General features: G+C 50.7%; 2 protein-coding genes and 1 long non-coding RNA gene across 8 annotated transcripts; 1 reads left to right on the top strand and 2 right to left on the bottom strand.

Moving 5' to 3' along the window:
• Positions 1-2750: 2750 nt before the first annotated feature.
• On the bottom strand, positions 2751-10208 carry MRPS15 (mitochondrial ribosomal protein S15). Its single transcript, XM_036108117.2, has 8 exons — positions 9365-10208; positions 9021-9065; positions 7850-7925; positions 6683-6731; positions 6112-6196; positions 4694-4752; positions 3237-3428; positions 2751-2907 (listed from the first exon to the last, which is right to left on the bottom strand). Exons 1-8 carry the CDS (start codon positions 9495-9497, stop codon positions 2770-2772), a joined length of 777 nt encoding a protein of 258 aa, XP_035964010.1. The 5' UTR covers positions 9498-10208; the 3' UTR covers positions 2751-2769.
• Positions 10209-11444: 1236 nt separating this feature from the next.
• On the bottom strand, positions 11445-24944 carry CSF3R (colony stimulating factor 3 receptor). 6 transcript variants are annotated; one of them, XM_078073400.1, is made up of 18 exons: positions 24763-24944; positions 23970-24082; positions 23560-23614; positions 21451-21534; positions 19349-19645; positions 18284-18407; positions 17939-18126; positions 16950-17119; positions 16683-16836; positions 16516-16595; positions 16064-16271; positions 14954-15142; positions 14431-14532; positions 13666-13812; positions 13395-13535; positions 13065-13158; positions 12745-12826; positions 11445-12207 (listed from the first exon to the last, which is right to left on the bottom strand). In XM_078073400.1, the coding sequence occupies exons 4-18, from the start codon at positions 21512-21514 to the stop codon at positions 11728-11730; spliced, it is 2520 nt and encodes an 839-aa protein (XP_077929526.1). In that variant the 5' UTR covers positions 21515-21534; positions 23560-23614; positions 23970-24082; positions 24763-24944; the 3' UTR covers positions 11445-11727. The 6 variants fall into 6 exon arrangements, with proteins under 6 accessions (XP_077929526.1, XP_035963985.1, XP_035963988.1 ...); XM_036108092.2 differs by lacking the exon at positions 23970-24082; XM_036108095.2 differs by lacking the exon at positions 23970-24082 and having other exon boundaries at positions 12745-12823.
• Positions 24945-50335: 25391 nt separating this feature from the next.
• LOC118545704 (uncharacterized) lies at positions 50336-60304 on the top strand. Its single transcript, XR_013448271.1, has 2 exons — positions 50336-50605; positions 55623-60304. It is a non-coding gene; the product is annotated as an uncharacterized LOC118545704 (long non-coding RNA).
• The last annotated feature ends 2638 nt before the right edge of the window (positions 60305-62942 follow it).

The following is a 62942-nucleotide window of genomic DNA, read 5'->3' as shown; positions in this document are numbered from 1 at the left end:
TTTATTATTATTTTTTTATATGTAGGCTCCATGTCCAGTGTGGAGCCCAACATGGACCCTGAACTCACACCCCTGAGATTAAGACCTGAGCTGAGATGGAGAGTTGAACGCTTAACGGACTGAGCCACCCAGATGCCCCTCCAACTACGTTTTTAGAGACATCTTCAGCACTCCCTCATTGCTCCCTAATCCAGCTGAACTCATCTACTTCATCAGCTTTGCCCCCTCAATGGAACATCACCTCTTCCTCCTAACCACACCTACCACCGCAGTTTTGCCCTGACATTTGCCAAGCTCAAGTCGTTCCCACACCTTCTCTGGCCCCCTTTCCTTCCCAGCCAAGTTTTTGAGTAGTCTACATTCACAACCTGAATTTCCTTAACATCTTCACTCCCTACCTCACTGCAGCTAGGATTCAGCTCTCTCCATCCTACTGAAACTGCTTTACCATGAAGACTTTTTTCCCCTTAGCCAACATCTCAGCATTGGATACTATACAGTAGTTGACAGCTGGCAGTCCAAGGCTTTGATTTGATTTTGTCTGGTCTCTGCAGTTTTAAAAGGGACAATAACTAGGATAGGGATATATCAAGCAGCTTAACATCACTATCTTATACCTGGTCTTCATACATGACCTGCCTGATTGCTAAAGGCATTTTAGTATGCTATAGCATAGAATCCGCCCATAGCGTCTCAGGTCATCTTTTGCCCCTAGGCAGTGTGGTATAATGAGCAGAACACAGGCATGGAGTAAAGACAGATGTGGCCTTGATTCCCAGGCCTGTCTTTAACCAGCTGTGTGAACTTGGACAAGTTACCTAACCTCTGAGCCTTAGTTCTCACATGGTAAAATGAGGATAATCATGCCAATATGGGGTGGATGGGTGAGGAAGGTGGCTTTAAGGAGGAGATGAGATATTGTGCCTAAGGCAGCACTTACAATGATGCCTTTCCTGTAGTGCCTGCTTCATGTTGTCCCTTTTCTCACCTTCTCCACTGGTCCCCCCTAAATGATGGCACCCGGCCCCTCAGTGCGGGATCTCCACGTAGCTGTGTCCACTCAAAGTCCTGCCCCATAAAGGGCCTTCCCTACTGTTCCTGGAGATGACATCTGAACAGCAAGTCTGCAGTACTGAGCCTCTCATCTCACTTCTGATTCTGCAGGACCCCACACTCTGTTCTATCCCTACTTCAACCCCCCCCCGCCCCCCGCCAGACCCTCAGTTGCTCCTAAGATCATCCTTCCCACCCTGACATGCCCTTTCTTTGTTTACACTCCTTCTCTGGGCAATTTTACTCACACCCATGGCTTCAATCACCATCCAAACCTAACCCCTAAGCCTGTCTCTAGCTTAGGTCTCGCTTCTAAGTTTCCAACTGTGTTTTGGATGTCACTTTAATACACCTTCCCCCATTTTGGCTTTCCTTCTCAGAATGAAGCCCAAAGTCTTTTCCCCACTGTTGTGGACTGAATGTTTGTATACCTCCCCAAATTCGTGTATCAAAGCTCTAAGCCCCAACGTGATGGTATTTGGAGGTGGGGCCTTTAGGAGGTAACGAATTAGATGAGGTCATGAAGGTAGGGTCCTCACGATGGGATTAGTGCCCTTATAAGAAGAGGAAGAGATCTTTTTCCCCCCCTTGCGTGTGAGGACATAGAAAGCAGCAGTCTGTAAGCCAGAAAGATTCCTCACCAGAAACCAAATTGACCAGCACCTAGATCTTGGACTTCCTAGCATCCAGAACTTTGAGATAGTAAGTTTCTGTTGTTTAAACCAGTTTATGGTTTTTAATGGCAGCCTGAGCAGACCAATACACCCAGAAAACTCTATTATTATCTGGTGTTTGCTTTCCCCTCTGACCTCATCTCTCCCTACTCTTCTCTTTGTTCACTCAGTTTTAGACACACTGTCTTCCTTGGGTTCTTCAAACATGCCAAGCATACTCAGACATCAAGGCCTTGACATTTCACTTGGTGTGGATGGGTGAGTTTTGCAGGAAAAGGGGTATCCATAACTCCCCAGAATTTATAAGGAATGTTTTGCATATGCGCAGTTTCTTGGGGATAGGACTTGTAGCTTTTATCAGACTCTCAATCTGAACACCAGTACCCCTGACCCCCAAACAATAAATTGCTCTGATGTCTCCCCCTCCCATCTACCCTCCACACTGCTGCTGCTTAACCATCTAAAACAGAGACTTGGTGCTGTCATCACTCCTTTGTTTTAAACCCTAACTGTCTCCCCGCTCCCTAGAGGGCAGCCAGCACATCAAGCCTCTCACCGCCCAGCTTCAGCTTACCTGTCAAGCTTTACTTCCTGGTCCCACTGCTCCCTGAACACGGCATGCACCTGTGGACGTCTTTGCCTTTGCACTTGCAATGCCGTCTGCCCAGGATGCTTTCCCACCCCGTTTCTGCCCGGTGAACTTCCACTCATCCTTCAGGGTCCAGTCCCGAAGGCAGCTCTTATAGCTGGCCTACTCACCCGGCAGTCAGCTGGCCCCACTTCCTCTGTGCGGCTGGGCGCTCGGCCTCACCTCTGCAGGGACGTCACCTGGACCACAGGGTGCTGTTTACATGAGTGTGTGTGAGGTGTGTTGTGAGAATGTGTCCTCTGGTGTGTGAGGGCAGAGGCTCTGCCTCCGACAAGACTGGGATCTCAGAGCTGAATGAAAGAACAAATTCCTCCTCCTCCTCCTCAGGCCACACAGAGCCCCCCGTTCTCTCCTATTATCCTTTAAGGCAGAAAGACAGAACTCAAATAAAATTTATTGGTTTTCTTTGATTGCCTCTGGTCCAGCTTTGGAAGGGCTCTCTGGGTTCTTCTGGCCCTGTTTCCGGGCCGCTGCTGCTTTAGCTTTTAAGGCCCTTTTTTGCTTCTTGAGCTTTTGTACCTCCTGGAAGACCTGGGGATGAAAAGGAGCAGGAAGAGACTGTAATCCTATGCAGCACCTCCGGCTTGGCGCTGGTGGGGCGGGAACGGACCTCCCTGGACGGGCACGCCAGCCTTTCTCCGTGGGGGTGATGGCCTGTGGGTCTCCTCAGGGCCTGGGGCCAGTTCCGTGCCTCTGGCAGGAACAGACGACCCTCCTGCTGCTCTCCCCACCACAGTCCCAGAGCGGGGCCAGCCAAAGCAGCCAATTCTTTTTTTTTTTTTTTTAAGATTTTATCTATTTACCTGACAGAGAGAGAGACAGAGTGGCAGAGGGAGAGAGAGAGAAATTCTGACTCGTACCTGAATGCACAGGGCCTTCTTGGCTGCCCAGCGTCGGTGGCCTTTCCGGTGGTACAGAGGGGGGGAGGTGTACTCAATCCCCAGCTCCTTGCATATCTTCTCGAAGACACTGTAGTTGGTCTTCCGGAGGTTTTTGAGCATCTTTTTCCTCTGATCGATGCTCATCAGCAGATAGCGCTTGTGGGCTTTGTCCTGTGAGAGAGGTGGTGGATTACTTTTAGTATTATATAAATAAGTGGTATGCCACTTTACGGTAACAAAGGACGGTCACCTTATCCTCTCACTGGAACCTCCCGACAATCGGACGCAAATATTGGTGTAATTCTGCGGTAGGTATCGTCATTGTTATTCCCATTTTATAGACAGGGCAAAGAAAAGGCTCAAAGATATCCACCTGATTCACATAAGGTGCTAGAACTGGGCAGGGTAGGGCCCTTATGTGAGGTCAGGTCTTCCATCTGTGTCTACGGGTCTCACTCCAAATCTCATGCTCTTTCCCTTCCCACCCCCCTGCACAGCCTCCCCACAGCTCGGCCAACCGTCAGCTCGGGTGCAGAGAAGGCCTGGGGCTCCTCTGTGAGGGACCTCTGCAGTGGGGCTGCTGTTCCACACTCCGAATGAGCAAAAATCTCATCTCCAAAGAGCAGGCTCAGCCGGCTCCAGGGAACACAGAGGTGCCACCCCAGCATGGTGCTGGGACCAGTCTGGCTTACAACGGTGCGTTTGTTAAAAATACCTGCGGCTGCCTAATTACAGCAGCTCTGTGCCCAGTGCTGTGCTGGGATATGGCATCATGGTTAAGAGTGTGCGCCCTGGAGCAAGACCCCCAGTTTCAAGTCCTAGCACATCATTTCCCAGTGCTGTGCCTTCAGGAAGAACCTAATCACCCCATTACAGGATCATTCCCCTGTAAAATGGAATAGGATAGTTATAAGGGTTAAACGAGCTGATATATGTGAAGTACTCAGCACAAGGCCGAATACTTCCCATGACCATGCTGGTGCTTTATTTAATTTCACATAGTCCTCGCAATCCTCTCAGCAGGTACGTCTATGATCCCCACTTTACACACAGGAGAACTGAGGCTTGGGCACGTAAAGTAACTTCCCCAAAGTCACACATCTGGTTAGTGGAAATGGCAAAGCTGAGAATTTGAACCAAGTCCAAGAATATTCCAGAAATATTTACTGAGCACCCACTACGTGCCAGACACTGCGACCGCGTCCTGAAGTTTGTGTTCTTGACCATGGGTGACACTCAGCGCTGCCCTGTAAGGCTCCCATTTCCCACTGGAGGCAGGAGGGAAATGTTTTCCCCACTGCAGCTGAGGGGTGGGCACCCTGGTGTTGTAGCCACTTGGCTTCTCCAGTTGCTTCTCTGGACCCAGGGCCCTTAACCTCTTAGACTCCTCTCCCCCAGCTGCTGGTGCTTAGCCGTGAGCGATGCCTAAGGTTTACCTTTCGATGTTTCTGCATGTGTTCTTCATAATTGCGGATCTTGACAGTCAAGGCAACAACTGAAACCACAAACCACAGAGGATGAGAGCTGGCACAGAGGAAGGAAGGGCCCGGGCCTGGGTTATGTTTTAAAACCTCAAGGAATAACAATCACCAATGCTCTGGTGAAGCTCTCTACAATTCCCAAAGCACTCTGAATTTCAAGATCTCAAAAGACTTTGGATTATCTTTCCCTCAGAAAGCAAACCCTAAGGAAGGAATGTTCCTTAAATCTTTTTAAAGATTTTACTTTTTTACTTGTCAGAGAGACACAGAGAGCGCAAAAGCAGGGGGAGCAGCAGACAGAGGGAGAAGCAGGCTCCCCGCTGAGCAAGGAGCCCGAGGACCTGAGCCCCACTGAGCAAGGAACCTGGGATCATGACCTGAGCCAAAGGCAGCTGCTTAACTGACTGAGCCACCCAGGTGTCCCGGAATGTTCCTTAATCTTATAAAGGTATCCCCTGACCATAGCAAATAGCATTCTTTTTTTTTTTTTTTGATTTTATTTATTTATTTGACAGAGACACAGCGAGGGAGGGAACACAAGCAGGGGGAGTGGGAGAGGGAGAAGCAGGTTCCCCACTGAGATGATAGCCTGACGCAGGGCTTGATCCCAGGACCCTGGGATCATGACCTGAGCTGAAGGCAGATGCTTAACGACTGAGACACCCAGGTGCCCCGCAAATAGCATTCTTAATGGTAAAACTTCAGAGCATTCCTATTACGTTCAGGAATTAGTCTACGATACACGTTATCATTCTTAATGATTCAACACTGTGCTGGAGGTCCTAGCCAATGCAGGAAGATTAGATTCCAGAATGTCAAGGGTCTACTCCTTGCCTCTCCCCTTCCAGCTGCCACCCTTAACTCTGTTTTCACTAATGAGTTTTCAGAATTATCAGCTCCCACTCCTCTCCTAAAGCCCTGCAATATCCTTCCTTAGTTGGCCTCTTGTTTGATTCCTGCCTGTACTGCAAAGATGGGGGCAAAGGCAGAAGCGGAAGGTGGCCCCAAGGAGACGCTCTCACTACAGCAGGCCCTTCCTGTATACACAATGAGTTTTGGCAGCATTGTAGAGTGAGGTGGAACCTTGGCCCTGACCACCTGGCCCTTGGCACCACCTTAGCTGCAGAGTGAGAGAGAGAGACAAGCTTTGGTTCTGAGGAGACTTGCCTGAGCTCACAACAGAGGTATGAGGTGGGACCTGGGCGCTGACTCCAGCATCACAGAGTCCAGTTTTCATTGCCCTGGGTCCTTCTTATCTCTTGCTTCATCAAGCCACATCTAATACCTGGTGCCCTTGTAGACAAGGGCCCTGGATCGAGTACCAGCTAGCAGACTCCCCTGCACTCCCACTCCCCAGGGGCCCCCTGACCAACTTCGAGCCTCCAGGGAACTGGTGTCCTCAGGGTTTGCCACAATCTTGTTCATCAGCTGCTCTTGCTTGATTTTTAGCTTCTCCTTCTGTGAAGATAGAGACAGGGAATCTGTGAGGTCTGGCACCCACTAAGAACTAGCCTTTATACCTCGAAGGCCCTGGCTGCAGTCATAGAAACTAGGCCATAAAGCTCAGCGCCTGGCTTCACTCTGTTCACCAGGGCATGGCCTTTGGTCAGCCCGTGGCTATTCACACCTAGGTGAGCCCAAGGCCAATGACAGGTGACATAGCTTGTTAGATGAGGATCTCCAAACCGTGCTCAATCATTCAGGCATTAGATCATTACTGAGTACCTACTGTTTGTTGGGTGCTGGGTGCTAGGGATACAATGAGAGAACAAGACAGTCCCTGCCCTAGACATGCTTGGTCTGGGGGAATGGACAAGTAGACCCAGAATGACAGTGGGATAAATGCTGTGAGTTGAGAAACATGGGATGGAGGTGTTACCACAGTAGGAGGGAGTCCCAGAGGAGAGGACTGGGAGAGGCCAAGGTTTGGCACAGGTCACTTACCTGGTTTGCCATTTCTAAAGACAAGAGTCTTCTCACGACATCGTCAAACCTGTGGGAAAAGCATAGCTATGAGAGACAGGTGTGGGGGAGAGGGGACAAGGGAATCAGTGCTGGTTCCATTTTACTTTGAAAAGCAAGAATGATTGAAAATTTCTTTTATAACAAAAGTGTCTCTGTGGAAGTGGGGAGCCATTTCTCAGGGATTAAAAGTCAGCCAGAATCTGATTTGCTGTGCTGAGAACATGGAATGATGTGATAACTGCACAAAATTGGGGCTGTCAGCTTGACTGTTCCAGGCTCCTCACTGGGAGGGCAAAGGGAGGATTTTCTTTCTTTCTTTTTAAGATTTTATTTATTTATTTGATAGAGACAGACACAGCGAGAGAGGGAACGCAAGCAAGGGGAGTGGGAGAGGGAGAAGCAGGCTTCCTACAGAGGAGGGAGCCCGATTTGGGGCTCGATCCCAGGACCCTGGGATCATGACCTGAGCTGAAGGCAGACGCTTAACGACTGAGCCACCCAGGCGCCCCCAAAGGGAGGATTTTCATTTCAGCTAGAATATGGTTCAGTCAGTCTGTCTTGAGACATTTCAATTCTTTTTTTTTTTTTTTAAAGATTTTATTTATTTATTTGACACAGACAGAGAGAGAGCACAAGCAGGGGGAGCAGCAGGTGGAGGGAGAGGGAGAGCAGGCTCCCTGCTGAGCAGGGAGTCCGATGCAGGGCTCTATCGCAGGACCCTGAGATCATGACCTGAGCCGAAGGCAGATGCTTAACAGACTGGGCCACCCAGGTGCCCCGAGACATTTCAATTCTATAATCATTGTTTTTTACCCCTGTCACACGGTACGGTGGAAGGGACTGCCAAGCTCTTGCTGTATAGGGCAGGGGCTGAGCAGAAGGATCCTGGCTTTGGTGTCTTTCAGCCCTGCATGTTGCCTCCCTCTATCTGAACCACAGTAGAAAAAAAGGCAAGCAGTTCAGCTCCATGAACTCCATTCTGCCCCTGCTGCCCCTCATCAAGCCTGGGCTTCAGTAGTTCTCTGCCCGGTTGTATCATCAAGCTTCAGATACAGCAGGCCAGGCCTTGAAGCCACTGTCTTCCCTCTCTCCTCCCCAATCCTCTTAGGGCCCCCTGCCTCATCAAAGAGATTTCTTTCTGCTTACTTCTCAATTCCAGGAATGTTCTGGTAGTCTTTGAGCAGCGTGGAAGGGGGCGGGTCATCTTCTTGGCTGGGCTGGACTGTCAAGTGTAGGGACAAAAAAACACCCAGAGTCAACTCTCACTGCCCATCCTCCCTGTCCTGACTCTCTTCACCAACTCTGTCACAGACACCCAGGGCCTCAAGCAAGGCACTAGAGATCTCTGGGCTCAGCCTCTCCTTTGCAAACCCTGCAGGCAACTGTCTTGATATTTCACACTGGGAGTAGATGACCTTTCCTAAGGTCCCCTATTGTGCCTTTACCTCTCACACCACTTTAGATTCCCCACCAGAATGGGTCCTTTTGTGGATGGCCTGAGTTTGACTCTCTTTGAATCCCCTGGTCTGGTCCATGGCCTCATGTAAAACAGACACTCAACAAACACTTGCTGGCTGACGGCATAAATGAAATAAGGGGGTTGAAGAGGGCCCCGAGCTTTAGGACACAGGAAGCACCAAAGACCACATATAGGAAACTCTCAGCCTTGGTGTGTGTCATATTCCCTGGGAGGTGAGAGAGAGGCACGAGGGAGATCAACTGGTCCTCTCCAGTCCGACCCTGCTCTGCCGCTATGCAAATCACAGCAATAAATGCTAATATATACTACATGGTTTGCACCCAGTGCGAAGAGTGCTCTCTGCACGTGTTAGCACTGAATCCTAACAACAATCCTTTCAAATAGATACTTTTATAATCGTTTTAGAATGAGACTGAGAGAGAGAAAGTAACTTGCCCAGTCTCATTTACCTAGGAAGAGAGATCTTCCCACCATGCAGACTGCCTTGGAATGGGAAACCAAGCCCTCCACCTCAGAAGGACACAAAGCGCCTACCTATACTCCAGGTAGACCTGGGTGGTGCCAGCACGCCCTCCCTCGGGCTAGCTCATTCTCACTCAAACCCAGTCCGCAGGCTCCTGCTCCGCACCCCCCCCCCCCGCCTCTCCCCCACGCCAGACAGGCTTCAAGCTACAGCCTGGTGGCAAGGCGGACGTGGGGGTCTTCTGCTCAGGTCCTCTGGCCTACGCGTCTGCCCACCCCATCAGGTGGTTCTAACTAGCCACCTCCTTCCCTTTGGCCACCCGGCGCCCCTCCAGGCAGTCCCTCTCCGCCTAAGGCCCACCCGAGAGCTCCTACCTGGTTTCTGGGTGGCATATCCGCGAACGGCCGGGAGGATGACACCTACGCAGAAGAGAGAGGGCTCAGACCATCTCCTTAACTAGCCCAGCCACCATTCCTTTCTATGGCCCCTGCACTACCCTTCCTGCATGGTCTTTGCGCCTCGGCGCCTAACCGCCGCCCCAGTTCTTCCGCACCCCGCTGCCCCACGCCACTCCCACCTCGTCTTACTTCTTCCCCACCCACCGGCCTTTCTCCCTCATCCTGCCGCTGCTCTTCTCCCCTATCCTCGTCCCCCGTATCCGCCATCTCCGTCCAACCCCACTTCCCTCCTCCCGTTGCCCCGCTTCTCCGCGCCTCACCGCGAGGAGAGGGAAGGCCCCACTGGAGGGAGGGAGGCCTGGCACACGCTCCGCCCGGCAGCCCAAGGACTGGGGCCTGGGCCACTGCCTGGGTCCGAAGCGACCTCAGCGCCCTCCACGCCGTCCTCAGCATGGTGACTTGTGACCGCGCAGGGCCGGCGCCACGGCCGCCGTCCCTTTCGCGGCACGGACCGGGTTACATGGGCGCCGCCATGCTGACTCAGGCTCGACCAATGGAGCGCAGTTGCGAGACCGGAGGAGATGAGGACCGAGACAATGGATTCGAAAGGCGAGACTCGGGGTGCGGCGGGATTGGGTCCAGGGGAGAGGTCTGGTTAGCAGCTGCGCAGGGCAGGAGGCTGGGTGGTTGCGGGCCTGGTTAGTGGTGTGCGGTGCTGTATAAATTCTAAGATGCCGTTTTTTCCTTGGGCATGCATCCCACCCTTAATCCCACTCTATGTTCCTGACCTTGAGCCCCGGTTATTTTGGAGGTTTTCTTAGGGCCTGCCTTAGTCTTCTCCCCCAACCTAGTCTTTCTACCTCCTCTCCCACCACATTCCAGGATGAGGCCCCGTAAGAGCTACTGGGTTTCATTCAGCCTCCTCTCGGGCAGCCTTGTAAGCCTCGTGATGAAGGTCGTTTATTTTGGAATGAGACAGCTCTGGGCTGGAATTGAAGCTCAGCCGTTTACTCACTGTGATCCTGTGGGCAAACCACCCCACCTTTCTGGGCCACGGTGTACTCATTCATCAAACGGGAATGGGAATGGGAATAACAGTATCTACTCTTTAGGTTGTTGGGGTATTAACTGAGGCAGTTGTGTGCAAGGGACCTGCCTGCTATATAGTAGGCATTCAGTAAGTATTTGCTATGATAATATTTGTGAAATGAGGGGTGTAAAGACAACTACAAATTAAAAGCAGGAAAAATAAATTTTTAATGAAATAAAAACATTTTAATTCTCCCTTGGTGCAAAAAGGGAAAAAGCTCTCCTCCCCCTCACTTTTCTTAAAGCATTTTACTTTTGAAAAGTTGTAATTGTGAATTATTCCTCTGTCCTTTTGAGACCTATGTAAATCTTTTCAAAAACTAAATAAGCCCCTTGCTGGTTTTACAGCACGGGAATGTTCTTCTCAAGGATCTAGGAGCCATCTCTTGAAATGTAATCATTAGGAAGACAGTGGCCCTGTCTCCCAGTTTCTGCCTGGCTCTAAGTTGCCAACCTGCCTCTTCTCATAAAGATATGAGAAATTTCGTTTTCTTTGGGATAAAGGCAATTAGCAAACATGGGTGGCTACCCCACCTACCGGATGAATTTAGGATGAACTCTGTGTGACAGATGGTGCCGTAAAGTCCTTTTGCTTGAGGACTAGGTATTATTTATCTTGAGAAAATGCATGCAATAACCTGTATCCACTTGGCTATATACAAAGGTAAGATTTCTTTCTGTCTTTTCAAACTCTTTAGGGGATTGCTGGTGATGCACATCACATCACAGAGGGAGAGAACCTTGCTCTGGTTTAACGTTCATTCAGTACTAAAACTGATTTTGCCCTCTTCTACCCTCTTGGAGGGGTTTTCTAGGTTGGCAGGAGATTTTATGTTTTTTACTATTTTATTTTTAAGCAATCTCTACACCCAACATGGTGCTCAAACTCACAACCCCGAGATCGAGAGTTGCATGCTCCACCCACTGAGCCAGCCAGGTGCCCCTGTAGATTTTGTTTTTAATTATATTTCTCCAACAGGGGTTAGTCTTTTCTGAGGTCTATTCCCCATGTCCCACAGCACTTTGTGACCCCCCTCAACCCTGACCACTGTGCCCTAATGGCCAGTCTTCAAGTCTCTACCACTAGAGTGGGAGCCCTTTGAGGGTGGACTGAGCCAAATCATTTTTGAATCCCTGCTTCTAGCACAGAGCCTACATGCTAGGTGAGGGCTGGTGGAGTGAATGAGTGAAGGAAGGAGTACACAAATGAACACTTCTGATAAGTACCCCCATCACTGCTAGGGCCCTGAAAAGAAAAAGAACAGAGGCGAAGGCACACTGAAGAGTTTCTCAAAATCAAACCAAACCAAATCATGGATCAGTGGTTTAAGAGACTGAAATTACAGGAAATAAGCACAAGAGGCTAGTGGGCAGGGTTGGATGAAACATTCTCTGGCCACTCAAGTGAGAGGTGCAGCCTGTGGGCACTGGGGAGATAGAGGAAGGGTGCTGGGGGCCGGAGTTAAGGAGATCCCCGTACCCTTTCTGCCCTTCTGGGGCTAGGTGATTTTTTTCACGATAGGTTTACTGACACTCTCCTCTGGACAGCCCAGGCCTTTCAAGAGGCAGGCCCAGGAGGGGGTCCCAGGAAGCACTAGATGCCCCCTAGCCCCTCCACCCCATGGACTTGGAGCCCTTGCAGGAGGGGGAAGTCAAGCAATGGCCCGAAGACACAGTCATCCTCCTGGTTTGGGACGAGGGGCTCTGGGGTCCCCAGGGGGCTGGTCTGGAACCAGAGGTTCTCATAAAACTGGGGGCTGGGAGTAAGGCCCCCTAGGAGGGGCTGAGTAGAGTCACAGCGGAGGTAGTGCCCTGGACCTGGGCCTGTGGGGCTGCCCAGCACCTTCCCGTAAAGGACCTGGTCACTGGTGATAGACGAGGGCTGGGGCTGGGTGGAAGGTGCTCTTGGGTCCCCCTGGAGCACATAGGCCTGGACCAGGGTGGGGAGGCCACAGGTCCCTGAGCTGTCATTGGACTCCCAGGGCCCTGGCTTCTTCTCTTCTTCCTCCAGCACCGTGATCTTGGTGATGGGTGGCATGCTGGAGTCCCGAAGGCTAGGCAGCTGGAAGGTCTCCTGGACACAAGGACGTAGGGTGAGGGCATGGTTCATCTCAGATGTTCATCCCAACCACCGCCCCTTCCTGTGTTGGGACAGTTGTGGGGCTATTCCTCCTGCTCTCTGCTGGAACCCAAAGGATGACACTTGTAAAGCGCCTCATACTTTCCTGACACGTGCTGTGTGCTTCAGACTTAGCTTGGTGAATGTCCCCAGCGATTCTGTGTGAGATACGTCCCATTTCACAGTGAAATGGCCGAGGCTTTGAAATGGGTAGAGCTGGGATTCAAACTCAGATCTGCTTTCCTCCAGAGGGAGGGGACCTTGCTAGGAAGTGATGGGAAGGCCTGAGTCCTCATCCTCGGAGGAGTATCCTTTCACTTTGAGCCTGGACCAGCTGGGATTCAAACTCAGATCTGCTTTCCTCCAGAGGGGGAGGACCTTGCTAGGAAGTGATGGGGAGGCCTGAGTCCTCATCCTCGGAGGAGTATCCTTTCACTTTGAGCCTGGACCAGCACCCCCAGCCCCATTTCCCTCTCCCTCTGGGGTTCTCACCTCCACCATGATGGTAGGCACCCAGGAGCCCAGGCTGCTGTGGGCTGGGTCTGGGACACTTGGCCAGAGGGGATTCTTCCTGCTGCAGAAGAGGGCAGGTGAAGGCTGGGTCAGGCATGCCCTCCCATCTTTCCATTCTTTCTCCCACCCACTCCCAGCAGCTGAAGGCCCCTTGGGCAGAGAAGAGTTGGTGCAGGGCCTGATCCAGACATGGGCCCTGAGGCCTGAGAAGGGGAAGAGGGACTTGGATTGGCCCACTCCAGCCTGCAGTTCCCTGTGGGCAGGGGTAGTTAAGTGTCAGGTCTCATGAAAGGACTCACCTGGGTCTGCAGCAGAACTGGGCCGCCCCACAGAGGCAGGTGAACAAAAGCAGGAAACCAAACAGGCCCAGGAGGACATGCCGCTCAGACTCCTCTGGGGTGAGGGGAAAGCCAGAAGAGGTTAGAGTGCATTCGAGTAAGGCTGGGTCTCTTCCCTCAGATTAGGCTCTGAGGGCAGGATTGGGCCTCCTCCCTCAGGCTGAGCTTCATGGGCAGGGCTGGGTCTTCTCCCTCAGACCAGTGGATCCAGGCAAAGCCTCCAAATGAAAGATCCGTTGGGTGAGGAACCTTCCCAGCAGCCTTGTCTGGCCGGCCCGCTTCTGCTCTTACCTAGGGCCAAGGTCATCAGGGTAAGGCTTGTACTGTTGGCGGCCCCGGCCTTGCTGGTAGCCATGAGGTGGACATGGTACAAGCTGGCAGGCTCCAAGCCGCGGAGGACCAAGCCGTGGGAGGAGGCATTCAGGACAGTGGCTGGGAGTGCAAGAGAATGGTCAGCCTGGGCCCAGATGCCAAGGCTCCCTCCAAGGCTGCTGAGTGCCCCCCACCCCATGTCCCCCCTCCCAGGCCTTCTGGGGCTGTGGGGTGCTGAGGAGAGACTCACAGAAGGACTGGTCCTGAGCATTGGTCCAGAACACGGTGTAGTGGGTAAGGGGGCTCTTCCCCAGCTCGGGGACCTGGGGCACCCACTCCAGCTGGGCCCAGGTCTTGCCAATGTGCTTTAGATGCAGCTCTGGGGCGTGGGAGGGGGCTGCCGGAAGAGAGAGGTGCAGGGGCTGATGCGGAGCAGGACAGAGTGGAGAGACATCTTGTGGCTCCCCAGATGCCAGAACTGAGACACACTGTGGTGGGGAGTAAGGAAAGAGAGTCCAAGGGGACTCGTGCCTTAAGCCTCATGTTGCCAGGACCTTCGACTGAATTCCATCGACTGCTAAAAAATGGCTGAGTCAGGATTTGAACTTGCTTCTCTTTGATTCCAAAGCCTCGCCACCTGATTTCTGCCAGGCTTGATTTTGTTGGGCTCACTGTCTGATTTCTGCCGCTCGCTCTCTGACTTTATGCCAGTCCCTCTGTCTAATTTCTGCCACACATGACACTTGATTTCTGTCAGGGCAGTTGATCGATTTTTGCCAGACTTGCTTCCCGAATTCTGCCAAACCCACTCCCTAATTTCTGTCACCCCACCACCTGACTTCTGTCTGGTTGCAGGGGTCCAGTGTAAGCCAGGGGTAATCTTGGGGTTGGGAGAGAGCCTCTTCTGGGCCAGCAGTGGGGGAGGGAGGAAATGTTCCTTCATCGTCCTGAGTGTTGGGGCCCAGGCAGGCACTGAGAGGAGAGGATTCTGGGAGGGGCCAGGTGGCTGACGCACCCATCTCTTGGGAGTAGGCATAGATGTGCTGGGAGGGTCCCATGGTGTCCTGGTAGAGGGGGGTCACAGTGACCTCGTAGAGCTGAAAGGGCCTGATGTTCTCTGTAGAGAGAAGATGGGGCAGGCCCCCTGGTGAGGGGCTGACCTCTGCAGATGATCATGAGCTAACCTCAGACCTCCAGCTGGGGATAACCCAGGCCTCACACTGCAGAGCTAGCCTCTTCTATCTCTTCTTCTGATCATTTGATGGGGGGTAAGGGCAGAAAAGTGGGAAAGCTAGAAAAGTGGCAGGGTCAGGGCTGTGAAAAGAGAGTCCGGTTAGACTGGGAGAAGAATGTCCTGATTCTGGGGATAGGAAATGACAGTAAAGAGTCTAGAAAGACTGGGGAGTCCACTTCTCTGGGGTGGTTCAGGCTGCCTTTGCTGTCAGACCTCACTGCCTCCCTGCTTCCCAGGCCCAGCCCGCCCAGCCCCCCCCCCCAGCCCGCCCTGCCCCCTGGGCCTGCCTCACCCTGCACCTCACCCTGCAGCAGGGTCCCAGAAATGCTTCCGTTATGCTCCATCTTCCAGCTCTTATTGCTGCCACTGGGGCTGGGGGGCCCCAGGCCCCACTCAATCACATAGCCCCGAGGCCGAGGGCTGGGGGGCTCCCAGCCCACCCAGAGGCTGTGGGGATCTCGAGCCAAGGTGTGGAGTCTGGCCAGGGGCGGGCCTGGAGACAGAGTAGGAGGTGAGAGAACAAAGCGCAAAGTCTGGGTTCCAGTCCTGGCTTTGTTACTTACAAGCTGGGTGACCTTGAGTCAATCAACCTCAGGACCTCATTTTGCTCATGTGCAAGGGTTCTGGTGCAGATCACATGAGATGATGCATAGGATGAGCCTAGCACAGTGCCCTGTGCCGAGGAGTGCCTGACGGTGATCAATGCTAACGCGGTGTAATTCGTGGTATATATCACTGTGGTCCTTGGTGCGTGTTAATGTCCTGAGTCCACCAAGAGTCCTGTGGGGGAGCCGCCACCCTGGCCCCATTTTATCGAGGAGAAAACTGAGACAGGTTAAGTAACTTGTCTAAGGTCACACGGCTAATAAGTTGGAATATTCACTCTTGTTATCGCTAGTCTCACCTGGTGAAGACCCATGCTCGGGGGAACCTGGGGGTGATGGTGGTGGCTGATCCCCTGAGAATGAGCAATTAACTCAGGGACCGTGTTTCAGCTGGAAAAATTCAGGGCTTTCTTCCCATTTTCCTTGGGCAGAATCGACTCTGTGTGCGTGCTTATGGGAGTGTTATGTCTATGAGCATCTGCACTCGTGAGTGTGTGTGTGTGTGTGTGTGTTACCACCACCAGCTTAAGTTGGTTCTGGCTTGTGATAATAATAGTAGCTAACACATATTGAGCAGTAACTTGGTGCCAGGCACATGTTTGAACGCATGTAACCTTCATAACAATGCTTTGAGGTAGGCGCTGTATCATCCCCCTTTGCTAGGTGAGTAAACAGAGGCCAGGGAGGTTAGGTCACTTGCCCCGGTCACGCTGTTAGCAAGTGACAGGACTAGATGTGAACCCAGGCAGTCTAGCTTCTGAATTTATGTGCTTAACCACAATGCTCTATGAGCCGCCAGCCCCCTTTACCTCTGCTCTCCAGGAAGACCACTGGGGTGGGATGAGAGGTCCCGGCTGTGTTATAGGCCACAAGGACCACCTCCCGGGTTTCCGAGGGCAAGTGGAAGGTGCAGCTTAGCTCCGTGGTGTTGCAGAGGGGGGGAACAGCCTCAGCCTGGTCTGGAGCTCTGACTAGGTAGCCTTGGATCTGCCCGCTGTACTTGTCCAAGGGCATTGGCTGCAGTGGGCACAGGAAGAAGAAGATAAGGGGGCTGCACAGGTCATCTTGAGTGGGGGTGGGCTTCTAGATGGGGTGGATGGATCATAGGAACTGAGCCCCACAGGCTGAGAGCCAGCCTTCTTCCCTCCCTTCCTTCTTCCCCTGTTTACCCTGTGCCCCCGTTCGTCCAGAGCCCCAGCCCACAGGGATCTGTCTGGGTTGGAAGGAGTCTCAGGGGAGGAGGGATGTCAGAATGGGTCACCTTCCAGAACAGCTGCACGTCTGCTGTCCTGGGGTCCAGCTGTCTCTGCCGCCACCATGTGTCCAGTCTGACGATGGGGGCTGTGGAGGGAGCAAGAGGGTCGGGGAGGGCCCTGGAGGCTGGCCTTTACCCTGATAGCTGCTCTCAGCCCCTCACCACCCACTTACCCCGTTGCGTGGTGGCCAGCGTCAGGCTAGGGCTCCAGTCGCTCCACTGACCAGGCAGGGGCCAGCGGGTGCAGCGCATCTGCAGGACGTAGGCTGTGGATGGGAGGAGCCCGCAGAGCTCATACTGGAGGGTCTGGGAGAGCAGGGGGCCCACCTGGTGGGGCGGCCGTGGCTCTGAGCCTGGATCCTGTGCCCTTCAGGGCCAGCTCAGCCACCCTCCCCTCAGCCACCCCCATGCCAGGCTCTCGAGGTTGCCCTCCGCCTCACCAGGGCCCAGCTGGCTTCTGCAAGCTGTGGCTGGTGGCGCAGCTCACATTTCTGTTCTATGTACAGGCTTGGCTTCCACGGCTCCCAGTGGAACAGCAGACAACCTGGCTGGGGTGCTGCCACCTCAGGACTGGGGGCCAGGGCCCACAGTGTGGGGGGCTCCAGCTTCACTGCAAGGAGAGGGGCTTGTCAGAAACGTCCCCTGCCCCATCCTGTAGGGGGTCTGCTTTACTCCTGCTTTTCTCTTTACCTGTTGCTCCATTTTCGGCCCTGGGTCTCCATCCCTGGGGTCTCTGTCCGTCGGTCTCTCTCTTTCTCTGTCTCTCTGTGTCTCTTCATCTCCAGGTCTGTCTCTGTATATGTGTCTGTCTCCCTCTAGGTCTGTTTCATCCTCTTGCCCCAGGGCCTTTGCACTTACTGTTCTCGCTGCCTGGAGTTCTTCTCCTCCCGATATCCAGTGGCCTGCTCCCTCACTTCCTTCAAGGATCTTCTCAGATGTCACCTTCTCAGTGAGGCCACCCCTGACCACCTTACTGAAAGGGCAATTGTCCCCCACCCCCAGCTTTCCCTACCCCCTTCCCTGTTTTAACTTCCCTGTCACACGTCTTGTCGCCTGACATTCCATTTTATTTAGTTTGCCCCCTGGAATGTAACGTTCCAAGGACAGGAGTTTTGACATTTCGTTCAGTGCTCTATGTCCAGCATCTAGAGCAATGCCTAGTAATTAGTGGGCGCTTTAAGAAACTTGCTGAAAGAATTAATGAACGTGTCTCCTTGCCTCTGTGTTTCTTCCGTGTCTGTGTGTCTGCGTCTCCATAGCTCCGTCCCCACCTGCATTCCAGTTGGCCTCTGTCTCTCTTGTCTGCCTCTGTCTCTAGGTCTTCCAGTGTCTCCTTGTCTGTGTCTGGGTCTGTGATTTCTTCCCTGTGCCCCTCTGGGTTGGCCTATTGTGGGGGCCTCTCCCTTCCCCCGTACCCAGTGTCACCCACCGACATCCATGGGAACGAGGCACAACTGTGGGGACTTGCTGGTCCCTAGCGCGTTCTCGGCCTGCACCCAGATGCCCGTGCTCTGGTACAGCTGCAGCTGTCTGCGTGGGATGGAGCAGTGGTTCTGGCCGTCGTTAGGCACGCAGTCGGGGATAGCGTCCTCTTGGGTCTGACAGTCGCCCCGGCTCCTGCCAAGAGGCCAGGCTTGGGTGTCTGGCAGAAGAAGAAAGCGAGCCTCTCTTCTCCCTCCCGTGTTTGCCTCTGGTTCCCCCATCCCACAGTCCCGCCCACGTCCCACCCTAGGACCCAAATGAACCGGGGGCTAGGGTAGAGACCCTTACTTACTTGAAGCTCTTGAGGGTGAAGTTGGTGGGCAGGTGGTTGTTGGGTCCTGGCTCCCACTGACAGATGAGGCTGTTGGTTGTGAGGTTCATGAGGCAGGACAGGTTGTGGGGTGCGGCGGGAGGGTCTGCACATGGCGGGGGGAGAGTGAGGGCTTTGGGTAGGACCATTCAGAAAGCTCCAACTGGAACCAGTCAGCTTTCTTTCCTTGCTCTGGGTTGTTCCCTCTGGGGTCACTTTGTTTATTCGCTCTCTCCCTATCGGGTGACCCTGGAGGGGCAGCCCTGGGGAAAGTCAAATGCCAGCCTGGACAGGGGCAAGCGCCACAGAGCCTCCCACCCCCTCAGCTCTGCCCCCTTGGACAGGGATAGCGTAGACCTTGCTTTTCATCATGCTTCTGCCGTTTATTAGCCGTTGCGATCTGGAAGTCACTTAATGGCCCCGTGCCTCAGTTTCTTCATCTGTGAAACGGGGGTGATGGTAATATGCTTACCCCTTGGGGTTGTGGGGGCTGAATGACTTAACTATTTACGCAGTGCTCAGAGCCATGCCTGGCACGTGGTAAGTGCTATGTAAGTGTTAGCAGTACTATGAGTGACTCTTAACAAAGAAACTGGTCTTAGTGTTTTTCTTATGCATTGGCCTGGCAGAAAGTCCTTGCTTCTCAGTTTGATTAGAAGGCTGAGACCGCGATGGGGAGAAACGAGGAGCAGGCCCAGCTGGTCCAGTGTCCTCGTGGGCACACCGTCCAGTGGCTGGGTGTTTGGGCTTACTTGCCAGCCACATGGAGGAGTGGTTACTCCACCGACTTTGGAGCCACACTGCCTGATAGAAATCTCAGCTACATCCTCAGTTTGTGACCTTCACCAAATCACTTACTCTCCCTGAGCCTCAGTTTCCTCGTCTGCAAAATGGCGCTAAGCAGCACTATCCACTGGTAGGGAAGATTATCTGATGCCATGCCCATAACGTGCTTATTGAGCAAGAGCTCGGTAAATAATAATAGCTGTTATGAGTGATGGCAGGAGGGCCTGGAGGCAGAGTGGGTGGATGGCTGCGGGCACTTACAGCCTGCCTGCACCTCAGCCTGGTCCAGGATCTGCAGGCTGTTGCCCCAGCGCAGGCAGCAGGAGAGAAGGACCCATGGGCTGTCGAGGCGGGGCACGGTAATGGTGGATTCCTGCCTTCCATCTGCCAGACGCCGCTGCCTCTTTCCGGGTTGAAGCTCTGTTCCCAATTTCCACAGAATCTGTGACTCGGGGTCCAGGTGGCTGCAGTTCGGGCTGATGATGCAGGAAGCTGTGATGGGGTCCCCCAGGTGGACAGTGGGGGTTGGGAGGCTGATGCGCCCACACTCCTCCAGGCCTGGGGTCGAGGAGAATGGGCCATGAGTCCCTCCTATGCCTGGCAGAGCTGAGCTATAAACCTAGGCCTTTGTACTCCTAGACTCAAGGCCCTTACCTCCTCGCCTCAGCCCCTAAGATATGGGGGCTGGAATGGGGTGAATGCCTATGGGGATGGTGAGGGGCTCTTGGAAGTGAGAGAGAGCTAGTGATGTGTCAGTGGTTATCAACTGGCTCTATGAGAAAACCAGATCCTGATTGGTAGTATAAGCTGCTTTCTCTGGTATAAATATTCCCACCAAGACTGATTTTCAAGCTATCAGTGTGACATCACTGAACGTGAACATGGGAGGAAATGTGCACGCTTAGGTCTCGCAAGCCGGCACCAGCACGCCGCCAGGCAGAGACTAGGCCTCTCCGCAGCACCCTCCCCAGACGTGGTGAAAGCAATGATTGGAATGATAAGAACCCCACAGCCACACAGCTCTCAGAACCCAAATCTGATTGTGTTACCCCATCTGGACCACAGCCCTCCCGCACTTCAGTGGTGTGCTGGATAACAGCACGGATGGGGTTAGAGCCTGTTCTACTGCTTATTAATTATATGACCCTGGTAGGTTACTGAGGCTTTCTGTGCCTCGATTTTTCTCATCTGTAGAATGGGGATGAAAAATAGTTCCCACCTTCATGTTGCTCACCTGATTAACATTTAGTATCTTGGGGGAACCAGACCAGGCCCTGATCAGCCAGACCAGGCCAAGTGCCCTGAACTTTCCCAAAGCTTTTATTCTCCTTCATAATTGTAGAGTCATGTGATTAGTTGCTTGTCTGTCTCCCCAGTTAGACCAGAGGTTCCGTGAGGCCAGAGACCTTGGCTGTTGGTCTCATTACTGTATTCCCAGAGCTTAGCACAGAATAGGCCCTTGGTGAATATTTATTGCATAAACAAATAAGGAAGCACTGCACTTTGCCCACCAGGCCTTCTTTCCTCTGTCATGTGTCCTGAGGCCTGTTTTGCTGATGAAGATGCTGAGGCCCTAAGAGGAGAAGGAATTTGCCCGGGATCACAGAGCAAGTTCGTGATTTTCAACATGAGGCTCCTATCGCTTCACTGACTCAGAATTTCAGACTGGAAGGAACCTCGCAAAACTGTTTACTTCAGAACTCCACCTAACATTGCATCCTCTTCAGCAGGGCTAGGATGGCCTGTTTTTGTATGGCCTGCCAGCTAAGAATGGGTTTTACATTTTTAAAGGGAGAAAACAAAACAGAAAACAGATGAGAACATGCAACAGAAACTGTGTGTGGCCTGCAAAGCCTAAATATGACTATCAGACAATGTTTGCTGACCCTTGCTATGCAGCATCCCTGTCAGTCCTGCCCTCAGCTTGCATACCACCAGAGATGGGAAGCTCTCTACCTCTCAAGATAGTTTCCATAGTTGGAGAGCTCTGCGTGGGCTTCCTTATTCCAGGAGGAAACCTGCCTCCTTGTGGCTTCCACCCTGATTCCTTTGTTGCCCGGGAAGGCTTCAGAGGACCCAGAGCTTCCTTCTGACGAGCCTGGCAGAGATTTGCAGACAAGACCTGGGTCCCCTGGCTTTTCCAGGCTGACCAGCCCGGGCCCTCTGGCCATTCCGCATGGGTGGTGGTTTGCCCGCAGAGGTCTGTGGGTGGGGGCCTGGCTACCCCACATCGGGGGCCCAGCCTTGAGTCTCTGGGAACCCCAGGAGCAGTATGGCGGTGCAGGCAAATGATTCCCTCCTCTACCCGCTGTATCTCTGTGACTCCCCTCTCCTCACTGCACCCCTATCTGGGCTGTACTCACTTCTGGGGAGCAGCAGGATAATCACGGTGGCCACGGGCAGGCTCCAGGTTCCCGGCCCTGCCATAGCGCCAGTTTGGTGTTCACCTGGAGGCAGAGGGGATGGTGAAGGTCATGGGCTTTGGAGTCAGAGCTGAGCTTAACCCTTGCTCTGCCACAGTGTGGCTTTGGCCAGGCAACTTGACCTCTCTGAGCCTCGGTTTCTTTGTCCACAAAATGGAGGTAACAACAGCCTATACTGCACTGGACTTTGGGAAGAAGACACGAAATGATGCAAGGCACATAGGAAATGACTCTCTAAGTGACAGCCCCTGTTGTTATTATATTTGCCTTCCAGGAGAGAGCAGGGACAGGAACATCAAGGAACAGCATTCTCCCCACTTCCCTTTTATCTTAGCTGGGCTTGCATGTAGGTAGTTTATTTTGGAAAGATCCCAGGAACAGAGGGAGGAGTTGGGGAGAATGAAACAGGTAAGGAGGGAAAGCCAGCACAAGGGTGCATTATGGAATTGGGGTCATCTCTATGGACGATGGGGGCTCCATCCTGCTGGAACCTTCCAAGGAGCTGTGTAGAACACGCCTCAGGACTATCCACTCCAGGGAAAATTTATCCCTTGAACAGGAGGGAGGATAGGAACATTTACCTACTGACTTCTGTTCCCCATTGGTCAAGGGATGTTCTTTGGGGTATTAACTTCCTGGCGCATCCAGGTTGCACACGCATGAGTATGAGGCAGGTGCTCCTGGACGAGCCATGCCAGAAGGGTCTGGGCACAGACCTCTGGAGGTTTACTGGGGCCAGGTGCCAGGTGCCCTGTAGTCATGGAGACAGTGTCTGGATGTTGGGAGCATTAGTTCCTGTCTCAGGAACTATGCAAAAGTATTCTCCCACTGGGGTGGGCGTCTAGCCTCACCCTCCATTCTGCTCCCATGGGGGTCCTGGGACCAGGCATCTGATTCTCCAGCACCAATTGGCACTCTTGGCAACAGGTCAGTGGAAATCACTGACTAGCCTGCGTGTATATACAGGAACACATACATGCACGTAGGTGGTGTCCCAGCAGATCCCCTGTGCTTAGAGGCAGGAAAGCTTCTCTCCCTTTTCTCTCCCTCCCAGACAGAGGTGTGAATAAGAGCTGCCCAAGATACCCAAGGCTGTTCCTTCTTGCGGGGGCCTTACCCCAACCCCTGGGCTATTCATGTACATTTCCATATCAGGATGCCAGGAGACTGCTAGCCCATAAATCACTTTTTTTGCAAATCAGGAAAAAAGTGCCCCTTCCTCTGGACAGATGTAGCCCCACACCAAGACCTGGCAACTGAAGAATAGGCTGAATTTCAGCCTCCTCCTTTTTTTTTTTTTTTTTTTTAAAGATTTGTTTATTTATTTGACAGAGAGAGAGATAGCGAGAGCAGGGACACAAGCAGGGGGAGTGGGAGAGGGAGAAGCAGGCTTCCTGCCGAGCAGGGAGCCCGATGCGGGGCTCGATCCCAGGACCCCGGGATCATGACCCGAGCCGAAGGCAGACGCCCAACGACTGAGCCACCCAGGCGCCCAGTTTCAGCCTCTTCTTGCTCTTCAGTTGGGCAGCTTAGTGCAGTGAGAAACCTGCACAACTGTTCAGAGCATCCCCGTCTACCAATCAGTGGTTGGCAACTTTCTTACTACAGCATAGTAGTTTGGTTATCCCCCATGCACACTTGTTGGGGAAAATTTAGCCTCCTAGGCCCAGACTTTGGGACAGTGGTTTCCATTTCCATGTGCTTTTGATCATATCCCAACCCTGCTGCCCCCGCGGGGGTCAGCATCACGCCTAGTCTATGCCCAGCAAAGTACTACTTCATTCCTCTCCTCTGGCTTCTGTCCAGAATGGGCAACCAAACCCTACTCTGAGAGGCCCCAGCATCCTACCCCTGGGTTGCTGAGTGTTGGCATGTTTGGCATCAGTCCCTGGTCCCCTACAGCCCCCCGGGGTGCCCCCCCATCCCCATTGAGTGTGATCGGGGACCTGTTGGAGCATGGTCTCACTCTCTGGGGGCCAGTATGTGGAGAGGGTGGGAGCCCAGCTCTGAGCCAGACCATCTGCTCTGAACCCCGGCTCTGCAACTTACCAGCTTTGTGACCTTGGACAAGTTACTTCACCTTTCTGAACCTCGGTTTCCCCATCTGTGAAAGAGGGAAAACATTAGCATGTGCTTCTCAGGGTGGTAGTGAGGAGGCACCGAGATGGGCTGGGATAAAAGCGCACTCGGTGACCGTAAGTTGTTCTCATGCGTCTTGAAGTGGGACACCGTATCATGGAACCCAGCATGTGGCCTCCTCTCCCCCTTGCAGGCCGTGTGGTCACAGCCTCCTCGGACTGCCACCTTGCTTTCGTCTGTGTCGCGCGGCATGGTTTCAAAGCCCCGTTTCTGGGTCCCCTCCTTGTAGCTCCTTGGCCCCCCAGTCTCCCCTTCATTTCGGTTCTCCCCAATCAGTCTCAGCAGAACCCGCTGCCTCCTGGAGGCATGCCATCACCCACCTCTTCCTGCTCTCCTCTCCTTTCCCTGCACTCGGCCTTCTCGCCTGCTCTTGCTGCCCCGGCTCACACCCTCTCTGCCCTGTTGTGTCTCGTCTCCTTCAGGGAGATTCTTCCTGTGGGAGGAGGGGGCTGGGACTGAACAGAGGGAGAGGCCCTCCCAGATGTGGTGCCGAGAAAGAGGGAGGCAGATCTGCAGAAGGAGTGAGAATGTGGAACGGGCATGCAGGCAGGGGAGCCTGGGCAGGACAGGCGCAGAGAGAAAGAGCCCCCGGGGGACAAGGACGCTGACCCAGGTGCCCAAGGCCAAGAAGCAAGAAGTCCCCAGGAGAGTTTAAGATTCGAGAGAGGGAAATGTGAGACACAGGGAAAGGCACAGAAAGACTCCGAGACACACGGACAGACAGAGACCTGGAGCCCAGATAGGCCAGGGAGGGGCTGGGAAGGCAAGATAGAAACAGGGAAGACAGGGACAGGCTGAAACATAGGGTCTGAGACGGGGACGTGGAGAGGGATGGTGATCATGCCCTTCCCTGAGCCCAGCTCCGTGTCCTCAAAGAGATATTCAGTGGTTTGTGACTTCCCCAATGCACACCCCCCCAAAAAAAGTGGGAGCAGCCTTGGTAAAAGAGACTCCGTGTTCGGGGCTCCTGGTTCCCAGGGACCAACGCTAAAGGCAGGAGCCCTGGTCCCAGGCCTGCGCATGGGCACTTGGCAGAGCTGGGGGGAGTGGACTCGGGACTCCAGGGTCCCGTCAGGCCCAAGGTACAGCCCTCCCTGCGGATCCCCTACTCACGCTGGAGCCTGCAGCGGGCACCCGCCTGGCCTCCCTGGTCTCTGCTCTCCTCTTGAGGGCAAGTTCCTGAAAACAGCCACGGTCCAGCTTCTCTCCCCAGCCCTGTCGTTAATGGCTCGGTCTCTGACAGGCCCAGGGGCTGCCGATTGCAACACCTGCCCGGCCTCCTTCCCTCCCTTGCACTGTCAGTCAGCCGCTGAAGAACAGGGCAGCCCCTTCCTCCCAGGAAGGAGCCTGGGAGGGAAGCTCATGAGGCCAGGCAGCCTTCCTGCCTCGGGGGTCTCAAAGGGGCTGGGCAATGTGGCAACGGTGTCCCTCTCCTCTGCCTCCGGATTTCCTGACCTCAAAGCTTTGTGGCTGGCCAGGGCCCAGGCGTCAAGCTGCCTGGGTGCCATTCCCATGCCCCCACCCCTGGGGGAGCATCAGTGGGTGGCAGACCCTGGTTCGAAGGCTCACTCTGCCCTAAGCCTCTTTTCGGCTCTAGCCTTGGGGCCCCGATCCTCACGGTACTTGGGGCAGCCTCCCGGTTATGGGAAATTTTGTACCTGACTCACTGTGCCGCTCTTGACTGCACATTTTCCACCATTAACTGGCAATGGAGAAATGGGGACTCTGGAAACAAGACAGGGGGATGACCTGGGGAGGCTCAGGGTCTTCGTATGCTACCTTGAAATTGGTTTACTCTCAACAATTCCGCTACCCTGAATATTTTTTTGATGGAGTGCAGTAGACCAAATATTGTGTCTTTCATTGTCTGTATCCATGATTCCCCCAGAACTGCTTATAAAGATTGTTTAAAATTTATTTATTTGACAGAGAGAGAGAGAGTGAGAGCAAGCCCAAGCAGGGGGAGAGGCAGAGGGAGAGGGAGAAGCAGGCTCCCCCCTGAGCAGGACTCCAGGATCATGACCTGAGCCAAAGGCAGGTGCTTAACCAGCTGAGCCACCCTGGTGCCCCTTGGAACTGCTTATAAATAATTTTCTGTGCATTTTTCTGAAGAGGGTTCAGACTGTTCATAGTTTGTTGGATTTATGACCCAGTAAGGTTAGGTACCAACCGACTAGCAGAATGACCATAACATATATGATCCTTTTTAGGAAAAGAGGGCTTCTGAGTCTGGTGTGAGGGGCAGACCTGGGCTGCAGTGGAGGGTCCAGATGGAAATACCCACCCATCTGTGGCAACGTCCCCAAGATGTCCTATAGGCCCTGCATGCTCAGCAAATCCCGTTGACTGTTCTTTCAAAATATAACCAGAATCTTGGGTAGATGGGTATTCCCTATAGAGTTCAACTTGGCTCTGTGTTTCAATATTTTCATGATAAAAAGTTTGAAAATATAAATATCACTTAAACCAATACCAGTCAGGATTAAACCACCCTTATCTCTTACTTAGATCGTTGCAGTAGTCTCCTTCCTAGTCTCCTACTTCCATTCATCCTTGTCCCACACCAAATCTGTCTATTGTACCTTCAGCAGCCAGTATGATACTGACCAAAAAAAAAGAGTCAGTTCATGTCAGGTCAGTTCATGTCATCCTCTGTCCCAAACCCCCAGTGGTTCCCATCTCACTCAAAGTCAAAGTCAAGGCTCTTTCGATGATCTACAAGGCCCCACTCAACGTGAGGGGCCCCATTCCCTCCCTGGCCTTTCTCTTATTATTCTCCCCCTTGCTGCTCTGCTCCAGCTACTCTGTTTTTCTTGTTTGTTGAATGTGTTAGGCTCCCTCCTGCCTCAGGGCCTTTGCACTTGCTGTTTCTTTTGCCTGGATTTCCCCCCCCCCCCCAAATAATGACATGGGTCACTCCCTCTCCTTCTTTAGGTCTTTGCTCAAATATCAACTTCTCATTGAGGCTTTCTCTGACCACCCTTTAAAAAAATTGCACCCCCTACTCCTGATCTCTCTTTTTTCCCATATCCCTTTTCATCATCTGTCATTGGCTTTCCCCACACTCCACCTCACACTAGAATGGAAGCTCCGTGAAGGCAAGGGTTTTAGTCTGTTCAAAACTTTATCTCTACTGTCTACAACACTGCCTGCCACCTAGTGAGCCCTCAGTGCATACTGAATGAATGATTGAATGGATGAATCTTCTCCCCACTTCGCTAAACCTGTCCCCTGTCCTCATGTGCCTCATCTTGGTAAAATATATCACCATCCCCACTTCCTCAAGTCACCCAATGCAGGGATCTAGGAGTCCTTCCTCACACCCTCTTCTCCACACTCCCATATCCAACCAGTCCATAATGAAGGAGAATGGGCCTTTGGTTCATCATTCAGAAAAACGTGTTCCCAGAGCAGGTGCAGGGGTATAATGGTGACCAAAAGCAGTTTTCATTCCTGCCTTTATGGAGCTTTTTGTCTTGTCCACAACTCTGGAATTCATCTCCTCCCCCTGCCTTTGTCAGGTCTCCCCAGCCCTCACTGGGGCTCCCTGCAGGCTCCCTGCTCTAGGCTCTCCCCCCCACCCTCTGTCAGCACCTGGCAGAGTGAGCTTTCCTACACGCAGGCACAGCTGACCATGCTGGTCCCCTTTCTTCGGAGGCCCTATGACGCATCCTAATTCCTTCACAGGACAATCAAGGCCCCACTTCCCTCTCCTGCCTTGCCTGCCTCCCCTTCCCCAGACCCACTTCTTTGGGGGCTGTAGTCATGCAGCATAGGCTTACATCTGCCTACCTGCCCCAGGCTCTGAACACCTCCGTGTGTTTGCTCTTGCTGACCTCCTGTCACCTCTGGCTGGCTGCTTCTAGCCTCTGACCCCGCTCAGACCACCAGCCTGTGCTGAGCGTCTCTCCGGGCTGGCTCAGGTGTCCTCCTTCCTTGGCGATCCTGTATTACTGCAGCGGACCGTTGGCTGGCTGCCTCCTCCATTAGACTGTGAACTCCTTGAGGGCAGAAATCATATTCTCTCTCTCTCTTTTTTAAGATTTTATTTTATTATTTATTTGACAGAGAGAGACACACACACAAGCGAGAGAGGGAACACAGCAGGGGGAGTGGGAGAGGGAGAAGCAGGCTTCCTGCCAAGCAGGGAGCCTGATGCGGGGCTCGATCCCAGGACCCCTGGGATCATGACCTGAGCCGAAAGTGGACGCTTAATGACTGAGCCACGGCACCCCAGAAACCATAATCTCATCTCTCCCTCCAGCCTCCTCATAGAGGATCTCCTGGGCTGTAGAATCTTCCTCTCCAAGCCTCTGTCTGTTGCCTTACCTGCCACAGGGAAAATAAGTCCTCCCAGGGGTTTTGTGAGGATTAAATGGTCTATGGGAGGTATAAAACTCAGCGTGGTAGGTGTTCAGTAAAATTCCTTTCCTTTCCCCCCAGTGCATAGTTCAGTATTTCAGAGCAAGATTTTACTGATCTTGTCTGTGCTCCATTCTCCACTGAAGACCTGCACCAGGAAACAAAACTCAGCAGCTGAAATTGAAAGTTAGATTTAAGGAAGAACTTTCCTTAGGGGAGAGACATTAGAGACATTATATGAGCATCGAGAGGTTTTTTTTTTTTTTTTTTTTAAAGGTTTTATTTATTTGACAGAGAGAAAGACAGCCAGAGAGGGAACACAAGCAGGGGGAGTGGGAGAGGAGTGGGAGAGGGAGAAGCAGGCTTCCCGCAGAGCAGGGAGCCTGATGCGGGGCTCGATCCCAGGACCCTGGGATCATGACCTGAGCCGAAGACAGACGCTTAACGACTGAGCCATCCAGGCGCCCCATGAGCGTCGAGAGGTTAAGAGCAGGACTGAGGAGTCGGACTGCTTGGGTTTTGCCACTTACTAGCTGTGTGACACCGGACAAGTTGTTTAACCTCTCTGAGCCTCAGTTTTGTCATCTTTAAAATGGGGATAGTAGTATTTCCTTTACAGGTTTTTTGAGAGAAACTGGTGAAATAATGCATGTGGAGCATGTGGAACACAGCCAGGTACACAGTAAGTGCTCAATAAGTGTTTACTCTGGTGAGCTGAAAAGCACGAGACAGATGTGGTCATCCCCTCCATCACACACAGTGTCTACTTTGTGGATACTTCCTCCTTCAGCTCGCCTGGCCCTGGCCCCCTCCTCCGTCAGACAGAGTGACCTCCGTGGGCTGGAAAGCCCAGGCAGGGAGCCCAGGGGAGGATCCCTGCTCTCAGCAGCCCATCTGCGGGCTGGATCGTTTCAGTTTCTGTCCTTGCCCGTGGTGCGTGGGGCTCCTGAGTGGGTCACGGAGCTGCCTGTCCCCAAGGGGCAGGAATGGGTGGGCCAGCCGGGGTGCGTGTCCGGAAGTGGAGGCTGTGCTCATCTGCCCTGGGCTGGTTTGGCTGGAATATAGCAGTCGGCTGAGATTGTGCAAACAGGTCATTGTGCAAACACGTCCCTGTGTGTGACCTCGATTGTGCAAAAAGGTGTTTACTGGAGGCTGCCTGCCTCAGACTGCCTGCTTACAAAAAGTGCCTGAGCTGTGACTCACAGAGAAACCAGAATCTGGACACTCATTCTTCCTTGAACACACCCTGAACTCTGTGCCTCCCGGCCTTTGCTGGGGCCGGTCTCTCTGCCCGAGGGCCCTCTCCGGCCTCTCTCCACTTGCTGAAATTGTACCCATTCTTCATGGCTCAGAGAAAATACCACTAAGTCTTTCTCCATAAACTTTTTCCTGGCTTGCATGCTCATGGGACGTGATACACCTCCAAATCAATGGTCCTGTTTTACCTTGTGGCCCTTTCTAGACCTTGAGCTCCCTGGGGACAAGGACCTTGCTTTGTTCACCTGAGACAGGTTAGGAAACTGAGGCCCACAGAGGGAAAGTGACCTGTCCCATGTCACATAGCCAGCTTGCAGCAAAGCTGGGCTCTGAGGCTGGTCTCTGTGCTTCCTGTCATACTCACCATCCCTCTTTTGAACCCCACTCACCTCTGACTGTGGATCTGTGCTCCAGCCCCTAAATTGAGGTCCAAGTTGGGACTCCAGCTGGAACTGGAGGGTGAGTGGGATGATACAGAGGAGGAAGGGGTACTCTGGACAGGGGAACAGCAAGCCCGAAGGCACAGAGGCCGGGAACAGGAAGAGGGTGTATGGAGGCCATCGTAGGAAGAGGCAGCACTGGCCCGGAAACCGTGGTAGGGCAGGCTTGCATTCTAGACCCAGAGGTGGCATTGACTCTCTGTGTCCCCGGGCGACACCTCACAGGCCTGCCTCTCAGATCCCCATCTGCCCCTTGATACTCCAGAGATAACCCAGGCTAAACATGCCCCCCCACTGAGCTCCTCCACGTTTTCCCCTGACAACCTGCTTTTCTGTCCCGGTGAATGGCATCTGGAAACCTGGACTCAGCCTGGACTCCTTGCTGTCCCTTCTGCCGCACGTCCAGCCCGTCAGCCCTTTGTGTGGGTCCTTCTCTCCCACCTCCCTGCCAACGCCGGCCGGAGTCAGGCCACCAGCCTCGCTTTTCGGGACCACGGCAGCAGCCTCCGCCTGCTCTCCCCGTCTTCGTTCCTGCGATGCCGCCCTTGCTATACTCCGCTGCACAGCTTCTTCCAAAGCACAGTCCTGGCTGGCCACTGCCCCAGTGAAAACCTTCCATTGGTGCCTCGTTATCCATGGGATAAAGTCCCAAGTCTGCCTCCTGGCCTTTGAGGCCCTTCAAAACCAGCCTCTCACCCTTCCTGGTGCTGGAGCCTCATCTCTTCACGCTCCCCCCCATACTTTTCTTTTCTTTTTTTTAAAGATTTTACTTATTTATTTTAGAGAGAGAGCAATGGGGGGGGGGGAGGAGCAGAGGGAGAGAGAATCCCAAGCAGACTCCTCACTGAGCGCAGAGCCGGACATGGGGCTCCAACTCATGACCCTGAGATCATGAGCTGAGCAAAAATCAAGAGTCAGATGCTTAACTGACTGAGCCACCCAGGCATCCCTCTTCATGCTCCCTTTCTAAGCCTCCTTTTCCCCTTCATGGACCCGACAGCCCTGCTGCTCCAGTTATTACCACTGTCCAATCACGTGCTGTTTTTTCACAGCTCCAAGACCTCTCCACACTGTTCCCTCTGCTTGGAATGCCCTTCCCCTTATTTCTGTGTCTAAAGAAATTCCTTTCATCCTTTAAAACCCAGGGGAAATGTCACCTCCTCTGTGAAGCCTCCCTGGATTTCCCAGACTGGGTTAGCTGCTGCTCACCTGGGCTCCCAGGTGTTCTGTGAAGGCAGGGACTTGATCTGTGACTCCAGTACCCAGCATGGGACTTAGCATAGAGGAGGCGTCCGTGAAAGGATGCTGAACAATTGGGATTTTGGACCCGGGTTTTCAGGCCTGAGATGTCCCCAGCAGCCCTCAGGTTTCCTGCCAAGAATCTGGAGGAGTCTCTGCCACCCTGTGGCAGCCAGCACTCCACTATTCTGCTTCCCTGGTGCTCAGATTGGCTGGATTTTCTCCCTTTGATTGGTGCCCCCAAGTGAGAAATGAGTCAGTTAGGATGTAATCAGTGCTGGATGCTAGAGTGCAGAGTGCAGGGCCCAGGCTGTGAAGGGGCTGGGATGGCTGTCCAGATGCTCTCTCGGGGCCTGCCTCTAGGGAAGGAAGCAGAATTCGAGCTTTGGGTGGGCAAAAGGGAAGACCTCCCCCCCATCCTCCCTTGTGGTCTGCTGGCCAGGAGGGCCTTATCTCTGCTCTCCATGGTGTGGCTGGGGAGGGGGTACCGTCCTGGGCAGGGTGTGGGAAGATCAGAGGCTGAGGGGAGATAAAGCTCAGATACTTATCTTGGCTTGGAGGAAACCTATTCCTTCTGCAACCCTGTGGCTGGCAGGCAGGGTGGGGGGCAGCCAGATAAAGGGGAGAGTCCACAAGCCAGGCCAGCAACTGCCCTCATCCTGGGCTTCCTTGGGTGGGGGGAGCTAGATCAGGCAGCTAGTTCACCTTCTTACAGCACTGGGGTGGGCCCATGGAAGGGACAAGACAGGGGCATTTTTCCTAAAAAATCTTGCCAGGAAGAGTGTCCAGGAGAAACCAGATAACCCGTTTAAGGCAAGAGAGAGGTGAAGGCAGATCCATAACTTCTGTGATGAGAACTGGGGTCTGCATTCTCCCCTGCTTCCTGGGGTTCTCCGTCTGGATCCTGAGAGGGAAGAGGTGTCCCCAGCGGTATCCAGTGCTCCCTTGTGCCATGTCCTCTGCCCCACCAATCTAGATGCAAGGGCCACAGATGGGGGCTTCTGGCCACAGATAAGCCTTTGGGCTGGGGGGCACCAGGGAGCAGAAGGGTGGCGGCTTTTGCAACCTCCTTGTGCTTATAACTGTTCTTATGAGTGGTTTGGACTGCTAGGGAAGGGCCTGACGTATCATCTCTGTCACCTTTCTTTCTTTTATTTTATTTTTTTAAAGATTTTTATTTATTTGACAGAGAGAGACACAGCAAGAGAGGGAATACAAGCAGAGGGAGTGGGAGAGGGAGAAGCAGGCTTCCTGTGGAGCAGGGAGCCCGATGTGGGGCTCGATCCCAGGACCCTGGGCTCATGACCTGAGCCGAAGACAGACACTTAACGACTGAGCCACCCAGGTGCCCTCTGTCACCTTTCTGACCTCCCTGGCTGGCCTCTCATGTTTCCTGGAATGCCCAGTTTATTTAATTCAGGCATTTGTTGATTCACTTACCCCTATGTCCTACCTTCTCACTCTTTTTTCTGTTCACCCCCTTACTCAGTCATCCATCCACCCATCCATCCATCCACCCATCCATCCATCCACCCATCCATCCATCCATCCATCCATCCATCCATCCATCCACTCACTTATCTCTCCACCCACCTATCCCTCACACTCACTTATCCCCACCACCCATCCATCTATCCATCCACTCGTCTATCCACCCATCTATCCATCACACTCCCATTCATTTGTTCATTTGCCACCCATGCACTCACTCATCCATCCATCCATCTATTCAGCAAATATTTTTGAGCACTTACTACCAACCAAGCCCCGCATGTGAGCCTGAGGATAGTGTATGAATAAAAGACCAGCTTGTGTGGTCTTTGACAAACAAACTTGCCATCCCCTCAAGCTCTTCACAGAACCCCTGAGTCCCTCCCATCCCTAAGGACACCTCCCTGCAGCCCTTATGAATGGAGGCAGCTCCTTCTATCAAACTCCAGGTATGATAGGAGCCAGAAGCATGGTCGAATTTCCTCCTGATCCCAGTGTTGGATCTAGACATGGCTCCTGGGTCCTCATTTGAAGCTCTTGCCCCTGAAGCTGTGACACCCTCTTTGGTCCTGTCACTCTTCTGCTTTTCTCCGGTCACTTGACCTTATTCTCTTGACTTGGGTGCCTTCCTCATCATCATCCTCTCCACTACCATCCTGCCACCATCTGGGGGGTCTTCTCAGCCACATGGATGGTACACCCACATGCTGGTTGTTCAGTTCCTGGACCAGTCACCTCCAAAGACTTTGTCACTTTAGCCACTAAAACAGGTCACACTGTGGGCCTTACTGTCACCTGGTACTGCTCAACTCCTAAGACTTTACACCCCACCCCTCCCTCTTTGACCATCTCCCTCCCTTTGTCTAGCTCTCCTCCCAGCCACCCCCACAGCTCCTGCTCTCTGAGCTCGGGGAGACCTCCAGGCCCCAGTTCCCCTGTTCCCTTGTTATCAGCCTTGACCTTGTCTTTTCCCTTCCTCCTGCTTCAGGAACCCAGCCTGAACTCACTGGTGAGTACTCAGTACTCAGTACTTTGCAGCCCTGTGCTCCCACCTCCATGGCCAGAAGGGCCTCACGTACCCGGCTATAATCAGCTACTCCCCCCTGCCCCCCCAGGCCTGCTGTGGGTCCTGCGAAGACTCTCCTGGAAGATCAGACAGGGGCCTGGTCCTGGGGCCAGTTTTTCCTGGGCCTTCAAGCTGCCCCTCAAACTCTGTTCTTGTCCTTCATCCTCAAACTGTCCCTTCAGTGCTTTTGAGACACTTGAGGCTCCCTCTCAAGAGATTCCCCCCTCCCCCCAACCCTCAGTTGTCCGGGAAGAGAGACGACTCTTGGTTTTCTGCCATCAAAACATGCGTATCCTGGTATTTCCCAAGGATAAGGGGATCCCTCTCATGGTCCAACTTCACCCTCCATTGCTCTCCCAAGTTCTCCACTTCCTCGCCATCTTTTTTTTTTTTTTTTTAAAGATTTTATTTATTTATTTGACAGAGAGAGACACAGCGAGAGAGGGAACACAAGCAGCGGGAGTGGGAGAGGGAGAAGCAGACTCCCCGCCGAGCAGGGAGCCCAATGCGGGGCTCGATCCCAGGACTCTGGGATCATGACCTGAGCCGAAGGCAGACACCTAACAACTGAGCCACCCAGGCGCCCCTCCTCGCCATCTTTTCCATCACTTCTCCCCTGCTTTTGTGCTAATAGTAACTACCATAACCTCCTTTAGGTGCTTTGTATTTATTCATTTATTTAATCTTTATGGCTGCTCTATGAGTAGGATCTATTCTCACATCAACCCATACCACAGATGGGAAAACTGAGAGAGGTGGCAGGTGGCAGAGTCAGGATGTGGTTCTGAACCAGGCAGCTTGACTCCAGTGTTTGTACACCATGGGCTTCTAGGCTTTTCCTCTTCTCTGGCTTTGCCAGCACATTTCACCATGATCCAGTTTCTTCCAGTCCTTTAACATAACCTCCTTTTCAGTACTCTATCTTTCTCCTCCCATTCAAGTCAAAATATGATATAGATTTTTCAACATGTGCTCTTTCCATTTCCTTACTGCCCAGTGTAATCTGGCTTCCACTCCATCAGTCCAGAAGAATGTCTCTCTCCAGATTACCCACAGCCTTCTGGTGACCAGACTCTTCTCAGTCCTCTCCTTACTCATCTGGGTTGCTGGCTTTGCCAATGTCAACCTCCTATTCCTTTTGACTTAATGGATTTTTGTTGAGGAATAACGTATATGCACCATTGTAAAATTGTAAGTGTATTTTTTGACTTTTTTCTAAGTGTTTTTAACTATATATGTATGTACTTTTAAGCTCTTAATTTTGAGTTCATTTCAGGTTTGTAGAAAAGTTCCAAGAATAGTACAGAAAACTTTTATCTATCCTTCACCCAGATCCTTAACATTTTACCAAATACGCTTGTTATCTATCTTCCTTTGTTCCTCCCTCCCTCCCTCTTTCTTTCTTTTCCTTCCTTTCTCCCTCCCTTGCTCTTCCCCTCCCTTCCTATCTATCTGTCTGTCTATCTATCTATCTGTCTATCTATCTATCTATCTATCTATCTATCTATCTATCTATCTATCATCTATCTATCATGGGCTGAGGTGTGTGCCCCACTCCCCAATTCATATGTTGAAGTCCCAACTGCCAGTGGAATGTGACTCTATTTGGAAATAAGGTCTTGAAGGAGATGATTAAGTTAATATGAGGCCATTCATATAGGGCCCTAATTCACTATGACTGGTGTCCTTATAAGAAGAGACACTAGGGGTGCGCACATACATTGAAAAGACCTCTCACCGTGAGGATGCAGCCAGAAGGTAGCTGCAAGCTGAGGAGAGAGGTTTCAGAAGAAACCAACCCTGCTGACACCTTGATCTTAGACTTCTAGCTTCCAGAACTATGAGAAAATACATTTCTGTTATTTAGGCCACTTGAACTGTGGTATTTTGTTATGGCAGCCTTAGCAAACTAATACAATATGTGTGTATGTGTGTGTGTGTATACATATACGAATACAATTTATTTCTGAATCATTTGAGAGTAAGTTGCCCATGTGATCCTCCATCACTCTTAAGTGCTACCATTGTGTATTTCCTAAAAACAAGGACACTCTCTTACCTGACCACAGTACAATGATAAAAATCAGAAAATTAGTAATATTATCTAATCTACAGATCTTATTCAGACTTCACCAATTGTCCCTAGATATATTTTGAAAATTTACTAAAAAGTTATTCTCTACTATTCGATATGTAAGCATGCTTGAAAATTATGAAGCATCGTAATAAAGTGACCATCTGTCCACCAGTCACTGAACTTCAGGTCTAGAATAAGTGTCTTTGGCTATATATAGTCTACCTGATTTTTTCTCTTAGCATTATATTTCTGCCATGTTGCTCGGGGTGATTGGAACTTTTTCACTTAATCTCTGTAGAGTTCATTGTGTAGCCATACCAAAAATTAGTTTTATCTATTTCTTATTAATAGAGGTTGAGGTAGTTTCCCTTTTTTTTTTTGCTCCTAGGGACATTCTTGCACAGCTTCCCTGAGACATGAGTTCCTGGGTTTCTTTGGAGAAATTACCCAGCAAGTAGGATATACAAATATTCCAACTTGCAAAGGGCACCATCTTGTCTTCCAACACACTATCAACATGCTCATTTGCATTCCTACCAGCTAAGTGTAAGGGCTCCTATTGATCCAGATCCTTAACAACCTTTGGCGGTGTCAGACTTTTTCATTTTTTGCCAACATGGTGTGAATTTGTAGCTCATGTTGTCTTTGTCTGCATTTTACTGATTATTAATGAAGTTGATCTTTTCATATGTTGATTGTCTTTCATGTCCTACTTCTGAGAAATGCCTGTTCCTGTCTTTTGCTCATGTGTTCAACTGGGCTGTCATTTGTGTGTGTTGCAAATAACTTCTCCCCAGCTGGTGGTTTGTCTTTTCATTTTCTTTGTGATGTCTTGATGAGTAAAAGTTCTTCATTTTAAGGTAATTGAATTTATGAATATTTTCATAAATACTGGAACTTTTTATTTTGTTGGGGAAAGCCTTTCCCGTTCTGAAGTCATATAGATATTCTCCTATGAGTTTAAAAGTTTTGGCTTTCATATTTAAAGCTTTAATCCACCTGGGACTGGTATTATTTATGGTTTGGGGAAAGGATCCAATTTCATTTTTTTCTGTGTGGATATCCAATTACTCATGTATAATAGCCCTTGCTTTTCCCAGTGATCTGCAGTGGTACTTCTATCTATGTCATAGATCAAATTTCCATATATTTGTGGTTTGAGGCTCTCCATTCTGTTCTGTTCATCTATTTGACCATCCCTATGTCAATGCCATATTATTTTTATTACTTGACCTTTGAAAGTCTTAGTATTTGGTAGAGCAAGTCCCCTCGCCTTATTATTATTATTTTTTTTTTGCCAGCAGCATCTATGCTTGGGTGTTTGCTCTTCTAAGGTGGTTAGAGTTAGCTTGTCTAGATCCAAAACAATTTTGTTGTAAATTTCATTGGAGCTGCATTGAGTCTATAGACCAATTTAGAAGGAACTGACACCTTTAAATACCAAGTTTCCCTATCGATGAAGGACTTTTTCTTTTCTTTTTTTCCTTTTCTTTTCTTTCTTTCTTTCTTTCTTTCTTTCTTTCTTTCTTTCTTTCTTTCTTTCTTTCTTTCTTTCGATTTTATTTACTGTCTTTAAGTTTTAAGATTCTTTCCATTCAGGTTTTACACATCTTTTACTAGATTTACTCCTGGTTACCTTATGGTTTTGTTGCCATTGTAAATGATACATATTTTAAAATTGCGTCTCCTAAATGCAGCTGATTTTTTTTTCCCCTTCAGGAAAAGATACCTTTCTCCTTCCCTCTTATATATTGTTTTAAAAACCTAGCAACTTTGGGAGCACCTGGCTGGCTCAGTCAGTCTAGCCTGAAACTCTTGATCTTGGGTCCTGAGTTCAAGCCCCACGTTGGGCATAGAGCTTACTTAAAAAAAAAAGAAAAAAAATCTAGCAACTTTGTTACATCTCTTAACACTTTCTTTGTAGATTTTTGGGTTTTCTATGGAAATAAATATATAATCTGTGAATGACGTACATTTCTTTCCCTCTGATCTTTACATTTTTTATTTCATTCTTTTGTCTCATGAACTGGCTAGGATGACCAGTTTGGCTTTGAAGAGAAGCTGTGGAAGTAGCATCTTTGTTATGTTTATTATTTTAAAGGAGATGCTAATGTTTCCCATTAAAAATAAAGTTTTCTAAAGGTTTTGGGTAGGTAACCTTATTATTTAAGAATTTTGTCCTCTAGGGAAAAAAAAAGAATTTTCTCCTAGCTCTAGTTTTTTAAGAGTTAAAAAAATCATAAGTAAGCTGTTAACGTCCTATCAAATGCTTCTTCTGCAGCTAATGAAAAGATAATGTGGTTTTTCTCAATTAATTTGTTAATGTGATGAATAACATTTGTAGGTTTAAAGTATTAAAACATCCTTGCAATTCTAGGATAAACCCAACCTAGCCATAATATATTATCGTTTTTATGCACGGCTGGGTTCAGATTGTTATTACCTTATTTAGGATTTTTTTGTGTCTAAGCTCTTGAGTGAAATTAGCCTATAATTTTCCTTTCTTGTAGTCTCCTGGTTAGGTTTTGGAATCAAGGTTATACTGTCCTCGTGAAATGGGCTCGGAAGTGCTCTGTCTTTTTCTAATTTCTGTAGGTTTGTATAGGTTGGAATGATCTTTTCCTTGACATAGAGTCGTTCATAGTGTTCACTTCCTGTCTTTCAAATCTCTTCTGGATATATACATGTGTTCCTTTAAAAATTCTTTTTTAATACAGAATTTTGGATCAATCTCACCAGAGGTTTGTCTATTTATTATTCTTTTCACGAGGCCAGTTTTTGACTTTGTTGATTGTTTTTGCTTTGCTTTGCATTAATTTGATTTGCTTTGCATTAATTTAATTAATTTCTCTTCTTAGCTTTATTACTTTTTAAAAACCTCTTTGGGCTTATTCTGTGGTTCTTTTTATAAATTCTTTTTTTTCTTTTAAAGATCTTATTTATTTATGAGAGAGAGAGGACTTGAGAGTATGAACAGGGGGAGGGACAAAAGGAGAGGGAGAAGCAGGCTCCCCACTGAGCAGGGAGTGGGGGGGGTTGCTCCACAGGCAGGGGGTGTGGGGGTAGTTCCATCCCAGGACCCCAGGATCATGACCTGAGCCGAAAGCAGATGCTCAACCAACTGAGCCACCCACGCGCCTCTTTTTATAATTCTTAAGTCGGGTGCTTAGTTCATTAAATTTTTTGGCTTTTCATCTCTTCTAATAGAAACTTTCAAGGCTCTCTATTTTACTAGAAATACTACTTTGGCTCTACCCCATGGTTTTGACAGGCACTATTTTCATTTCATCGTGCTGTTCTAAGTGTTTTTAGATTTTCATTTGGATTTCTTCTTTGATTTATGAATTACTTAGGAGAAAACTTTAAAATGTCTGAATGTATGGGGATTTTAAATTGATCGGTTTCTTACTGACTTCTACTTTAAATGCACTGCAGTCAGAGAACATGATCTGTGTGACATTTCTTTGGAATCGAGACCTGCTTTATAACCTAGTATGTGATCAATTAAAATACCTTAAAAAATGGTGCTTGAGAAGTATAATCTCTAATTGTTGGATGCAGAATTCTAGAAACTTCCATTAAATCTAGCTTATTATGTTGTTTAAGTCCTCTGACTAATTTTCTCTCTGCTTGGCCTACCAATAATGGAGAGGTGAGTGTTCAAATTTACCCCCATGAAGTGGGTTTTTCTATCTTCCCGTGTGCTTCCATCAATTTCTGCTTCCTAATTTTTTAAAAAAGACTTTATTTATTTATTCGCCAGAGAGAGAGAGAAAGAGAGAGAGCACAAGCAGGGGGAGCAGCAGAGGGAGAAGCAGTCTCCCCGCTGAGCAAGGAGCCCGATGTGGGGCTCGATCCTAGGACCCCTGGATAATGACCTGAGCTGAAGGCAGGTGCTTAGCTGACTGAGCCACCCAGGCGTCCCTCTGCTGCTGAATTTTTGGGGCTGTTTTATTAGGTACATGCAGATTTAGAATTGCTGTCTTGCAGGAAAAGTGAATTTTTTAGTTTTTGTGTACCACCTTTTCTCCCCCAATAATGCTTTTTGTAAACAGCTTTCATAAACTGTAAACAGTAAAAAGCTGGATTTTAAAAAATCCAGTCTAACACTATGTCTTTCCAATGGCTCATTTAGTACTTTTAAGTTTATTGTGATTATTGCTGTTTTTTGACTTACTTTTGTTTTCTTTTTTTTTTTTTAATTTTTTTTATTATTTGCGAGAGAGAGAATGAGAGAGAGCACGAGAGGGAGGAGGGTCAGAGGGAGAAGCAGACTCCCTGCTGAGCAGGGAGCCCGATGCGGGACTCGATCCCGGGACTTCAGGATCATGACCTGAGCCGAAGGCAGTCGCTTAACCAACTGAGCCACCCAGGCGCCCTTACTTTTGTTTTCTTACTTATTCTATTTTTTCCTTATCCTTTCTCCCCACTTTGGAGTTTTTGTTTACTTATTTTCTTATTTTATCCTTTTCTACCCCTTTATTGATTTGAAATGTATATACTTTTATTTCTATATTTCTAGTGAAATATATGAAATTTGAAATTCTATCCCACATACCTAATGAAGTCTAAGGCTTATTTATATTAAAACCCTTTTCTAAAGAATACAATGAGCTTTGAACACTTGAACTTTGATTGCCTACATGCACATACTATTTGTAGGCAGCATTTTAGTTCCTTCTGTTCCCTTATGTTGTTATTATTTTATACAATGTTTGTGTAGACTTAGCTACATGTTTATCAGTGTCTTTGCTCACCATTCTTCCTTGCTCACCCAATCTTTCTTCTGGGATAATTTTCCTTTTTCTTACAGCACATCCTTCAGAGGCTCCTTTAGTAAAGACTTGCCGATGGCTCTTTTTATTTATCTGAAAAAAAAAAAATCTCCATTTCAGCCTCAGCCTTGAAAGATAGTTTGGCTAAGCTCACAATTCTAGGTTGATGGTTATTTTCTCTCAGTGCTTTGAAGCTGTTCCCTGTCTTCTGGTTTCCACGGTTGCTTTTGAGAGGTGTGCTGTCATCTAATTATCCTTTCTTTGTAGGTGTTGTGGCTTTTCCACGTAGCTGCTTTTAAGATCTTTGTCTTAGGATGCACTTTGCTCTGCCGTTTCACTATGTGTGGCTAGACGTGGATTTCTTCTCATCTGCCTTGTTAGATGTAGGTTTTACTCTCTGTATCTGTGGAGGCGTGCCTTTCGGCAGTTCTGGAAAATTCTCAGGCATTATCTCTTCAGATATGCCCCCTCCCTCTTTCTCTCTCGCCTCTTTGTGGAACCTTGGTTCGGGCCACCTTGGCCGTTCCCTTGTCTTTCACATTTTCTATCTGCTTGTGTCTGCGCCGTGCTCTGTGTGATTTCTTTGGATCTCTCTTTCGGCTCACCCTTTGTCTCTTCCATCATGTCCCATCTACTGTGGGACCCATTTGTTGACTTTCAGTTGCAAGTTACCATTTTTATTTCTAAAAGTTCCAGTGTGTTCTTTCCCAGAGCTGGCGAGTCACTTTTTAAATTGTCTCTTGTTACTTGGTAACTCTTATGATTTCATCTTTTATTTCTTTGAAAATTTCAACCAGTTATTTAATATACTATAATTATAACAGTTGCAATTTCTGACATCCTTGGGGATCTCAGGCTATTGTTTGTTCTATCTGCTCACTCTTGCCTCTTGGTGTATTTGCCATTTCCCAAAGCCCCCTGGGCTTACCTCACTCACAGCAGTCACAAACTCATGTTGAAAATTACCATTTATGCATTTGCTTCTCCACTAAACGGGGGTGCCTCTTGACGTCAGGGATAGTTTCTCACTGTCTGGGTATTCACACTGCTTGGCACAGCCCTGGCGTGGAGAAGTTCCTCCATAAACATTTGTTGGATTGAACACAGACCCTTTTTTCCCATCCTGAAATTATTTGTTGATTAGAAGCACTTTTACATATGAGGACACCGTTTAATGTTGTGCATGTGAGGTTCCCTACCAGGACTCAGAATATAAGAAAGTTCCTTTAGCTAGATGAGGTCTGTTGGATGCACAGACTGATGGGTGTCTGGCTTCCTTGTTGGGCATGTGCCATTGTGGGTCCAGTACTCTTTCAGTTTCTGTGCCCTCCTGTGCCCATTGTGGTAGAAGTGATAATACTTATTATATAGGTTTGTTAGAAATAGTAAATGAGGTGCTATATGCTCAGTGCTTGGGTCACAGTAGGCACTCAAAAAAATCTAGGTCCTTTCTTCCGTTAATGATTGAATTCCTTGAGGTTGGAAACCCCGTGTTATTTATTTCCTTGGTTCCTACTCCCTGTAGTTCAAGACCTGCCACAAAAGGATACACTAAAAGTCTGATAAGTGCCTGTGTGTGTGAAACCTCAACGTTCAGAACGGGACTGCCCTTCTTGGGGATCTCTGGTTTCCATAGCCTGTGGCTCCGCCCCACTCCCACCCCACAGTACTTTGGCATCTGTCAAAACCAATTACAGCTTTCTGTTCTCGAAAGACAAAACCCAGCAAGAGGTCAGACACGTGGGGGGAAATTCTAGAATTTTCGAGAAAATTCTTTTCTGAGCTTTAGCCTACAGGCAGTCCACATGCTGGGGCCCCCGAATCTGTTGTTTCCAAGACTGCATGATGCCCTCTATGCTTCTACTGAGGTTCTCCATCTGCTCTTGCTGTCAAATCGTGAAGAAACTTGCTTTCTTATTATGTCACACCATGTCCCCGACACGAGGCCCGGTATGAGAAGTCTCTTTCAGAATTAGTTCCTGGAAATATGTGTACCTGTGGAGGAACTGATCTGCTTCCTCCTTTCTGATAATCGGTATCAGAACTTAGTGTTTCATTTCTTGCCCTGACTACCTGGAAGCTCAAAGCCAGATTTCAGGACCAATTACGACAACTATGACAACCCTTCAGATTGCTATTTTTATTCTTTTTTTTTTTTTTTTAATTTTATTATGTTATGTTAGTCACCATACAATACATCATTAGTTTTTGATGTGGTGATCCACGATCCATTGTTTTCGTATAATACCCAGTGCTCCATGCAGTACGTGTCCTCCTTAATACCCTTCACTGGGCTAACCCATCCCCCTACCCCCCTCCCCTCTAAAACCCTGTTTGTTTCTCAGAGTCCATAGTCTCTCATGGTTCATCTCTCCCTCCAATTCCCCCCCCCCATTTTTCCCTTCCTTCTCCTAGTGTCCTCCATGCTATTCCTTATGTTCCACAAATAAGTGAAACCATATGATAATTGACTTTCTCTGCTTGACGTATTTCACTTAGCATAGTCTCCTCCAGTCCCATCCATGTTGATGTAAAAGTTGGGTATTCATCCTTTCTGATGGCTGAGTAATATTCTATTGTATATATGGACTACATCTTCTTTATCCATTCATCTGTTGAAGGGCATCTCGGCTCTTTCCACAGTTTGGCTATTGCGCACATTGCTGCTATGAACATTGGGGTGCATATGGCCCTTCTTTTCACTACATCTGTGTCTTTGGGGTAAATACCCAGGAGTGCAATTGCTGGGTCATAGGGTAGCTCTATTTTTAAATTTTTGAGGAACCTCCACACTGTTTTCCAAAGTGGCTGTACCAACTTGCATTCCCACCAATAGTGTAAGAGGGTTCCCCTTTCTCCACAACCTCTCCAACATTTGTTGTTTCTTTCCCTGTCCATTTTTGCCATTGTAACTGGTGTAAGGTGGTATCTCAGTGTGGTTTTGATTTGGATTTCCCTGATGGCTAATGATGATGAACATTTTTTCATGTGTCTGTTAGCCATTTGTATGTCTTCTTCAGAGAAGTGTCTTTTCATATCTTCTGCCCACTTTTTGACTTGATGATTTGTTTTTTGGGTGTTGAGTTTGAGAAGTTCTTTATAGATCTTGGATACCAGCCCTTTATCTGTAGTGTCATTTGCAAATATCTTCTCCCATTCTGTGGGTTGCCTCTTTGTTTTGTTGACTGTTTCCTTTGCTGTGCAGAAGCTTTTTATCTTGATGAAGTCCCAAAAGTTCATTTTTGCTTTTGTTTCACTAGCCTTTGGAGATGTATCTTGAAAGAAGTTGCTGTGGGCGATGTCAAAGAGGTTACTGCCTATGTTCTCCTCTAGGATTTTGATGGATTCCTGTCTCACATTGAGGTCTTTCATCCACTTTGAGTTTATCTTTGTGAATGGTGTTAGAGAATGGTCGAGTTTCATTTTTCTGCATGTGGCTGTCCAATTTTCTCAGCACCATTTATTGAAGAGACTGTCTTTTTTCCATTGCATGTTTTTTCCTGCTTTGTCAAAGATTATTTGACCATAGAGTTGAGGGTCCATATCTGGGTTCTCTATTCTGTTCCATTGGTCTATATGTCTGTTTTTGTGCCAGTACCATGCTGTCTTGGTGATCACTGCTTTGTAATATAGCTTGAAATTGGGCAACGTGATGCCCCCAGCTTTATTTTTCTTTTTCAACATTTCCTTGGCGATTCGGGGTCTTTTCTGATTCCATACAAATTTTAGGATTGTTTGTTCCAGCACTTTGAAAAATGTCATTGGAATTTTGATCGGGATGGCATTGGAGGTATAGATTGCTCTGGATAGCATAGACATTTTAACAATGTTTATTCTTCCGATCCATGAGCATGGAATATTTTTCCATCTTTTTGTGTCTTTTTCAATTTCTTTCATGAGTGTTTTGTAGTTCCTAGAGTATAGATCCTTTACCTCCTTGGTTAGGTTTATTCCAAGGTATCTTATGGTTTTTGGTGCTATTGTAAATGGAATCGTTTCTCTAATTTCTCTTTCTACAGTTGCGTTGTTAGTGTATAAGAAAGCAAGTAATTTCTGTGCATTGGTTTTGTATCCTGCCACATTACTGAATTGCTGTATGAGCTCTAGTAATTTGGGGGTGGAGTCTTTTGGGTTTTCCACATAAAGTATCATGTCGTCTGCGAAAAGAGAGAGTTTGACTCCTTCTTTGCCAATTTGAATACCTTTTATTTCTTTTTGTTGTCTGATTGCTGTTGCTAGGACTTCTAGTACTATGTTGAACAATAGTGGCAAGAGTGGGCATCCTTGATGTGTTCCTGATCTTAAGGGAAAGGCTCTCAGCTTTTCCCCATTGAGGATGATATTCGCTGTGGGTTTTTCATAGATGGATTTTATGAACTTGAGGAATGTTCCCTCTATCCCTATACTCTGAAGAGTTTTAATCAGGAAAGGATGTTGTATTTTGTCAAATGCTTTTTCTGCATCGATTGAGAGGCCCATATGGTTCTTCTCCCTCCTCTTATTAATGTGTTCTATCACATTGATTGATTTGCGAATGTTGAACCACCCTTGCATCCTGGGGATAAATCCCACTTGGTCATGGTGGATGATCCTTTTAATGTATTGTTGGATCCTATTAGCTAGGATTTTGTTGAGGATTTTGGAATCCATATTCATCAGGGATATCGGTCTGAAATTCTCCTTTTTGATGGGGTCTTTGCCTGGTTTGGGGATTAAGGTAATGCTGGCCTCATAGAATGAGTTTGGAAGTTTTCCTTCTGTTTCTATTTTTTGAAACAACTTCAGTAGCATAGGTATTATTTCTTCTTTGAATGTTTGGTAGAATTCTCCAGGGAATCCATCAGGCCCTGGACTCTTGTTTTTTGGGAGGTTTTTGATCACTGCTTCAATCTCGTTACTGGTTATTGGCCTATTCAGGTTGTCAATTTCTTCCTGTTTCAGTCTTGGCAGCTTATAGGTTTCCAGGAAGGCCTCCATTTCATCCAGATTGCTCAGTTTATTGGCATATAGTTGTTGATAATAATTTCTAATAATTGTTTCTATTTCCTTGGTGTTAGTCGTGATCTCTCCCCTTTCATTCATAATTTTATTAATTTGGGTCCTTTCTCTTTTCTTTTGGATAAGTCTGGCCAGTGGTTTATTGATCTTATTAATTCTTTCAAAGAACCAACTTCTAGTTTCGTTGATCTGATCTACTGTGTTTCTGGTTTCTAATTCATTGATCGCTGCTTTAATTTTAATTATTTCTCTTCTAATGCATGGCTTAGGCATCGTTTGTTGCTTTTTCTCTAGTTCTTTAAGGTGTAGAGTTAGTTGGTGAATTCGGGATTTTTCTATTTTTTTGAGTGAGGCTTGGATGGCTATGTATTTCCCCCTTAGGACCGCCTTTGCAGTATCCCATAGGTTTTGGACCGATGTGTTTTCGTTCTCATTGATTTCCATGAATTGTTTAAGTTCTTCTTTGATTTCCTGGTTGACCCAAACATTCTTGAGCAGAGTGGTCTTTAGCTTCCAAGTGTTTGAATTTCTGCCAAATTTTTTCTTGTGATTGAATTCCAGTTTTAAAGCATTGTGGTCTGAGAATATGCAGGGAATAATCTCAATCTTTTGGGTATCAGTTGAGACCTGATTTGTGACCCAGTATGTGGTCTATTCTGCAGAAAGTTCCATGTGTGCTCGAGAAGAATGAGTATTCTGTTGTTTTAGGGTGGAATGTTCTGTAAATATCTATGAGGTCCATCTGGTCCAATGTATCATTCAAAGCTCTTGTTTCTTTGTTGATTTTCTGCTTAGATGATCTGTCCATTGCTGAGAGTGGAGTATTGAGGTCTACTACAATTCACGTATTGTTATCAATATGACTCTTTATTTTGGTTAACAGTTGGCTTATGTAGATGGCTGCTCCCATGTTGGGGGCATAGGTATTTACAATTGTTAGATCTTCTTGTTGGATAGACCCTTTAAGAATGATATAGTGTCCTTCTGTGTCTCTAATTACAGACTTTAGTTTAAAATCTAATTTGTCTGATATAAGAATTGCTACCCCAGCTTTCTTTTGAGGTCCGCTGGCATGGAAGATGGATCTCCATCCCTTCACTTTCAGTCTGGTTGTATCTTTAGGTTCAAAATGAGTCTCTTGTAGGCAGCATATGGATGGGTCCTGTCTTTTTATCCAATCTGCAACCCTGTGCCGTTTTATGGGAGCATTTAGGCCATTCACGTTGAGAGTGATTATTGAAAGATATGAATTAATTGTCATCATGTTGCCTGTGAAGACGTTGTTTTTATAGATTGTCCCTGTAAATTTCTGTTGTATATCACTCTTGGGGTCTTTCTCCTTCTATAGAACCCCCCTTAATATTTCTCGCAGGGCCGGCTTAGTGGTCACATATTCTTTCAGTTTCTGCCGGTCGTGGAAGCTCTGCATCTCTCCATCCATTCTAAATGAAAGCCTTGCCGGGTAAAGTATTCTTGGCTGCATGTTCTTCTCATTTAGTACCCTGAATATGTCTTGCCAGGCCTTTCTGGCTTGCCAGGTCTCTGTGGATAGGTCCGATGTTATTCTGATGTTCCTCCCTCTGTAGGTAAGGAATCTCTTCCCCCTAACTGCCCTTAAGATGGTTTCCTTGGTTCTAAGATTTGCAAGTTTTACTATTACGTGCCGGGGTGTTGGCCTGTGTTCCTTGATCTTGGGAGGGGTCCTCTCTGCCTCTAGGACACGAATGTTTGTTTCATCCCCCAGATTAGGGAAGTTGTCAGCTACGATTTGCTCAAATACGTCTTCTAGTCCTCTCTCTCTCTCCACTCCCTCCGGGATTCCAATAATTCTGACATTGGAATGCTTCATGGTGTCTCTTATTTCTCTGATTCTATTTTCATGGATTCTGAGTTGTTTTTCCCTGGCCTCCTCTTTTCCCTTTTTATCTATTATATTGTCTTCCAGGTCGCTTATTCACTCTTCTGCCTCAGTTACCCTAGCTGTTAGATTATCTAGGTTGGATTGGATCTCATTGATAGCATTTTTAAGTTCTGCCAATTCAGCTTTCATTTCTGCCCTTAGAGACTCTATGTTGCCATTAATTGATTTCTCCATTCTAGCCATTGTCTTCACAATTGCTAGCCTGAATTCCATCTCCGACATCTTGGTTATATCTGCATCCATTTATAAATCTGCAGCATAAGTCATAATCTCTGAGTCTTTTCTATTTTGGGGGCTCCTCCTCCTAGTCATTCTGTTGATGGGTGTTTGAGGGAATGTATAGAGTCCAAATTATTGACCAGAACCCAAGCAGGATGCACCTGTTTTCTTGGGACCTTAGGGTTGCTGGCCTCTTGTTTTCCCAGCCTGTCTTCTGCGGGAGGGGCCTGCCGTGCTGTTACTCAGGCAACCCTGTTTGGGCGGAGTACCCCTGCCCCCCTGTGGCGGGGGATGGGCTCAGCCGGAATCAGTCTTTGGGGCTTTTGTTCTCTGGCGCCTTTCCCTGGCGGCTTTCCGCGTCTCTTCCGCGAGTCAGAGCAGAAGAGACTGTTTCCAACCCTCTGCCTCAGAGCAGAGAGACCTCAGTCTGTTCTTCAGTGAGCTCTCCAGGCCACACCGTCTCCGTTTCTGTCCGTGCTGCTATAAACTGCAGCGGCCTGGGTTGTGCGCCCCTCCGCAGTGCCCCCAGTCCTGCCTCCAGGTCCGGGCCCGTCTCTGCCCTTTGTGCTTCTAAAACTGCCAGCCGCTCCCAGTTCACGTGTGTGACCCCGCCGCTCGGGTTTCCGCCCCGGGGGCTGCAGTTCGCGGGCGCGACCCCGCCGGTCTGGTTTTCCATGCCGGGGGCTGCCCTAAAGTCCTTTCCCCACCACTACCAGTCTGCGAGTCTGTACCTGTCCCCAGCGATGGAGGCTGTCGCTCACCTGCGGTGTAGGATCCCCACGGCCAGGCTCCCTCCCGCTGCCGTTTATCCTCCGATATCTGCCCGCAGAATCACGGCTCTCCGCTTCGTACCTCAAAACCAACTGCCTGCGATATTCTGTTTGTACAGATCCAGATCTTCTTACATCTCAGGCTGGTTTCATGGGTGCTCAGAGTGGTCTGGTAGATATCCAGCTCAATTCTGGGGACCAGTTGAAATAGGGTCCCCTACTCCTCCGCCATCTTTTTTCCAAAACCCCTGCTATTTTTATTCTTGAGCAATACGAATCTTTTTTTTTTTTTTAAAGATTTTATTTATTTATTTGACAGAGAGATAGAGCCAGAGAGCACAAGCAGAGGGAATGACAGAGGGAGAGGGAGAAGCAGGCTCTGCACTGAGCAGGGAGCCTGATGCGGGACTCAATCCCAGGACCCTGGGATCATGACCTGAGCCGAAGGCAGACGCTTAACCATCTGAGCTACCCAGCCCTGAGCAATATGAATCTGTTGAACGAATTAGTCTTTCCTGTTGTAAGCCATCTCGTGCCCTTTTGGGAAAGAGATGCAGCACACGGGTTTCAAAATTATGCCAGTACTTATAGCAGGTAGTCACTGCAACAACACAAAGAGATGGGGGGCGGGGGAAATGGGAGAATCGGTGGGATGCTGGCAAGAGCTTTGGCCCTGGGGCCAGACTGCCCCTGTGCACATCCCAGCTCTGCCCATCACTCCCGGACGGCTCTCATGCACATTTGATAACCTTTCTGAGTGTCCTCAGTTGTAAATAGGGATCATCATTGTCTCTACTTTAAAAGATCACCCTGAGGATTAACGAGCATAGTTCCTGTAAACTACTTAGCATGGGATCTGCCACAGAATAAACCTCCAACTGTTTTTTTTTTTTTTTAAAGATTTTATTTATTTTTTTGACAGAGAGAGGCATAGCGAGAGCAGGAACACAAGCAGGGGGAGTGGGAGAGGGAGAAGCAGGCTTCCGCAGAGCAGGGAGCCCGATGCGGGACTCGATCCCAGGACCCTGGGATCATGACCTGAGCCGAAGGCAGACGCTTAACGACTGAGCCACCCAGGCGCCCTGTTTTTTTTTTTTTTTTTAAGATTTTATTTATTTATTTGAGAGAGAGAGAGAGAGAGAGTGCGCACAAGCAGGGGGAGCAGCAGGGGGAGAGGGAGAAAGCAGGCTCCCCACTGAACTGGGAGTCTGACACAGGACTCGATCCCAGGACCCGAGATCACGACCTGAGCTGAAGGCAGAGGCTTCACCGACTGAGCTACCCAGGCGCCCCCATCTCCAACTGCTTTGAAGGTATCGCACCGAACACTTGAGCCTGGGTGGCTGGACCATAAGACAAGAAGCAGGGAAAAAGGATTCAGTGTTAAGAGAATCGCGATGGTGGTGGCTGGGTGCATGCGCCTTGTTTAGAGTTTCCCCCAAGGCCTTGCCAGCCTGGGAGAGGACCAGTGGAGTCACATTGACAGTCACGACCTGTCCTTGGCTGGCTTCTATCCCCATCTGTTCACCAGGATTTCCAGAAGTCTGCAGGGCTCATCCAGTTATTTCTGGGAGCCCCCAGGGGCTTTTGCGTGGTGTTCGTGAAGGATCCGACCAACTTGAGGTGCTTTGTGTCCTCGGCGGGGTTCTCTGGCCCGGGCTCCCGCTCCCTGTCCCCTGGGTGTCCTCTGTCTGTGAGCTTGCCGGCGGCTGCCTCACACGTCACAGCTGCGGGGGCCCTCTGTGGGGCACCTACGTCCTGGGGACAGAGAAGGCTTTTCTAAGCAAGGCACACAATTCAGAAGCTATAAAGGAAAACACTGTCAAGTTTGACCTCATAAAAATAAAAATCTCCTGTAAGACAAATGACACCGTAAACAAAGCTAAAAGACAAGCAACAGACTGAGCTTTGAAGGGGAAAGAGGAAAATAATCTCAACTTTTCCCCACAGTGTCTCGGTATTGGAGGCAAAGGAGGAGGGATGATTTCCCTGAGGGTGGGGGCTGGTGCCGGGTCTACCCACTGGGCTGACTCTGAATTAATCTGACGATGCTTTCTCTATCAGCCAGAAATGAGATCATCCCTTCTAAGAGGACCGTATCGACAGTGGGGTCACTTTTCATGGCTTCCTGTTAAACAGAGTCCAGAGTGGGCCAGTAGCCTGACACAGCTTGCACAGAGCCCCGTGAATCACTTACTTGCCGGCGCATCCGCTACAAAATCCTCCTGGTTCCAGTTGAGCTTCTGAACCATCTCTATCCTCTCCCGGCCCTGATCCTAACCAGTGGATCCCCATCGCTGGCACAGCATGAAGAGTGCCATCCTGTTCCATGCCCCAGGAGGTGAGGAGGATGGGGGAACTCTGCCGGCTCTCAGCTGGGATGCTATTGCGCAGGATAAGGGGCAGCAGCAGGATGTGCGTGTTCATGGTATCTCAGATGGGTCTAGGTAACAGGGGCGTCCACCTCTCACCTGGCTCAGGTGCACGAACCACCCAAGCCTGGGGCCAGTGATGGATCCAGGGGGACCTCCCCCATAACCACCCTGCCAAGTGGCCGCCGATACCCTTGGGGTTCTGTGTGCCTGGGGAGTCCTGCAGGGGGTGTCCTTGGGGGAGGCCAGGTAGCTAGAAGCAGGGGTATGACAAATGCGGAGAGGGTGCATTCCACTCAGGTGAGGACTAGAGCGCTGGGTGGGTGAGGTCTCAAAACGCAGAGGCGGGACAGGCCCGCTCACGTGCTGGGCAGCCTGGGACTGCCGTCAGATCTAAGTCTGGTAAGTTCTATGCTTTCAGACAGGTCAAAACAAGTTCAGGACTGGGAACGCTCTGTCTGCTGGACTTGCTCACAGGCCACCAGGGTGATCCCCGAGGTCAGGGGGACTCCTGAAGGAGAGTTCCAGAGGTGGTGAGGATCTGCGGCTGTTCACGTGTTGCTGGGGTGGCCACGTGCATCTTCCTGCTGAGCGGTGGGCCCCCCACACCTCTGGCAGAGAGTGGGGATGGAAAGCAAGAACAGGGGGCCTGGCTGGAAGGATCAGGACTCTCCCCAAGGGCACCTCTGTGTTATCGTCAGGACCGGGTAGGCTCACCAGTGGGACACTGCCAAGGGCTGTGGGAACAATGGGGAAAGACCTGGTTGCCCCCAAGTGCTGCTGCCTGACCTTTGGCCACTTGAGGATGGACAGAACTCCAGCTAGTTGGGCTGTCCTTCTGGTCCAAGATGGCAGAGGGTGTCAGGTACAAATGGGAACCCTGACCTCTCACGGAAGAAGCCATGTGAGAGACTTACCTGGTGATCCTTCCAGGCACTGGGCCTCAGATGTGAACATGCTGACATTTCTTGTCTTTGAGAGTCAAAACCTCTTGGCTGGGATTCATCAGTTTCCTATGATGCCCAGGCTTGTCGGGCTGGGTGGGGGTCAGAAGGCACCCACAGTGGCCTCGGTGGTCTGAGCAAGGCAGCCTTCAGCATGTGGGTTCCCTCTGGAATTGACTTGAATTGGGACATTTTTGCAGGTGTTTGTGAGAAATGCCTCCCCTCCTGCAAAGCCCACGTCTGAGGCCAGCATTTCCATTACATGGGAAGGTGTGTTTGTTTGGGGGCTTAGACAACAGAGAATTTCTTTGCCTGTCATGTAAAAGTCCAGGGCTGGAGGGGCTCTGGAATGTTCATGGACTCTGGCTCCTGGCAGCTTATTTCCCCCCATCCTCAGGGTGCGCCTCTCGTCCTCATGGTCCAAGATGGCAGATCCACGTTTTAGGAAACAGTCTGGAGGATGGGATAAAGAAAGAGTACAAGGCAAGCTCCAACTTCCTTCTAAATAAGGCCCTAGGAGTGGCCACACACCACTTCAGGGCCAGGCCATAGTGACATGCTGCAAGGGAGGATGGAGCCTGCGGAACCTGGGTGCCTATATGGAGGGCATCCCGACTTGAACACGAGTGGAACCAATGGGCAGCACTTTAATTTTATTTAATAAGTTTAAGTAAGCTCTATGTGGGGCTCGAACTCACAACCCCGAGATCAAGAGTCACGTGCTCTACTGACCGACCCAGCCAACCGCCCCGACAGTATTTTTGATTCATGTAATATTCATATACGGCTTGCTATGTGCCAGTCACTATTCTAGCTAAGCATTTTATAGGTATTAATTCATTTAGTCCTTGTGAGAATCGACAAGGCACCTACAAGCAGCACCCCCATTTTATAGATGAACGGGAGAGGTTCGGCAACCAACTTGACGTTGCCCAGTTAAGTGTCTGAGCCGGGAGGGGACCCAGGCAACCTAGCTTTAAGTTAAGTTTGTGTGCTCAGCTCCGGTGCTCTTCTGCTAGTCACTGCCCTGGGGTTGCTGCCATGGGATTCACCTGCTGCTGCCCTTCACTAGGCTGTGCGGTGGCTTCGCGGGGCCGCCGGCCTCAGGGGTGAGTTCAGGAATTGAGCCACCTGGCTGCAGGTGCCCTTTGCTGCAACAGCACAGGACCAGCCCTGGGTGATGCGGGTCACTGCAGGAAGGGCATGAGTACCTCCCAGGAAGGATAAAGCAGCCCAGTGCTGGAAGCTGCCGGTGCTGTGGGATTTTGCCGGTGTGTATGGGACAAGTAGAGGGGGACAGGGCAGGTGCAGGGGAACCACAGAAAAAGTGACCGACGGCCCTGAGGATGAAAGTGCCCCTGCTGTAGCTCGGTGGATGGGGATCATCATGGCATAAAATGGGCCCCCTCTAGATAGACTCTGAGGACTGTGACCCTAGTGGTCTAGGGAGTGAGAGGCGACAGACCAGCGAGAGTCAGGGTTGCGATGTGGGGGCAGTGGCTTGTTGGACCGGGTGCTTAATTCTGTTCCCCTTTGAGAATTACTCACCTAGGGTGACCGGGAGGACCAGAGCCCTTGGGTCTTTCCACAGAGCCGACAGCCTGGGGGTGTGAGGAAAGACGGGGGCATCAAGCAAAGAGTTAACAAGGATCCAGGCTCCTCCCCAGGTCCTCTGGGTAGGACGACCACACGACGAGGTCTTCTTTTTCAGGGGACAGTGCCTGTCTTGGGAGACTCAGCTGAGAACAGGAATTCTGGTATCCAGCCTGCACAACCAGCCATGTCCCTCTCTTCCAGGGTCAAGGTTCTTTGCAAGGCTCTGAGGTTATAGCTTTTGCAGATGGTCTAACGGGGTGGGAGCATTTTTTCTTCTTTTCTGAAGCCCTTCCTTCTGCCCTGGCTGGGGAGGCTGAATCAGCGGGAAGAAATGAAAAGACATCACTTTTCTGCGGAGGCCCAGGTCCCTTTGTGTTTCCAAGTGTTGGGTCCCCCTCCGTCCTCAGGGAGTGAGTGTGTGCGTGTGAGTGCATGGCATGTTGGGAGGGCTGGGGCGGTGGGTTTCTGCTGGTCCTTAAGCTCTGTCCGTCAGATGCTACTGTGGGAGAAAAGAAGGGGAGCCAGGGTGTGGTGTGCAGCACCCCTACTGAGGGAAGGGCCAACCAGGAAAATGAAACCATTCAGAGTATTTAAGCAGAGGGAATTTAGTGCAGGGTATTGGCTACATGGCTTATAGAAGGGGCGAGAAGCCAACAAGGAGGCCATGAGGCGGACCCAACACTGTTAACAGCTGGGAGCCATTACCACTCCTAGGATGGAGACACAAGGCAAGAAGCAGGGTTCCTGAAACTCAGGGGCTGGGTCAGGTCACCCCACGGAGGGCCTGTAAGGCACGAGCTGGAGCCCCGGATGGAGACGCAGCTATTGTCAGAGATGCTACCCAAGGAGGGAGGACGGCAATGCCCTGGCTTCTCCCTTCCTCCTGCCCTCCAGTCTCCCATGAATGCCTCCTATAGTCCCAGGGGCCTGGGACACCCGGCCTGCAGGGACCAGCACCTGGGTACTAGGCGCAAGGAAGGGTTCTGAGGGCAGACAGATCTGGGACTGACAAGGAGAAACTGGAGGAGAAGCTGGTGGGGAGAGAAACGGGGAGGGGTGGGCTCCTGGGCTGGGAGCCCAGCCTGACTCCTGATAGTTGTGTGGGAGCAGGCCGTTGCTCTGGGGCTGCCGGGGCATCCTGCCGATGCCTGGGAGCTGAGAACACCCCAGCACTCTGCTGGGGTGCCTTGCTGGGGTGCTCTGCTCCTGGGTGAGGGGACAATCAGTCTGCTGGCCCCGCGTCCTCCAGGTGGGCCTGGGAGAAGTGGCAGAGGAGCTCCTGGAGCTGTCCTTTGTGGTTGGAGAGGGGCACATGGGTTGGAAGGTACGGCTCACTGGAGTGGTGTGGAGGGAGACGGGGCACCCGCAGAGGCCGCTGTAGGTGGCTCAGGCCGCGGGAGTAAGAGAACAGCATGGGTTTGCAGGATTTCCAGGAGGGAGAATCAAGAGGATTTGAACACTCTTTGGATGTGATCAGGGGCACATGACACGGGACACATTTTCCCTCCAGTCGGAGGAGGATGCAAAGATGGTCCTGGCTGCTGAAGTGTGATGCTGGTAGCCATGCCCTGGGGGGCCTTTCTGAGGGCAGGTCCCCATGTAACAAACATGCATATCCTGGTTCAGAGGGGGCTCCTGGGGAGAGACAAAAAATGAGCAGGCCCTACGGGAGGTCAAGTGGGGCTATGGAGACTGCCTGCTTCCCCCTTCCAGGAGGCCACAACCCTGGGGTCAGGGGGCTGCTGGGACAGCCTAGGAGCCCCACACTGGGTGGGTGTGGGGAGTCTCTGGAGCTCAGGGACCCAAGTCTGATCAGGGCAAGACCTCCCACTCAAGTCCAAGCCTGGGAACAAAGGCCTCAGCTGGCCACAGGCCTGTCCCTCAGACTGGTCCTGGAAGCTCTGCAGGGTCCTGGGACACCCTGACCTGTGCTCATCAGCCACAGAGACCAAGCCCGCTGGTCTGTAGGCTGTGAGCTTTTCTTCCCCGGCTGAGGATATGTGGTCAGTCCTTTCTGCCCCTGCTCAAACCCTGGTCTGGACGTCAGTGTCCCCTCTTCCTGCCCAGGCTCTGAGCTCACCCCTGGGCTTGCCTGCCATTCCTGGGAAAGAGGAATTACCAGCAGTCTCAGAACAGCATGGCTTCCTCCTGGACATGAGAAAGCAGAAATCAGAGGTGGCACTGTTGGGCTGTAAATCCTGGGCTCAGGTCAAAGACCTGGGTCCTGTTTGTCCCATTTCACAGATGGGGAAACATAGAGACCCAGAAACGAGATGATATTTACAGTCACTAGACAAAGATGGGAATAACTCTGTCTGTGGGCCCGGCCCTTGCAGGAGCTGAGTCTCACTGAGTTAATGACAGTCATGATGGAGTTCCTCTTACTTCCAGGACTCCTAGCTGCACCCCATGCTCCCCCTCAGCCCAGGTTCTTTCTCCCCTGCAGGGAGTCCTGACCCACGACAGGCTCTGCTTTCAGCCCCTTCACCCCAACCAGACTGTGGCTCCCCCGGGACGGAACTGGATCCTTTCTCCTCCGAGACCCCCAGTCCACAGCAAAGTCTTACAGACTTGAATTGAAGAAGATGTTCCTTTCACTGTGATGGGCCCAGACCCTGGAGCCTGGAGGGAAATGTGCCATTTAAATGATGGAGTTGCTGTTGCTGTCACCCCCAACTTGGAGAACTGTGACCTGGCCACCACCTTCTCCTGGCCCTGCCCAGGGGATCTGGGTAGGCTCTGAAGCAGAGAGAAGGAGCCTGGGACCCACTCTGGTGGGTTCCTGGGGGAGGCTCCCAAAGCTGGTCCTCCTGAAAGCCGAGAACCTGGCTTCCCTCTCTCGCAGGCTGCTCGTATCTTTTCCCCAATGGCCAGCAGGTGGTGCTGTGTCCCTAGCTTTGTGCAACCTCAGGTCTGGCTCTGCAGTTGGGCTCTGCCGTGTTGGAGGCTGGGCTGCAGCCTTGGGGGGACTCTGAATCCTGCCAAGGCCCCTTTGTGGCTCTCTTCCTGCCTCTGCTGGTGGTTTCTGGGGGGACAGGATGTCTCCCGGGGCTGGCAGAGCCAACACGAGCTCATGGCATGCTCCTCATCCCAGCTCCTTGCTATCCTGAGAGGTTTCTCGGCTGCCCAGGTGGCCTGTTCTCGGTGACCTGGGTGTTTCAGTCCCCGCCGATGGCGATGTGCCTGTGTACTGCAGTGCACACATCCGTTCAGGTACTCATCACACAACTGTGTGAAGTCGGTACCCATTGTCCGGATGAGAACACCAAGGTCAGGGTACTCAGCTAAGATGTGGCACAGCCAGACCTGCAGGATACTAGACTGTAGCCGTGTCCTGGAGGAATTACTGCTTTTAGGCAAACGGCCCCAAATCTGGGACCCTCCTTTCCTCCTCCCCCACCTCAACCCTGGGGCACTTTGACCATCCACACAAGACCCTGGGCTGAGCCAGAAGCGACAGCTCGAAGGAGCGGCCTGGGCCTGCCTGGGCGGGGTGGTGTCTTACCCTGACTTCACACGTGCAGTCAGCGCAGGGGGTGGGGGGCAGGACGAGGCAGTGACAGTGGGCACCAGGGCAGAAAGGGTGCCCGTCCTAGCCGCTGCTCTCCCACTCTGCTGCTGCTTCTTCACCCTGCTTCTCCCTTGCGCATCCCTCTCCCTCTTCCTGACCTCGTTTCCAGTTCCCGGCTATCTGGATGCCTCTCCCTCCCCAACTCTCTGTCCCCAGTTCTCCCTTTTACTCTGTCTCTGCTGCTCTGTCAGCTCGTCTTTCTCTCTTTTTGTGTCTCCGTCTCTCTCCAACAGAATCGGAGTTAAGTGACAAAAGAAAAATGATCCCCTCCTGCCAGGGTTATTAAAATCATGTTCTACAATTGAGCCGCCAGAAGAGCCCCAGTTAATGACGGATGATGAGGCCACAGCTTCCCCACAGCTGGGAGTGAGGCGATAGGCTCTGCGGCAGGATTACCACCAATTACTCTGGGCAGAGAGTGAGCGGCCCCTCTCCTTGCCTTCCAGATCTCCGCCCTCCTGCTCTGGGCAGATAAAGCCTCACTCCTGGCGGGGAGGCTGGTGCTGGGGCATGGGAGAGGAGGACACAGATCCCTGGGAGCCAGGCAGCCCTCCAGTTTGCAGGGATTATCTCAGTTTACCCAAGGCTTCCCCATCTCGCAGCGGCCTTGGGGGCAGGCAAGGCAGGATTCGGAGCCCTACGGAGATCAGCGGCTCAGAGAAGTTAGGTAACTTGTCCAAGGTCACACAGCCAGGAAGTGGCAGGGCTGGTACTTGAACTCCAAACTCCAGTGTCTTTTTTATTTCTTAGTCAGTGAAAGGAGCATTGGAAAAGAAAGGCTTTGTTTGGTAGAAAATGATAGACCTCGGTCAACCAGGTTTTGATCTAATTGGGACTGCAATAAGAGTAAGCAAGTATGGGGCGCCTGGATGGCTCAGTTGGGTAAGTGCCTGACTCTTGATTTTTGGCTCAGGTCATGATCTCAGGGTGGTGAGATCAAGCCCCGTGTCGGGCTCTGTGCTCAGTAAGGAGTCAGCTTGAGATTCTCTCCTTCTCCCTTTGCCCCTCCCCCCATGCTGTCTCTGTCTCCCTCTCTCTCTCTCTCTCTCAAATAAATAAATAAATAAATAAATAATAAATGAAATCTTAAAAAAGAAAAGAGTAAGCAAGTACATTGCAGTGAAGTGGATTTGAGTTAGACACTGGGAAGGACTTCCCAAAGGAGTAAGCACTAACATAGATGAACGAGAGTCTGTGGTTTTGCCTTCTCTGGTCGTCTTTCAGAACAAGAGGAACCATCTTGCTAGTCTTTCTAAGCTAGACAGGGTTCTGGAGCTATAGAAATCCAACCAATCCAAGGGGGTTTGAGGGTCTAGGGATGGGCTATGACAGAGTCAGGGAGACTTGACAGGGTAAATTGCAGAAGAGATAAGGAGGCCCATTTGTTAGACCTAGGCTCAAGGCCCAGAGCCCTGGGAGTGAGGGTGGGGGATGCCGGGGCCCTCAGGATCCAGACGCTGCCTGTGTGGGTGGGGGGTCACATCTCAGAAGCCCTCTCCTGGGCAGCTCATTCAAGTTTCCCATCCTCTCTTTGGGTAGACCACTGAGGAATCATCATCCTGATTTTGCAGATGAGGAAAAAGTCTCCCAGAGGGGAGTGGGTTAGGTAGGGTCAGATTATGAGGTAAGACCTTGATGTCCCAGCTCCATACTCTGGTTCTTTCCATGCCACCAGGCTGGGAGGAGGCCAGTGGGGGCTGCAGCGTCCCAGAGGGCTGCGAGCCGCCTCCTGACCGATCCCACATCCTGCACTGGCCTGACCACTTGCTCCCCAGTGGTCCCCCCCAGGGGTTGGGGGGCTGGTTCCAGCACCGCAGTCTGTGCAGAATGAATGACTATCTCTTTCCCATCTGGATTCTATTATTTTTCAGTTTATTCTGGTCAAAAAGCACAAGATGAACGTCTAGAGGAAAAAAAATATAATCTTTGAGAAAATTGAAAATACGTATCATCGTTTGGGGCTGGGGGGCTGGGGGCCCCGCAGGCTGGTTCTCCCTGACTGACTGCTGGGGGCCTGGCTCGGCCCATGTCTGCACACGTGGCTTCTCTGCCCCACCCCCCCGGGATCCACAGGGCACCTCTTTCCCACCCTTGAGGCTCTGTTCAGGACCTGGTCTCCGGGGTGTATGTGGTGGGGGGCTGGGAGGGAAGAGAAGTGGAGCCACAGGCCCTCAGTTTCCTTCCCTGGGAACATGGGCCTGTTCTGGATATTTCTGTGACCTCCAGATTGTTCCATGGAGGAGAGAAACCCGCCTTAGTGCCATTAGCTAAGGTAGATTGAACCTTTATTATGGACCAGGCATCTTCGAACCTTCTGTGTATTCCAGGTACTGTTCATCTTCTGGGTGTGAGGAACCCTCTATGCTAGTATCACTGTGTCCTTTCATAGATGAGGAAGCAGACACAGACAGCTTAAGGAGCGTGTCCAAGTTCACATAGCGAGGCAATGGCAGAACCATTCAAATCCAAGTAGTCGAACTCCAGAGTTCGCTGCGCAACCACTAAGCCGTGAAGCCTCCTTTCTTGGAAGGAGACAGGGGAGGAGGAGGAGAGAATGTGCACCTAGGTGAGTATGTGAGTGGTTATAGTGTATGTCCCAGAGTAGAACGGTGTAGACTACGTAGCTCTGTGTCCTTGTGTCCTTCTTAGTGTCCTTGACTGTATGCAACTATATTTGTTCATCCATCCATCGGTCTACCAGCCTCCTACCTACTCACATCCATCTCTCTCTCTCTCCCTATCACCTACCATCCATTATCTATTTACCCATTACTTACCCATCCATCCATTTATTATCTATTTATCTTTTCCATCCGTTCATTCCCCATTCATCCATCCATTTATCTATGTATCTATCATCTGTTTTTAACTCTGGGCTCACATGTATGTGGGGCCACTGCCAAGCATGTCTGTGCATACGCATGCATACGTCTGAGTGCATGTGATAGGTGTCGGTATATATCCGCTGTCCAGACAGGTGGCCCCCTCCACCCCCTCACTGGAGACGCTTCCCCCACACCTGGAAAGTGACCTGAGGGAGGGGAGAGAGGCCCAGCCTCAGCGGGCCTGCCCTGGGCCTTGGCTCCCCTCCGAAGCCCCAGTGGAGAGTTAATTAAATCCTTTCCCCAACAAGTGTGATCATTAGTGCTGATGGCCGGCTGCAGCTCGCCGGGCAGCTGAAGAGGTCCTGTCGGGGGTGGGGGTGGGAGGCTGGTGTTTGTGTGCGTGTGTGCCCGCGCGCTAGGGATGCACCATCTCTGAGCCTTGCCGGGAGCACTTACATGACCCTGTGCGAGAGGAACAGTGACGTGAAGAGGGCCCCATGGGGCTGTGTCATGCGACGGCCCCCGTCCGTGCGCTCCAGGTTTGGGTGTCCACGGTGTGTGCATGACCGGGTGCTCCGGGGCGTGCTCTGGGCGTCTCCAGGTGTCCCTGGACGCGCGTACCGGTGAGTGTGCACCTCTGTGCGTGTGTCACAAAGAGCCGGGAGCAGCAGGGCAGCCGCCTTCCGGGGCCTGACTGACACCCCTTGCAAATAAATGTGACAATGAAATATAGTCCTGGAATTGCTTTGGATGCTCCGTCAAGCAGGCAACGCGGAATAGGTGAAGTTGTAAAACGTTCCCTGGGGAGCCGCTGCGGCTGAGTGACAGCCTGTTCCCGGCTCCGCCTCTCTGCCTGGCGCTGCCGGGACCCTCGTGCGCCCCCACTCCCACCCCTGCTGGGGGGGACAGTCTGTCTGGCAAGACTTCTTTGCTTGACCTTGGTCTCCCCACTCCTCAGCATGTAGAACCCCAGCATCAGGCCGTGTCCAGTCTCCCCCCTCCTCCCTGAGGCCATGGCCATGTCTCCTCCTGAGACCGGCGATCTGGGGCTGGGGTCGTGTCTTCCCCTCCCAGACTGGATGTCTTGAGGGCACGGCCATGGCACCCCCTCTCCGACTGGGCTCCCCGAGGACACAGCCAGATCCGCCCCCCCACCCCCCTGTCAGGCTCTGCCTCCCTCTCTGACTGGGGCTTCCTTGAGAGTGGAGAGGTTTGCTCTGAGATTGAGAGACCCCCTGAAGAGGGTGTCAGGTGTCCCCAGGCACCCCCAGCTACCCCCCCAGCTTGCACCTTGTGAATGCATATCTGGGAGTGTGCACATTTGGAGGCCGAAGAGCAAAGTTTGTATGAGCCTTGGCTTTGGAGACCCGGGTTCGGATCCCACATCTGCTGACTTCTAGCTGTGACCTCCGAGGCCGCCCCTGCCGGCCCAGCGCTCCGGGGTAGAGTGGAGGGAGAAGGAGCTTCCGCAGAGCCGCCGTGCTGCTTGGGGCTCTGGCTGCAGGGTGAGTGGGATGCCTTTTTCCACAAAGATGCTTTCGCTCAGTAGGCCACGGGCCCTCCCAGGCAGCCCCTGGTTCTAGCCTGGTAGCCCAGAGCGCACCTCGTGAAAGCCACGCCTGAAGAGCGGCATGGGCCACAGTGTGTGGAGGGCGTGCTGCAGACAAGTGAGACAGGGCCCTGAAGCACTTGCTCGGTGCTCGGCCTGTGGGGACCGCCCCCTGGGGCGAAGGCTTCTAGTCTGCTCTCGGTGGGCAATGAGCGTCAGAGTCCTCTCTGGGCCTGAAGGCCGCGTGGGGGACACTTTGGTGTCTTTGTTTCGCCTTTTTAGTTGTGGGGGTGGCCATCTGTCCTGAGAGCCAGAGGGTGTATGTGTGTGTGTGAGAGAGAGAGAGACAGAGAGAGAAGAGAGGGAGAGGGAAGGGAGGGGGAGAGAGAGAGAGTGAGGAGAGAGGCAGGGAGAGAGACAGGGAGAGAGGAAGGGAGGGAGGGAGAGAGAGAAGAGGAGGAGGAGGAGGAGGAGGAGGAGGAGAAACACAGGAGAGAGAGAGACTGGGAGAGAGGGAGGGAGGGAGGCGGGAGAGAGAGAGAGGAAGAGGAGGAGAGACACAGGAGAGAGAGAGACTGGGAGAGAGGAAGAGAGGGAGGGAGAGAGCGATAGAGAGAGAGAGAGGAGAAGCTCTGGCAAAGAAGACAGGGTGGAGTAGGGAGGGGGCATGATTAGGAGCCTGGCCCTTTTCCCTCAAGCTGGGCCCTCTCAGTCTTCTGACAGGAACATCCCTGGGGTTTCCACTGCCCTTTCTGGGACCGTTCCTGCATCTCTCTGTGCACAAGGGATTCCAGGCCGTGTGTCCAGACTGTCCACAGGGGCACGCTCTTGCCATCTGCCCTGCCTCTCCCACTGCAGCCCATCCCTGCTCCTGTGCAGGCCACAGCCTGTCACACTGGGCAGTGGCATGTCCCCTGTTCAGAGCCTACAACACCATGAACCTCACGAGGACCTGGACCATGGCTTCTTCACGGCGACGTCCTCAGCTCCTGGCACATAAGAGCTGCTTCATAAACAGTGGTCTCATAACTGTGTTTTCATATCGGGATCCATCCTTCCAAAGCTGTGGCTTCTAGCATTGTGCATGGCATGACGAAAATTAAGACCAAGATTGCTTGGCTGGCAGAATGTTCTGGAGGTCTCATTGATAGTGTATTCCACGGGATGAGGGTCGGCAAAGTCTTGGGTCCAGCTTGACTCCGAGAGGAAGATTTCCTCTTGGCCTTTATAAGCCCTAAAGGGGCAATAACGTCCATATCTCCTTCTACCAATTTCATCTCCATTTTCATGCGACACCTGGGCCTTGGCAGGGGAGGGAATTTGTAGCTGTGACTTTTGCTCTTTGTCTTGGAGGCTTTTCGCTCCGCCTTTAATCTTCCAAATAGGCCATCAGTTGACCCCTTGGTGCCCTCAGCCAAACTTGAAAATTCTGGGATTCTAGACTGCAGACCAGACAGTTGGGAATGGACATTTCCACCTTTCCCACCTGAACACTTGTTTATCATCAGACCCGGTTTGGACGCCTCTGGGTTTAACAGAGGTGTGCATTCTGGCCAATTTCTTCAGGAAGAAAAAGAACAAAGGGAAAAGCCATTATGCCGAGATGTATGATCGCTTGAAACTACTCTGGCTTTCCCTGGGAAGGGAATGGGGGAGGGAGCCAAGTTTCAAAGTGTCTGCCCACGCCTGGGTCGCTGCTAATTTCATTTTAATATTAGACCATGGTATGATGAATAATTATATACCTCCACAGAGCGAAAGAAAGATGGAAAGAAGGTGTGTACAGGGAGGCAAAGAGCAGGTGGGTCAGAAGTGAGGGTT

The sequence above is a fragment of the Halichoerus grypus genome, chromosome 5 (genome assembly GCF_964656455.1).
Source record: "Halichoerus grypus chromosome 5, mHalGry1.hap1.1, whole genome shotgun sequence".
Lineage (NCBI taxonomy): Eukaryota > Metazoa > Chordata > Mammalia > Carnivora > Phocidae > Halichoerus > Halichoerus grypus.
Note: the sequence above shows the minus strand (reverse complement) of the source record. Positions and strands in the feature narration are given on the sequence as shown.

Coding starts and splice junctions, on each gene's coding strand:
- MRPS15 (XM_036108117.2), bottom strand. CDS start 9,497: ATGCTGAGGACGGCGTGGAGGGCGCTGAGGTCGCTTCGGACCCAGGCA. Junction 4,753..6,111: donor CAGTTCCCTGGAGGCTCGAA/GTTGGTCAGGGG, acceptor TTGTGGTTTCAG/TTGTTGCCTTGACTGTCAAG. Junction 3,429..4,693: donor ACATGCAGAAACATCGAAAG/GTAAACCTTAGG, acceptor CCTCTCTCACAG/GACAAAGCCCACAAGCGCTA.
- CSF3R (XM_078073400.1), bottom strand. CDS start 21,514: ATGGCAGGGCCGGGAACCTGGAGCCTGCCCGTGGCCACCGTGATTATC. Junction 19,646..21,450: donor TATCCTGCTGCTCCCCAGAA/GTGAGTACAGCC, acceptor CCTCGACCCCAG/GCCTGGAGGAGTGTGGGCGC. Junction 12,827..13,064: donor CAGTTCTGCTGCAGACCCAG/GTGAGTCCTTTC, acceptor CCTCTTCTGCAG/CAGGAAGAATCCCCTCTGGC.